We start from the raw sequence: 72089 nt of genomic DNA on the forward strand, positions 1-72089 counted from the left end.
AAACATAAAATTTCTGTTCTTAATCTACATTTGTTTTAAAAAAAAAAACCATAAAAAATCCATAAACTGGGAGCTTGACTATAGCCTTTTTTTAAATAATAAAAAAAAATCCTGTATTTAGAGAACATCATTAAAATCAGTAATTAAATGTAAATTCCAGCAATCTAAACTAATATCTAATTCATGTTACGTCCCGGGCCAGTTCCATGCTGATCAAATTGTTCACAGTTGAAGTTGACATGCCCAGTTGTCTTCATTTAAAAACTTTTTATTAATATGTGGAGTTTTATTTAATGTTTTATTTTCTTGGTAAGTGCATCTTTGATATCTTTGTTTCTCAGGCTGTATATGATAGGGTTCATCATAGGTGTTAATACCGTGTACAGCATGGCTACCAGGGAGTCCACATCTGAAGAGTACGATGGGGTCGGTCGAATGTACATGAAGATCAGAGGTAGGAAAAATATGTTCACCACAGCAAAGTGAGAAGCACACGTTGAAAATGTTTTCTTGCGCCCGTTAGTGGAAGCTATTCTGAGAACGGCCCTAATGATCTTAATGTACGATACGACAACCATAGTGAAGCATATTGAGAGTACGATGGCACTGAATGAGGAACCTACAATGACGTTGAATGAGGTGTCCGTACAAGCCAACTGGAGCAATGGTGGATGATCGCAGTAGTAGTGGTGGATCACGTTTGGTCCACAAAATGGCAGTCTCAAGGCTAAAATTAACACTGTTATGGGACAAGAAAATCCCCCGACCCACGCCACAGCCGACAGAGAGACGTATAGCTGCTGGGTCATTATAATGGGATAATGAAGTGGGGAGCAGATAGCTAAATACCTATCGTAGGCCATCACAGAGAGAAGAAGGCATTCTACCGCGGCAAAAGAGATAAAGAAATACATCTGTAAGAAACATTCATTAAAGGATATGACATCAAGGCCCATGGAGAATTTGGCCAACATCTTGGGTATGGTAACCGAGGTATAACTCATGTCTAGGATGGATAGGTTGCTGACAAAGAAGTACATGGGGGTCTGTAATCCTCGGTCCATGATAATGAGGATGAATATGATTCCATTGCCGGTTAACGTGAAAAGGTAAATTGTTAGAAACAGGCAGAAGAGCAGAAGGGGAAATCTTTGAAGACTGGGAAATCCAAATATAATGAACTCTCGTACAACGTTATCAGGAAGTCTTGTCACGTTAACATCGCCAACATACTCTTGATTTACCTGTACATGAATACAGAACAGTACGTATATATATTACATCATAAAAATATACTATACCAATATGACTATGAAACGGGATTGGACTTTTTTCTAGAAATTGCTAAATGACAGAAGTGGTTTGAAATGCATTCGTTTACGACTAGAGAATGAGAAGGTTGAATTAGACGAGCAAAGCACAAGCCTCCCTCGTTACCATCCCATTTACACTATGGAGCACTGTGCTGAGCTGGTACAGCCTCCATAGCGCACTTACTTAGTACTGTGCATCTTTAAACTGCAGTGACATCATATCCTGGCGCTCAGCATAGAGAATGGCGGCTAAGGAAATACACTATATGGACACCTATAATGGGAGACCTGGCCATCACACCAACAGGAACACTAACAGGAACAGGACATTGCATTCTTAATACATAGACATGGTTGGATGAGTTTGGTGTAGAAGAACTTGGCCGGCTGCACAGAGCCCTAACTTCAACCCCATCGAACATCTTTGGGATGAACTGGAACAGAGATTGCGAGCCGGGCGTCTCGTCCAACATCAGTGCCTGACCTCAAACGCTCTACTGGATGAACGGGCAAAAATTCCCACAGAAACTCCGCAAAATCTCGTGGAAAACCTTCCCAGAAGAGTGGAAGCCATTATAGCTGCAAAGGGGGACCAACTTCATATTAATGTCTATGTATTTAGAATGTGATGTCATCAAAGTCCCTGTTGGTATAATGGTCAGGTGTCCCAATACTTTTGTCCACATAGTGTATGTGATTGGTAATGGCTGGGGCACAAAGATACTATCCTGTGTGCAATGTTTCCAAAATGTAGCGAGAGAAGGAGTGCAGTTGGAACAACACTGGACTTGACTGGCATTGTGTCGCTCATCTATACTTCAAGCTACGTTTAACTTTAAATTCAGGCTTGAATTCTCCGTAAGGAAACCTTGATCTCCCTGGGTATCCAGATTTTTCATGTCTCTTGGTGTAGAATTTCAGTGTTTTATTAATCACAAACTTCACTTAAATATGTATCACATATTAAATTGATCTTTTAATATATAAAATATATAAATTATCTGAATTTTCTTAAAATCATTGTGCATGTTTAATATTAATCAGATTATTTTCTTATTTTTTCTTTTAAAAGGTTATATAAATTGTGCTAGGAAAAAAAATGTTTTTAATACATAGTAGCTGATTAAACATTTAGAAATTAGTTATTTTTGGGACATACTAACAAACAAGCCCCCAAAATGCCCAGTTTATGTATGTGTGTGTGTATATATATTTTATATATATTATTTTAGTTTTAAAAGTGTTACCATGCAAGAAATATTTTAGCGAGTCCAACAGCGTCCAACCACATTTTCGATGGGGAAAAAAAACCTCACTATATTTTAAAATCTCTCTAATTTAATGTAACCAATTAACTCAGCGGCAAATGTGTCGTTCAGGAAACTTGTCGCGTTTGGGCTTCCAAAGAGAAGGACTAGAAACTAATTTTGTTGGTTTTCTAACTTTTTTCTTAAAACTCCACTAATGGGTTTAATTCACTAAACTGGGGTAAACTATACATTACTCGGGTTTAGATAAACTCTTTTTCAGCACAATAAAATAAAACAAATTAAAACTGCAAATTTCCTTCCATCGCCCTCCCTAGCGAGGAATCATTAACAGTTCATCATTTTGATAACTTGTTAACAAATTTGTGGAAATTAATAGTAAATGTTAACTTTGTCAACATTTCATCTTTTTCCTGTTTACATTCACTATAAGTTCTTGTGTTTACAACTAGAAGAATTCATTTTCCTTAAATGTTTTTCACACTTGTATACTTGTCGAGTATAAAATGTACTCGGTTTAACATTAAATAGGTACACAACATTTTTTTTTCAAGGAATTACATATTTAAATGTCATGTTATATATATATATTTTTTTATATATTTTATTTTTGTTTTATAATAAACTATATACGTCAGGATGTATCAAAACTGCTAAACAGCTTAATTGTAGTACACCCTGTAATTTAGCTGGTTTCAAATTTTAGCTCAAGTACAATGCCTTCTAAAATATTGCTCTGGAAAGATGAGACCAGGGACCTTTTCATCTCTTTCATCCCTTTTCTGCTTTTTCATCTCTTTCATCCCCTTTCATCCCTTTCATCCTTTTTCATCCCCTTTCTTCTTTTTCTCCCTTTTCTCCCTTTCCTCTCTTTTCACCCTTTTTTCGTGGTTTAACTGACAAATAGTATGACTGCAGTTCCATCAGTGCTATCAAATGAAACAATCCTATAAATTCCTCTGCTGTACGAGACTTACCTTATGTAAGAGAACTCCCATAGCCAAGGACAGTGCAGTTAAATCAAAAGAAAATGTGAAATTAAATAATATATTCTAACAATTCATCCACAAATAATAAAAAAAGTTAAAGTATTTAATCGTTAGGCATTTAGATGACAGACAGACACATAGTTAGGTTTCATGTGGTCTACAATGTGTACGTCCTCTGCTATTTTTTAAAATCAGAAGGGTATTTAATACATTTCTTGATTCCCAAGATGTTAATTAGAAAGATTGTTGGTTTTTATTTAGACATCTGAGCCTTGTTTTTAATTGTGTTCCATATGATAATAGGACAAACAGAATAACAAAAACACTTTCTAGGAAAAAACCTGAAAATTATCCAGACATGTTTCAATCCCCACAGCTCAAATAAAAGTAACATAAATAAACATACATTCTTTTCAGTGTCATAAACAAATGTTTTTTGAAATGTTTATATGAACATTAAGAAATTCATTCATTCCAAATGGTATAAGGGAAAAAATATTAGATTTATGGAATGTGGACTAAAAATAAGTATTCGGATGGATTAGTCTTTTCCCTTTTACCCAACTCATAAAGTTTGGAGCTCCGTTTGTGTCTATGTAAAGCTAAAGGTGTACTTTACCTATACACCAGTCTTTAGTTAATGAAGCATGCATTTTATCCAAGTACTCTCCAAACTGCTCTTTGCCCTGTCCACAACTATTATCACTTCTTCCCGTCTTGCGTATTAGGGATTTATGCTCTACTTGAACTCCCCACCTCATTCCACCAGACTCTTGCCTATTTATTCTAACCTCAGACACTCAGTTGCACCTCTTCAGAGACACTAACTATCATATCCTCTTAATAATGGGCAGACTAGTTGGACGGAATGGTTCTTATTCTACTCAACATTCTGGATGAAGCCATCTTCTAGCTAACATCACCTCTGCTTGGCGAAGATCATCCTCACTAAAGAGCCGAATGTAGATGGCACCTACTAGAAACCTTATAGGGCTGGTCCCTCAGGGCACTTTCTTTCTTGCCCCTTGTAACAGACAGTTGAGTTGAGCTGTAGCAAAGCTGCTCCCATTAGACAGAAAAATGGGTGGTGAGTAGACAGAGGCTGGCTTGGAAATAGGGAGAGACAACTCTTCATAGCAAGGCCTGATAATTAGCTAAACGTTAAGAATTCCCATGTATGGTGTGGACAATAGAGTCATACCTGCAAGAAGTGATCCATGATCCCTCTGCAGTTTTCTCCATGAAAGGCCACAGAAGGACTCAGAATCACTGCGCCCAATTAGCTTTAGAATTCAATTTCAAATCGTGGTACTAACATATAAGGCCCTCCATAACGCTGGTCCTCCATACATTTCTGCCCTCATAAGCAAATGGCCATGGGCTAAGGCTCTCCTCCTCACTTATCACCTCTTCCCATCTACAAGATTTCACTCGAGCTGCCCCATATCTCTGGAATCTACTCCCAACGAACCTTCAGGATTCACCCTCCCTCCCGACATTCAAGAAACATTTCAAAACCCACTTCTTCAGAGAAGCCACCACCATCTTAGCTGCCAGAACTTCCTTGTCATTGATACAACCATCACACTACCTCTCACCCGTCACTGATACCCCCCAAACTACCTCTCACCCTTTCTCTGTGCCTTATGTTTGTCACCCCCATTCCCTCAAGATTGTAAGCTTGCGGGCAGGGCTCTCTCCACCTAATGTATCGGTTTGTCTTAGGCTGTCAATTCTCGTCTTGTCATACCCCTTGAATTTATGTATTGTATTAAGCGCTGTGTAAACTGTTGGCGCTATATAAAAGATGATAATAATAACAAAATGTCCAGGCCGCAGGAGTGGTGTATTTCCCCTTCTTCATCTAAAAATGTTAATGCAAGCCCCGCCCCCCTTTCATCAGTGGCAGCAGGTCCACCCTTTGATGTCAGCGGAGCCTGGATGCTCCCGGGTATAGACAATGAGGTAGTTGTAAGGGGAGAGACTTGTGAAATGAGAACGTTCTAAAAAAAAAATGGTGGCATAAATTGAAAGATGAGATTAAATAAGGGAGGTAAAGACAAAATAAATAATGGGCGAACAGTTAGCAAAAATTGCTAAATAGAATGTTTTGCTAAAATCATGGAGATTAAATAATTGACAACATCAGTGTAAAGTTTGAATCCATTTTATTTTTTATTTTTGTAACGGTATTAAATGCTAATCAAATCACGTCCGTGACATTTTCTAAAATTGTAAATATTCTGTAAAGAGGATCAAAGAGGAGATAAAGCAAGTATGTATGTATTAATAAATAACAAAAATAATCACTTTCATGTAGAGCACAATTCCCTGTGTGCTCTTACCTAATTCTTAATTTTGTTTGTTTGGTCCACGAGATAAACTTATGTAATTGGGGTTATGGGTAAAAATAAACAATACAAAAAAACAAAAAAAAACATTGTATCTCTCGTCTGCTGTTAAGTTGCTGATAGCTGTTGGTTGGTTCAGACAGCCTCTTGTTAAATATTAAGTATTGATTGACATACCATTGGGGCCATATTTTGCTTCAAATTTTAGCTTCCCTGGGTTAAAAAGCCAAACATCTCAAAAAAATGACAGTAATTGAAAAGCAAGAGTAGATAGCTGGTGGTGGTCGCACGTTAAGCCGGGTCACTTCCTGATGACATCAATTTAGCTGACAGCGGGTACAAGCGGGTGGACGCTACTATTCTCGGCACATCCGGTATGTACGATGTGATGTCAGATGGCAGGGCCTGGCTGCACATGTGTGTACGTAAATATGCGTGTAAGTATGTATATGTGTGTGTATGTATCTATGTATATGTGTGTCTATATATGTATCTGTGTATATGTGTGTGTGTATGTATGTATCTGTGTGTATATATATATATATACACACACACATTCTCATCCAATAATTTAGAGTAAAGCCCTCTATTCTTACAGTGGTTGCTTTAACTTTTCATGGAGGGTATTCCCCTATATGAATCTCCCTGTTTCGTAGACTCCTTGGATGGCAGAAGTTGTGTTTGGCAAAAATGATTAATTATATATATATATTTAATTTTGATCATTGTGTCTTTGCCTAACTTGTGTAACATATTTAGCTACAACAGTCAATGTGTTCATCGGTTTCTCTTTTACTTGGATTTTTACCCATGTCAGTGATTAAAGATCTATGTTTCGTTATTCCTCAAGTATTTAAATAATGTATGATTCTAGGTTTTCTCCGATCATTATCCTATAAAAAACTCACATTGTAAATCATAGAATTCCGGAAAGCTTTTTATTTTAAGAACTTGAGGTTTAGCGTTCCACAAGCTGAAGTAGGCCTAGCTGTTGACGTTATTTAAACTGAAGCTTCTTCCTAAAACTCTGCTTAATATCTTTATTCCTCAGACTGTATATGATCGGATTCATCATGGGTGTTAATACTGTGTAGAGCATGGCTACCAGGGAGTCCACATCTGAAGCGTAGGAGGCCTTTGGCCGTACGTACATGAAGATCAGCGGCAGGTAAAACAAGTTCACTACCGCAAAATGGGAGGCACACGTGGAGAATGTTTTTTTGCGCCCGTCATGGGAAGCTATTTTGAGGATGGCCAATATAATTTTGACGTAGGAGACCACGATGAAAGTAAAGCTTATCAAAAGTATGAAAGCGCCAATAGAAGAACCGACTGCTACGTTGAAGGACGTGTCCGTACAGGCCAACTGCAGCAAAGGAGGGTGGTCACAGTAATAATGGAGGATAATATTTGGCCCGCAAAAAGGCAGCCTCAAAGCCAAAATTAACAATGTCACTGGGGTCATGAACCCACCAAACCATGCTGCAGCAGACAAGAGTAGACACAACCTGTAGGTCATGACAGTAGAATAATGAAGAGGGGAGCATATGGCTAAATAGCGATCGTAAGCCATAACGCAGAGGAGAAGACATTCAGCAGCGGCTAAAGAAAGAAAAACATACATTTGGATGAAGCAGCCGGCGTAGGAAATGGTGTCCAAGTTCATCGAGAACTTGGCCAACATTTTAGGCACAGTAACCGATGTGTAGCTCAAGTCCAAAAAAGATAAGTTGCTGACGAAGAAATACATTGGAGTTTGTAACCGGGAATCCAGGACGACCAGAGTGAAAATAATTCCATTTCCTGTGACTGAGAAAAGATATATAAGAAGAAAGAGGAAGAAGAGAGACATAGGGTATCTCTGAAGGCTTGGGAATCCAAAAATGATGAACTCCGTCACAGGGCCTAGGGGACGACTGGAAGAGTTCCCATGATCGGTGTATTGTCCGGTCACCTGAATGAAACATACAGAAGTCCAGTGATTATTACTGAATAATTTTAATAATCCTTTTCAAATATTAAGAAATCTCTATAAAAAAAAAACAAAAAAAACCCCACTTTGGTAGTCTATACAGTATGTGCTGCTCTGCCTAGGCAAAAGATACTATTTTCATGTTTCTATGGCAACAGTCTATGCGTGCCTGGTTTTTTTTGGGGGGGGTAATTTATGAGTATTGCAAAATTTGGCATGATTAAATCATTTCTAGGAAATGTTTGAACATTGAACAGTATGACCTAATCGTAGATTCAGTACAAAAAAAATGTTAAATTTAGTAACCGGTGGAAAACACTTTCGACCCACTGGAAACACTGTGTTTAGAGTTACAAAAAATATACAATGTATACCATTTAAGTTAAATCAAGATGCTGGCATATCAGGATATAACAGTATGGAATATGATATGGTTTGTGGAGCCATCAAAATAAAATTGATTGTTTTAGTATACAAAATGGATCTCGGGTCGATAGTAGGTAGTCAAAAGGTGTTTGTGACTCCTTTTGCTGTAAAAGGCACACACAGTGAGATATAGTCATTTAATAGTTACACAACCTTTTAAGGCCTCAAAAGTCCTTAGATGATAAATGTCAAGATATATATTCAGCAATGTAGCAAATAACTAATTCTTTAACACAAAATAAAACATTCATGCCATAACAATAATGTAATGGGGAAAAAATGGTTTGCATGCATAGTTGTGTGAAAAAGAATGTACACCCTCTTTGAATTCTATGGTTTTACATTTCAGGACAAAATAACAATCTGTTCCTTATCAAATCTAAAAACTAGGTAAATACAACCTCACATGACACATTACACCTTGTCACGATCTATTCAACAAAAATAAAGCCAAAATGGAGAAGCCATGTCTGAAAAACTAAGTACACCATTACTGCTTCCATAGGAATCTAGATGCTAAGTAGCAGACAGGTGCTGCTAATCAAATGCCCTTGATTTATTGATCATTAGCAAGGGTGGCCACCTCTATAAGTTATCAGTTTGCTGATCTGGAGCATTCAGGTGTGTGTTAACACATTACCAAGGAGGGAAGACATCAGAAATTGTCTAATAGAAGCGATTGTTGCTGCCTATCAATCTGAAAAGGGTTATAAGCCATTTCCAAAAAAAGTCCATCATTCTACAGTTGTTGGATAAATCATGACACAGTGTAATATTTCATGTGTTGTTGTTCATCTAAAGTTGTATTTACCTAATTTGTAGCTACTAAGGAACAGATGAGTGTTATCTCCTGGTATTCAAAGAGGGTGTAATTTTTCACACGACTACTTTAAAGTGTTCTAAATACGTTAGACACGTTTTAAATTGGAAATTAATACTTTTTGTGAATATATTCATAAAAAATCTATTTAAAAATAGCATTGCTTCAAACAGAAAACGAAAATCGAGCTGCAAATGAAACTAAATCTTGGATTTTTATAATTTTGCGAGCAGTGCATTGCAGCATAAAGTGAAATACATTTTAAAAATTATAGTAAAATGTAAAAAAATATAATTAAATATATATGAGATGGGGAATAAATTAGGGGTCATTGTGTAGATGAGAATAAAAGTGAAAGAAAAAAGCTTTGGCAAAGAGGACATAATCGTTATAACAAAGGAAAGCTTGGAAGATGGGAGACAATACTTTGATCTTGGGTCTTCAGAAAAAGAGACCTGGATAGTCTTGAAAGCTTGCAATCTATCGCACTTAAGTAATCAAATGTTTTTCCCCAGTTGTGCTCTTTTTCCATGGCTAACAGGGAACAATCGTATACTTTTACTATATAACCATACAAGAATACTTATTGATATATTGTGAAACTCTCCACATTAAAAATTGACACAGATTTGTATTTTTTTGTTTAGAACCTGGAAGATCGAAATCACATATAGGACCTCTAGACCAATAATTCATATTTTGTTTTTAAAGTACATCTTGGTTTTGACACACAGGGGTGCAATGTTGACGTCTTTTACATTTTTTTTACAGTACAGTTTACATAAAAACATAGAATTTTTCAGCAGATCAGACCCATTTGACCCCAATTTTTTTTTTCTGCTGTAAAGACTCAAACCTTGATGAGTCCTTGATCTTGTCTTAGCTTCAGAATAGTTTTATGCTTATCCCATGCGTGTTTAAATTCCTTCACTGTATCAGCCTCTACCACCTCCACAGGGAGACTGTTCCACTTATCTACTACCCTCTAGTTTAAGATAATGCCCACTTGTTCTCACATTTCTCCTCCTCTGAAATAAAGTTCCCTTTCAGTATTGAAATATTTCTCTTGCATCCGTCCTCCACGCCGTACATATAGAGATCCTTCCGTATTTTACGGATAGACAGGTATTAAGCCATATGGTCAATGGTTATGTTTCCATTCACTAAGCACCGGGAGGGGGGGCAATTGATTTTTTAGGATAGACAATTATTTCACTAATGGTGTCTAAAGCAAAAAACAACCTATATGAGTCTTGGCCTCATCCTCGGGTTAGACTTACCTTTTGCAGATAGACTCCCATTCCAGCTGTGAATAGAATATCTTGGGGGTGATACAATTAGTATACCTTAGTTCAATAAATGCGATATATTAACGGCTCATAATTGGACCACAGTAATGAAAATGTGTAAATACACAATATAGTGTCGGCAAGTTGTGTAGCTTCTGATACACAGAAATTTGGAGCAAATAGTAGAATCCGGTTTTATTCTCGGAATATATGTTTTCTTCACATCCCGAAGGGATGATTACATGGGACTCTGGTTCTTTGTTGACATCTGAGCCTTTAATTAACGGCGATATTGTTGGTCTATGTTTTTTGTAACTAAAATAACACAGCACGACACTTGTCTCTCTGGGGGGCTAATCAAAAAAACAGCTAAATTTGGTTTGATTTTATTTACAGTAAACAGAAGTGACCAGAATTAACTCTTTTGGTTTGCGTCCAGGGACCTGAGTTGAAACAATTGTCTAACGAGGTATGTGGTGGAGAAGCTGGTCTTCAAGGTGACTTTACTTTTAGAGGAACAGATGCTAGAGAACCCTGTGATTTGAATAGAAAATAAATAATTATCCTGGCCCTATGTGTATGTAATTGCCCCACATGATATATAATATATTATATATAATATATATAATATATTCCCTTCTTTTCACGTGCTGGGGATTAGTGGATACCGGATCCCCTGCTTACTACGTTTAATACCCTTATACCACCAACCATGGGGTGGGGTAGAAGCTCCAGTTTCATAAATAATGACTGAATTAGCAATACAATACTTTCCTAAACCATTTCACAAAAGAATAGGCTCACGATCAAAGGCCTTGTAAATGTTTTGAATAGGCAAGTAAAGTAGCCAGGGGATTACAGGATTCTAGATATATTTGCTTTTATATTATCTATAACTATACTCATACCTGGGAACCTTTAAGGATAGGCTACCCACAGCTCTCCCTCTTCTTGGGAGTGGCTTTGTGTATAGGAGGAGCTGGACAAGCATGGAGGGGCAGGGCCAGCTCCAGAGAACCTTTAATAGGACGGGCGAAGAAGCATGAAGTGGGTGTGGTCACATGCCAATTTGACTGCCTGCCAAAAGAAGAAAATGATCCGGAGTCCCAGGGAAGCCGTACTTTACCCTGAGACTCCAGGTCAAACCTGGAGAGTTCACAAGTACGTTTGCAAACATTGGGAGCTTTAAGTTTATTACCAGAACATTTTGTAGGTAGCCATGTTTACATATGTATTTTCTTCTCAGATATTGCATGTTCCATGTTTGTGTGGTCCATTGCAAACAATTTTGGACCGGCCTGGGGAAGCAGGAACGCAGTGGGATAAAGGGTCAACTTGGCTTTACCTGCCCACCGGGCCAGAAGGTGCCGACCCTGCATGTCAGCCTACTCTGTCCTCTGCCAGGCTGACTATGATTTACCTTTCACAGGTTATTATTTCAAGGAATATAGTCATTAAGGAATTATTCCAACCTCTCCCTGTTCCTCAAATTTGGGGAGATGGTGTGCCCGGAGGCTCTGCCCTTTTGCAACATTGTTCCGGGAGACCTGAAGCCGATCCGGTGGAAAAAGCAGGTGAAGAAAGATGACAAGAGAACAAGAAGAGGCAGAAGAAGAAGCAAAGCCGCGGGAAAGTTAATATATTGTCCAAAAACAAATGGACCAATAACGAAAAACAAAAATTATCCCACTATTTTTTTTGGACCATTTGCAGAAGTCTAGTAAGTACTAAGTGCAGTTAGTATTTAGTAAATAGTTTTTGGCACTTTACATTGGTAAATAGAAGGTGTACAATAATGAAACCTAGTCAGTGGCATAACAGCACTCTATCATATTGTTAGAATGTATATAATGTTGTTTCCATTAGTTTTGCTGTGAGAAACAAAAAAAAAAACATTTTAACAAAGGAATTGCATGAAATATAAAAGTGATTTATAAGGCCAGATGTATGGATGGTTCGAGAGCCCCATCTAGTGGACAGATAGGTCTCATACGAAATCCTCTATTGTATTCTGCAATATTGCGCAAGAACAAACTAACCTTTAATGCAATATTTGTACATGTTTTAAAATATGATGCTGAAACATCAATTTAGTGATTATTGGCAATTTATTATTCCTTTTTTTTTTTTTGCATCAACACTTTTTAATTGTCAGGAGGGAGTATAATGCATTGACGCTGTGCTGTCCCACCTTAAAGTGCAGCTCACCAGGATAGAGCATCATATTCCGGTGCTCAGCATACAGGCTGGCGGCTGAGGGTACTGCCTCAGGTCAGGCCTAGGTGTCACGGACCGGGTACACAGTTAGGGCAGGAGCCCAGGTGCAGGGGATACTACTGACGGGCGGAAAGAAACGAACTACAGACTGATTATGATAATATGGATTGTATAACCATATACAGATGGTAAGTCTCTTGGTTAGAAGCCCTCTGGATGGGGCACACACGGCAGGAAGCCCTCTGGATGGGGCACACACGGCAGGAAGCCCTCTCGATGGGGCACACATGGCAGGAAGCCCACTTGCAGGGTACTCAGCTTGGGAGTCCACTTGTGGGGTGCTGGTCGCAATGCAGGAACAGATCAGGAACCAAACAGGCAGTCCTATAACATCAATGTCAAGGCCCAGACTGAAGGGCTGGGCAGGTTTATAAAGGTTGGCTAAATCAGGTAATAAGGTGCAGCTGGACCTGATAATCAGTCTGAGTGGTTCAGAGTGACGACAAGGGTGGCCACTAGTGGTTGGAAAGGGAAAGGAGCAACACAAAGTTTGAACAAGTCCAGCCAGCGAAGGGTGAAATGTTACACTAGGACAGTCTCCTGACTTCTCTTGTGTAGACCCGTAGCTTGATTTTTGACGTTTTCTGTGGCTTGATCGAGGTGATTCTGAATTTTCTTTTCCTAGTTTTCGAATGCGGCTTGTATCTCGACTTCACATAGGCAGCTAAATCCAACAGGGTTTGAATACTGCAAGACTTAATCTCAAGAGGGCTTTTGTAGTTGAAGACACAAGCTCAAGCAGATTAATACGGAGGTTAGAGGTGTGCCTCTGAGCTACATCGTTACCATTGCTTGCAATATGATTATATATATATATATATATATATATATATATATATAACACTATATTTAATCATCAAGGCCCACAAATATATAAATAACCATGAGGCTTTAATACGATATATTGTCAATCGTCACAGATCTGAGCCACCAACTGAGTTAAGAGGTGGCACGACTTTTAGACCAAATTAATTTCTGTGATAACATGTATCATATTCTATGTATCCTTTACCCAATTAACCTTTAATAGCAGCCTAAACAACAAATGGGGGCAACAGTCTAGTACTCATTATTTAAAGTTCTGGTGCAGCTACTTTGAACTCAAGGCTTTTTCCAGAATTCTCAACTCTACACCTTGACTAACCTGTTGAGAGTTACAATCAAAGGACATCAGGTGAGGTCTGTTCACTACAATGTAAGGGCATGTGAGTTAGCAAAATAAAAAAATGAAAGTTTCCAGCGGAAAACTGAAAATTATCCAACTGTAAATTTACTATTGCTAACTCCGCCGTAGCAGCGCTGTTCAGATTACTGAAGCTGGGTGGGCGCTAAGCATTTCAAATGAAAAAAGGAAACTAAAAATAAATGAAATAGGGTTGTCCATGACCCCCTAAAATGGCCTTTGTATTTTTAGTAGAGTGTACAGATAGTCCCACGCCAGAGCAGCCCCAAGCAGATGTAAGAGACATTGTCTTTGTGTTTTTAAATACGTTTGCAAGTTTCAGACGAGGGCATGCAAGTTGTCATTCAATATGCATGTACTTGCCAGCACCTCACACAATTAAGTTGCACATATACACCTTTTTTTTATTAGGGATTATACACTTTTTTTGGCAAGCTTCAGCATGACAGGACATGCATTCTCACTCAAGCGTCGTAGGTAAAATTAACTCTTGGCTTCTTAGTAAATAGCAAACTGTCTTTCTGTGAGAACTCCACGGTAACTAGAATACTAGCCACATGACACACACAGCATGTGGTATCACCTAGGAAGCGGAAGAGTGAGACTCGCTCCCCACATAGAATGGGCCGGCGGATCAGATACATTCAGCCCCCCCTAGTCTGCCCATTTTTCCTGATGCAAGAATTAGATTTTAATCAGTCCTTGATTTTTTTATGACATGTATTTAGCAACAGCACAGGCAGTCGTGGCAATCCTGTTATGTGTTGTATAAAATCCCTACACTTCTTCAGGTAAAGTATAAACTTAAAGGGTAAACTTTTAACTATAACAAAATCAAAAAGTCCAGCTATAGCAAGGTTAAAGTAATGAAAAATATGTTAATCTGTGGGTTCTGTCACTATTCAATTTAATAATTATGGATTTTATTTATTTTTTAATTGCAAATTTTCTACAAAATAGAGTACAAAGCATCTACAGGTAAAATCCCACAAATTAACTCCAAACCCCCCAAAGGTAAGATGGCAAAGAGATAATAAAAAAAAAGGGGGGACCCAAAACCCACACAATTTCTTTTTTTTTTTTTGGTGAATTTTTATTCTGTTGCAATTTCGAATTGTGTTTGTAGAACAAACATGTTTCTGCGTTAATTTGTGTCGTAGGAAAGGATAGCGTAAATTTGTTCAGGAAAGGATATCTGTTTACAACTATTGTTAAGTACTTTCTTAGAGTATAATACATTCATACCCCTTTGGGTAGTTTTGAAGCTCTGTTTTCTCCAATCCACTTTCCTGGAAAAAGAACATCAACACGGTGAGACTTGGTTGTATTGTAAGGGTCCGTATAAATCCCCCATTGGCGTTGGGGATTTATACTAAAGGGGCCTACGGTAAAATCTGCTCAGCAGAAACTTTCAATCAACACCCTTATAAATGGCAACACCGCTCGTGGTTTATTTTATTGCATAACATGTCTAATACAATAAGTGGGGACGACAAAAGATCATTGAAAGAACGCATTAGGGAAATAGAAAATAATGGAAAAAAAAATATTATTATTTATTGTTTTATATAGCGCCATCAAATTCCATAGCGCTGTACAATGGGTAGACAGGACATAAGTAGGATGTAACATAACAAATTGACTAACAGAGACAACAGGTGAGGAGGGCCCGGCTCAAAGGAGCTTACAATCTAGAGGGATTTAGGGTCTATTACACAATAGGTAAAAGTGCCGTTGTAAGGGATGGACCAGCCACGCTAGTGGTATTGCATTAGAGGGACTAGGAAAGGTTAGCTAAAGGAATATGAGGGGCGTTAATGTGCAATATTATAAGAGTCCTTAAAGAATTGGGTCAATCAATAGACATTTTCAGAATTGTGGAGGTGCTGACTTGAGAAAGAGAACGTGAAAGGGGAGAAAATATAATTAATAAACAATAAAGGCGAAACATTTTGGAGACCCACGTGGATATTTTTGTTGCTGAAGTTAACGTTAACTCAAGGTTTTGTTGAAACTTCCTACGATTTCATTTTCTTTTCCTGACGAGTTACCGGGACAGAGCAGGGCATTGACAAGTCCGGGTTTGGCTTGTTTTTAAGAGTTAGCCACAAGCAGAGAAGGTAAAAAGCACTCTTCTTTGAAATAAAATTATCTTGGGGTAATTGCCTGCCAATATACATCTAACAATTAGCCGAGCGAAATATTTGTGGTTTATATATAAAAAAAATATATATATATATATATATGTATACACTATTTGCTCGATTATAAGAAGACCCTGAATATAAGACGACCCTATAGGAAAAAAAGTTTTACTAGTAATTATTAATTCATGTAAACTGTTTGTTCATATTTAATAAAAGCTATGATTGAGAAAAATATTTTATTTCCTTTTATTTGACAACCCACTTATGCATATCCCTAGGCTTGCCACTCCCTGATATGCATTTGCTCTGAAAAAAACCTTATTTTATATGTATTTTTTTTTTAATTTAAATTGGGTAGGGATGGTGGGGAATCAGTTAGATACTGCTAGGTTTAGGGAGATTTTAAAATAATTTTAAAAAAAATAAATGAAAAACCTTAAAAAAGAAATTGAAAATTTTAATTAAAATTATATAGGAATATAGGGTGGATTTTAAATCAGGGCAAGTTAACGATTATATATATATATATAATTTTAGAATTTTTTTTTACCCCAGTTGTACTAGCCGTGCAAAATTGACATACTTGTAAAGATGTGAATACATGGATCTTTTAAATTAAAAATATTACTAAACAAAAAAAAAAAATCTTACATGTATGTATACAGGCTCACTATATAAGAAAGAAGGAACAAAAACAAAATAAAACATGCCATCTCTCTGATACTGTATTCCTTGTTTTTCTTAAGTGGCAAATGATTATATATTTCATTACGCCGTTGGGATACTTTAACGCATCTACTTACACTTAGAGATTAAGCGATCCGTATACTTGCTGCCTGTACGGTGATTCGTTTTGGGTGGATAAGCTGAACGATCCGGAACCTAATTTTTCTAATTTTTAGACCGTAAATGATAGGATTTAGAAGCGGTGGCACCACGAGGAATTGCAGGGACATTACCACCCTCAGCTCGTAGGGGACGCTTGTAGGTTTAAACCGGTGGAGGAGTATCTCAAAAAGGACATCGACCACGTAGTTAACCATGGTTATCAGGTGAGGGGTGCAGGTCTGCAAGGCTTTGGATCGGAAGTCCCTCGAGGATTTCACACACGCCCTCAAAATCTCAAAGTACGAGACCACGATAAGAACCGGCATCAATCCAATCAACGCCGCGGTGATAAACAGTCCAAAAATGTTGTTGACGCTTGTGTCGGCGCAGGAGAGCCGCACGACAGACCAGTTATCACAATAGATCTTCAGGATGGCCGAGTCGCACAAAGGAAGTCGGACAGTCAAAATAAAATGGGTAGTAAACAAAGTTAGTGTGTACAACCAGGCTGCGACAACAAGTTTAAAGACCGTTTTTAAGGACATAATACAATTATACCTGAGAGGGTTACAGATGCATACATAACGATCAAACGCCATCACGGTTAGGATCGTTAACTCACACCCCATATAAGTATGAATACAATACACTTGCGTCAGACACCCGGCGTAGGATACGGTTTGAGTTCTGTAAAGCAAGTTTACAAAAAGACTGGGGAGGAAAGCGCTGCTTCCGTACAACCCGTTCAAACACAGCACGGAAATGAAAATATACATAGGTTCGTGCAAACTTTGGTGTAGAGCTACAATAGCGATGACGGCGCCGTTGCATAAGACGATCAGAACGAAACACAGAAAGGATAGGAGGCCGTACAAATATTTAATATCCGACATGTCACCAAAGCCGAGCGTTAACACCGAGGGATTTAAAATTGTTTCATTTTGCATTATTTTCTTTCTGTCGTTCTGGAGGAAAAAAAAAAAAAAGTGCATTTGAATTTATTAAATATTCAATTGCGTAATAATAAAAAAATATGTATAAAAAAAGGAAAAATAAATGTGGAATTTTTTTTGAAAAATTGGAAATTTTATTGTTTTTATAAAAAAAAAAACAGGAAAAAATGAAGATGTCAATGCTGGCAGATGGTCAATATTAAATGAATATTTAATTTTCTGGAATACAAGACTTTTTAGAGAATATTATATTCCTAGAGATTTCACTGCATGTTAAATAAAAAAATAAAAAAAAAATCTATCACACCATTTAGTGCTCTATTTCTGGAGGTTTTAGCTAATATATATCAAATTAAAACATGAAGAGGAATCACTTTGTAGTATGTCGTTAAATTGTTATCAAATGCTTATGTCTTAAATAAAAAAAAATGTTATTAGAACTTATCAAAAATATTTATTAAAAAATATATATTCAAAAAGTAGCAAAAGGGGACGAGGGTTTGCCTATAAAATTATAAGCCATAAATAAGAGAATTCTCGGGGAATAGCGTCTCTCGTGAGAGAGAACTATGAAGTCTAAACCAGTATACAGGACATGCAGAAATATAGAATGCATGGAATCCGAGGGTTCTTTGCTATAGAATAATGAGAATAAATATAGAAATAAATAGTGACTGTGAAATCAAAGCCATTATCCCTATAACAGTTATCGTCTAAGGTTCAAATTGATAAATATGTAAACTATATGTATATATATATATATATATATATATATATATATATATATAAAATTATAAATTATACCCTATCTACAATAAAATAATTCTATTAAAAAGAATTGTCAAAACAATTGAAATCAAAATATTAAGAATCTTACAAAAGCTGGCATGGTAAAATATTGCCGATTCCTAATAAATTAAAATTGTCTTCCTTGTTTTGTACAATTATTACCTCCTGGATATTATTTTTTACATGTACAGAATACTCGGTGGTACCTGGGATGATGCAGAGATGTTGGGATGTCTTTCACCGCAACGTGCTTCTGAGTTGACCTTTTTATACCGGCTCACCTAATGATACCAAGCATCACAAAGACACAAATTGAATTTTAATGAATGCTCTCCTTTTTATGTTTTCTCAACAGACCAGGATGTCTCTGGAGGTTGCTGTTTGGTCTGCGGATCTTACTATGTGAATACATGTATAATGAGGTGCTGTACAATATTTTTTAATATGTTTGGATATTTAGAACCCTAAAACGCCTACAATTTGTATATTTCTGCCTGAAGCATGTGTGCTTTACTTTTTGTGGAAACAAATTGGAAAGCGCAGTTAACACAGCAGGTATTCCAAATAAAATAAACCTGTTTTTCTTCTCTGAGCTCTCCTAGTAATGGGGAGGACAAAGCAGCCTCAAAGCACCACAGTACTCTCTACTCGTAATTCGGTCAATATGGGGGGGGGCATGACCAGGCCAAGCAGAAAAACAGCCCAACGTCGGTTCCTCCAGACACCAGCCAGCTTCACCCAAAGTAGACCTGCAGGGAGGACCTTCTACTTTTTTCTAAAAATATTTATTATTGTTTCGTACTTTATGTATTTTATTATTTTTTTATTATGTCCTCGCTGTTGATCTCTCTTGGAACCTATATTGATATCATAGACACCATCGGCAGCGTAAAGTCACATAAAAAACTATTACAAAATAACCCAGAATTCCAGTGTGTAGAAGACAGAATACTCAGTTAACCCCTTTAGAACCAGGCTATTTTTTGTACCCTTCGTTTTAACACTTTCGCGGTGCCCGGGTTTAGCTGTAATTTTCTTCTCTCGCCTTTAGTGAACCCAGACAAATGATATATTGTTGGGGGGAGGGGGTAAACAAAAAGGGCTTAATTCAGATCCCTTTTTTAATCATTTCATCTAATTTCCTATTTAAAAAAATGCTGAAAATGAAAAAAAACACTTTTTTTTGTTTGAAAAATCGTTTACTCATCTGCAAAAGCAAATGAAAAAAAACAATATTTTTTAAGTTTTTTGCAAGTAAAAATACAATTGTCTCCAGTTGTTGTACCATAGAGTTAAGTGATTAAGTGTACTCTTGGCCGGATCCCTAATTGGCTCTATCTCAGTTAGTGCCCTTTCAATAATCTTCCCCAACACTATAACAACCTAAACATACACTGCAACATCTTAGCTCAATCTTACCTTTATTATAGTACCTTTTCAGCAATTATCCCCAAAGCTGTAAGAAACTAAACGATTAAACGACTTAACTTATCCTGTCTTCATTATCGTGCCTTCCCGGCTAGATGAAACCCATCCTCCACGGTTTCTAGGCTACTAAAGTGTCTACTAAAATGCAATTATACCTTATTATTTATTATAAGTTAAAAAAAAATTATAGTATGGAAATCAGTCTACATAGAAGCCCCCATTCCAGATTAACGCCCAGTGGAGCTTTAGTACCCATTTTAAAAATCCGTTTTTCGATTCATTTTTGGATCATTTTTTTTTGGGCATTTTTGATTTGGAAACAAAATGTGTTGCCTGGTACCCACATTCACTCTCTCACACTCTTACTCCCAAAATGATTCCCTACCTTCTCTACGGACCACTTCTGCTTCTGTTCTTTGCATCTTATGCTCTCTGCAAAAGAGTTCTCCGGGCCAAGTCTGGAGAGTATGGGAGAATGTAGAAGTAAGACTTAATTACATTAAATAAAAGTACAAACCTCAGGGGGGCATAATAAATATGCAAGAATTATATTATAATTTAGGGCAGCTTCTATTACAGGTGCTGTGTGTGCGCTACATGCGCCTCCCCATTCTCCTGTCATTTTTTTCTTAGCAGCAGGACACTGTCACATATACTGACCCCCTCCCTTGCTCCCCCTTCGCTGTCAGCATGGTCTTTGCAGCTGAAGAGCAAGATCAGAGGAGACCAGAAAACAGTTGGAGAAGGTAAGTGAACAGGTGGGGGGACAGATACAAGGCAGGGGGAGGGTATAGGGGGCTACAGACAAGACTGGGGCACAGAGTGAAAGAGAGACTTTTTTGGGCAAAGAATTTCATCTCCGAATGAAAGAAAGAAATACTGTACGAAGGGTTCACTAACCTTAGGCTTCTCCATGATTAGAGTGTGAGAGTGTATAAGTGTATGGTGTTAGAGTGTGCGTACGTGTGTATATATGTACCCTATTAGCATGTGTCTGAGCATAAGATAGAGTGTGTTACTGCATGGTGTTAGTGTATGTGTGTTATTGCATGTTTGTCATTGTATGGTGTCAGGGGTGCACCTAAGACTAATGGCCCTAGGGAGGAAGAAACATAGTATGTGTGTAAGTGTGTGGTGTTAGAGGAGGTTTGCATGTTAGTGTGTGTTAGTTGGGGGTCAGCTAGTTTCTGGATGAAGCACCAAAGAATTACTGCACCCAGGCCCCACTAACTATAGGCTCATCCCTGGGGGAGCAGTTATGTTTTCCAAAATGATACGGGAAAGATCTCTAACACTTTTTTTGTTTTGTTGTAAGTGACCAGTTAAATACAGAGGTTATACTCAAGAGTGTAACCTTCTAATTGCTGAAAAGTGATAGCATTGGTAAAGCTACACTCTAGCATAGTACATCACAATAAAACTTAACTGTTCGTTTTAAATTTTTTTACCTTTTATTTTTATTTATTTTTATTTTGTTTCAAAAAAACATCTTGACTGGTGGATTTTAGAGACCTTGCGCTCCCCCACCTTTTGTTTCAGGATGCCCCACAGATGCTCAATAGGGTTAAGGTCTGGAGACATGCTTGGCCAGTCCATCACCTTTACCCTCAGCTTCCTTAGCAAGGCAGTGGTCGTCTTGGAGGTGTGTTTGGGGACGTTATCATGTTAGAATACTGCCCTGCGGCCCAGTCTCCGAAGGGAGGGGATCATGCTCTGCTTCAGTACGTCACAGTACATGTTGGCATTCATGGTTCCCTCAATGAACTGAAGCTCCCCAGTGCCGGCAGCACTCATGCAGGCCCAGACCATGACACTTCCACCACCATGCTTGACTGTAGGCAAGACACACACTTGTCTTTGTACTCCTCACCTGGTTGCCGCCACACACGCTTCACACCATCTGAACCAAATAAATTTATCTTGGTCTCATCGGACCACAGGACATGGTTCCAGTAATCCATGTCCTTAGTCTACTTGTGTTCAGCAAACTGCGGGCTTTCTTGTGCATCATCTTTAGCTTCCTTCTGGGACGACAGCCATGCAGACCAATTTGATGCAGTGTGCGGCGTACGGTCTGAGCACTGACAGGCTGACCCCCCACCCCTTCAACCTCTGCAGCAATGCTGGCAGCACTTTTACGTCTATTTCCCAAAGACGACCTCTGGATATGACGCTGAGCACGTGCACTCAACTTCTTTGGTCGACCATGGCGAGGCCTGTTCTGAGTGGAACCTGTCCTGCGAAACCGCTGTATGGTCTTGCCCAGCGTGCTGCAGCTCAGTTTCAGGGTCCTGGCAATCTTCTTATAGCCTCGGCCATCTTTATGTAGAGCAACAATTCTCAGAGAGCTCTTTGCCATGAGGAGCCATGTTGAGCTTCCAGTGACCAGTATGAGAGAGTGTGAGAGCGATAACACCAAACTTAACACACCTGGTCCCCATTCACACCTTAGACCATGTAACACTAACAAGTCACATGACACCGCGGAGTGGAAATGGCTAATTGGGCCCAATTTAGACATTTCCACTTATCGGTGTACTCACTTTTGTTGCCAAGGTTTAGACATTAATGGCTGTGTGTTGAGTTATTTTGAGGGGACAGCAAATGTACATTGTTATACAGGCTGTACACTCACTACTTCACATTGTAGCAGTGTGGCCACATGAAAAGATATAATAAAATATTTACAAAAATGTGAGGGGTATACTCACTTTTGTGAGATACTGTAAGATATGTCTATTTTATTTGTATACATTTATTTGTCAACATAGGTGATGCATTTTTGCAGGTAATCCATTACATTATTTATCTTCTACTAAGTGAAATCTCTTATAAGATGGATATTTGTTTTTTGTTTTTAATTCTAATATTAATTAAAAGTTACCTTTTATTGCGATTTACTGTCCTGGACTGTGACTTACTATGTGTAAATGACATATACAATTTAATGTGATAAAATACAGTTAATATTAACAATAACTACAAAAGTACCTTATAATAATATATAATAATTAAAAGGGGCATAAAGGCAAAAAAACCTATTAATAGCTTAATTTATTATTATCCACAAGTAGTGTTTCCTAGTGCTGAAAATGCAGATTAAAAGCCAATATTTAAAAAATATTTGTAGATTTTATTGTCTTCTGGGATGCATTGAAGTTTTCATTGGTGAAAATCACATAAAAATAATCTTATTGCTCAACTCGCTACAATGTTGCAGATTTAAGGCGCAGATTCAATCTGGTCTTCACGTCAACAGAATAATTAAAAGTTTTATTGTTAAAACTATCTCTTAAGAAACGGTGAAGCCAGTCTGTGCCTTAATGTCCGTACAAAGTTCTCTTTGCACAAGCTGAGCTAGTTTACTTTTTATCTCTTTTGTCTTCAGTCCATACATGAGAGGATTGAGCAGCGGTGGCACCACCAGTAACTGAATGGACATGACCACGCGGATTTGGGAAGGAACGTTTGTGGGTGCGAACCTATAGAGAAGTATTTCAAAAAGCACATCGACAACGAAGACGGTGATGGATATCAGATGAGGTGTACAGGTCTGCAAAGCCTTAATTCTGGTTTGTGCCGGGGATTTTAAGCACACTTTCAAAATCTCAACGTAGGACACGAAGATTAACGCAGGCAAAAGAACCACCAAAGCCACGGTGACAAAAAGGCCGTATATATTATTTGCTGTCGTATCGATGCAGGACAGCCTCACGATGGTCCAGTTATCGCAGTAAATCTTCAGGATGACCGTGCCACACAACGGGAGCCTGACTGTCATTGTAACAAGTATGACTATCAGAATAATTGGATACAGCCAACTGGCCACAATCAGTTTGTACACAGTTGATAAGGACAATATCGTATGATATCTCAGAGGGTTACAGATACAAACATAGCGATCGAACGCCATAACCGTTAGAATGGTCATTTCGCAGCCTACATACGTAGAAATACAAAACGCTTGCGTCAAGCAACCGACGTACGAAATGGTCTCGGAGTTGGTAACCAAGTTGACGAATAAGTTAGGGAAAAATGCGGTGCTCCCGTATAGTTCGTTGAAGCATAGCGCGGAGACAAATATATACATTGGCTCCTGCAAACTTTTGTGCATCGCGACCACGGAGATCACAGCTCCGTTGTACAAGACGATCATCATAAACCCAACCAAAACAATGACGCTGTAGAGATATCGTACGGAGGTCATTTCTTCAAAGCCGAGCCTTAGCTGCGTCGGATGCGTGTACGTTGAATTGACCATCGTTTTTTTTGTCCGTCCTTTTCCATCCTGCAAATCAATGGATAAAAAAAAAAAAAAAGAAAAACTATACATTGAATTATCATGCCACTTATCCGTACGCCTCTATAACATACAATGTTATATATATATATATATTTAATTGCAATGACATTTATTTGTTTAAAGAAAAATTATTTTTTTGTTGTTTTTTTTTTTTTAGTTAGCAGTACTCAAGTCCAGGCCCGGACTAGCCATCTGGCACACTGGGCAAATGCCAGATTGGCTGTTAGCCATTGAAGCCCCATACTCGGTGGATGGATATGCCCAACCACACACAACATGAACATAAAATGTAGCGAATGGCCGCATGTATCCATCGGTCAGTCGCCCCTATGTCATCAGGCAGCCGCTGGCCTTAAAGCGCCAGGGCTGCCTCGTGATCCCCAGTACGGCCCTTCTCAAGCCAGTGTCCATTAAGTACACCTGCACAATGGGGTACTAGTGGAATTTTAACTACAATGAGATTTTTTGGGGTTCTATTATATATTATTATATACTAAGATAAGTAAGAACAATGTAAATGAACTTAATCCATTAACCATTAATAACGTTCATCTGCCTACACAATGCGCAATATGATGGCGCCATGTAAAACAATAAACAACAACACACACCGGCTTCAACCAGGTTTCAATACCTTATGTTCCTCAATGGAATGCTGTAATATACAGTATGTTATATTGTATGTGGACTTGATGCTGGGCAAATATCCTTAAGGCTCATAAAGTTAGTATTATATAGGATAGCATGGGGCCAAATTATGTTTTGGAAAAAAGTCATTAATGGCAACCTTGATAAAAACATAAATGATTACAACCAACTAGCCAAAGTAGGCATCTAATACTATGATACGTGTACAATTTGTGGCTTCATGACAACTTTGATTGGAAGCTGCTCCATATATTTACTAAACAATTTATTTTAAGTAGCATTACTGTACTAAATTGCTCCCTTTTCACCCAAAGGCATGTAGCGCTGCACACGCATGGGTTGGATACTCAGTGCCATCTCCAGCCATGACTCAAGGAAGACTTCCATGGGTGGTCTATGAGACCACCCCACACACGTGCAGAAAAAATCTCCTATTGCTTTCAACGGAAGCAGTTTCCAAGTAGCTAAAATTGGTGGTTTTACAAGTAAAGAGTGCATTTTATAGTACTTAACCCTTTTAAGTCACCAGTCGCATGCACTGCAGGTCTACTTATCTGCCCCTTAGTACATTATACATCATGTTATTGAGAATTTATGAATGACTGCCAGCTTTTACCACCAGCATGTTATGGCTGATATTCCTGCTTGAATGCAGGTGACTCAATTGAGTTCATCTTTAAATAATCACAAATCAAGGTTTCCATGAGGGCCAGCATTCGGGCCATTTGGGAAACACATCTGGGGAGAAAGTACTTGCATCTACACCATGGGCTACTAGTATATTTTGAATTTAGAATTTTCTATAGATTACTGAAACTGTGTACATGGTCATATAAGCATAATCTGTATGGGCAGGCTATGGGTAGTTTGGATTCCTAGCCATGCTTATGCCAGGCTTGCCTTCAAATTGTTTCGGTGTTTGATGAGACGCATTATCTAAGCCCTGAAAACCTCACCACCCATCTCGTCTCATTGTTTCAAAATTTAAACCAAATGAAGTGTTCAGAAATAAATGTTTAATATAGCTGTAAGAATTTATATTAAATTCATTCCAGCTATACCGACTACTTACCAAAAAGACAGCAGGATCAGGCTGAGACGAGAGCGGCGCGTTCCTTCCTCCTGTACACGGACTGGGTTTTATCTGCTTACTGAGTCGCTTTGGGCGGCACTCACATGAACGGACTCAATTAATTTTAATGACTCTTGGCAGGTTTTTTCCCGTGAGGTTTTTAAAAATGCAACCAGGGAGCTTAAACGAGAAAAGGCTGATAGCGGCAGGGCATCGTTCTAAAAATCATGATAAAAAATATGAAGAACACACAAAGGCACATTTATATTAAACTAGTAATTTTAAAAAATATATATATATATAAAAAACAAAGCAGACTGACAAGCTGTTGCAGAAGAGAGGTTGAAGAGAATGATGATGAATCATAGGAGTTATTGGCCTTTGAAACTGGTGAACCAGGGGTGTAGAAAAAATAGTGTATATATGATTTGTGTGCGTACGTATATTTAGTTTCTTTGGAATTATGAAATGTAACGACCCTGCGTTATATTGTCACCTGTCACCTACATGGTCTACATGTGCAATTTACATACAATCTTATCTGTTGCTTAACTTTGCGAAGGTCTGGGTGGTAGTTTTTATTTTAAAAAAAATCTTATTATTATAGGCAAGCATGGCTAAATAATTAAAAGGGAAAATATTTTTCCGTTAAGTGTGCAGGGCATATCTGGGAACTTTCAAGGGTAGGCTTCCCAGAGCTCTCCCTATTTGGAGGAGTCACCTAACTTTGACTATAGAAAAAACCACATTTGGCCCACCTTCTAGAAGAAAAGTGTAACAACTTATGGACTCAATGGGTTAAATTTAATTAAATACACGGATCAGTCTGACGTGTGAAGTGAATAACACTGATAATCTTGTTATCATGGCGTCTGTCTGTGGGTGGGATATATTAGGCAGCAAGTGAATATTTCACTCTCAGTTGATGTGTCAGAAGCAGGAAAAATGGGAAAGCGTAAGGACCTGAGCGACTTTGACGAGATGACCGGGTCAGAGCATCTCCAAAACTGCAGCTCTTGTGGGGGTTCCCGGTCTGCAGTGGTCGGTACCTATCAAAAGTGACCCAAGGAAGGAAAAGCGGTGAACCGGCGACAGGATCATGGGCGGCCAAGGCTCATTGATAAATGTGGGGGGGGTGGTGTAGGCTGGCCCATGTGGGCAATTCCAACATAAGAGCTACTGTACCTCAAATTGCTGAACAAGTTAATGCTGGTTCTGATAGAAATGTGTATGGGGCTGTGTTGCCACAGACCAGTCTGGGTGCCCATGCTGACCCCTGTCCACTCCCGAAAGCTCCTACAAGAACTGGACCACGGAGCGATGGAAGAAGGTGGCTGGTCTGAGGAATCATGTTTACTTCTACATCACGTGGATGGTCGGGTACTTTGGGTATGTTCTACTGGAAAACCTTGGGTCCTGCCATTTATGTGGATGTTACTGTGACATGTACCACCAGACTATGTACATCCTTTCATGGACACAGTATTCCCTGATGGCATTGGCCTCTTTCAGCAGGATAATCCGCCCTACCACAAAGCAAAAATGGTTTAGAAATGGTTTGAGTCAAGTTTGAGTCTCAATTCAATCGAGCATCTGTGGGATGTGCTGGACAAACGTGCAATCCATTAAGGCCCACCTCACAATTTACAGGACTGAAAGGATCTGCTGCTAAGGTCTTGGTGCCGGATACCTTCAGAAGTCTAGTGGAATCCATGGCTCAATCTGTCAGCTGTTTTGGTGGCAAAAGGGGGACCTACACAATATTAGGTAGATGGTCATAATGTCATGGCTGATTGGTGTATATACAAATATGCATTCATAATTTCCTATGCCAAATATTAACAATATATAAAGACAATTACTTAATAACCTATTGATTACCTGCAGATGTTGTAAAAGCATGGAATGAGAGATGACGACAAGGACTCTGCTCAAAGTATGCTTTCAGGACTTCACAGTCTGGTTGCCACCTGGCTGGTATTTCACCGGCACAGCCGGTATTTAGAGCACCCTGCGGGTATCAGTATTTTTTGCAGGGGCAGACCGGCAGGGTGATTGGCAGGATTGGGAGCGCCCAGAGCCAGGGTCGGACTGGCCCACCGGGATAATGGGAAATTTCCTGGTAGGCCGGCCGGTCCGTGGGGCAGGCGGCCGGCAGACCAATATTCAAAACAGCTGCCGTCCGCCGGCTCCTAATGAAATCAAAGGGGCCGACGTGCACGCACCACGCCGCCCAATAGCTGTGCCTCAGCACTTCGTCCAATGTCTTAAAAGGGGTGGGACGGAGACCTGAGGCACAACCATTGGGTGGTGCGGTGCGTGCACGCCGACCCCTTTAATTTCATGAACGGTATTTTTTTGCAAAAAAGGTGGCAACCCTAACTAGCATGCACATTTACACACACTCTCGCATACATATACAAGCTGACGCAAACACGTATACACATATACACCCATGCTAACAAACACTCAGTGACTCCTTTATCTCCTTACTCCTTGTCTGGAGCCTTCTTTCTTGTTGCTCGCAAACAGTGTGTGAGCAGCCAACCCTTTTACCGCAGGGACATGTAACACTGCATTAGGTTCTGGCTCAGGGGGCAATATGCTTCAGGTTAGATCAACTCAAACTCGACTGGGTTCTGGTATGATGGTTAAGTTGAGGATCCTCCGGTTCATGCTGCCAAGCACTTGAAAGTTCTATTGGATTGTTTCGCTCCGGTTTTTTTCTTTTCTGAATCTCGTGTGGCAACTTGACTTTGTATTGAATACATTGTTAAGGGAAATTTTCTGAACTATTAGTTTGCTTACACCAATTAGTGTAGAATCCAACTATTTATGCAGTATTGAAGTTAAAAATAACTAGTTAGTTTAGCCTAGAAACTCTCTCTCTCTCTCTGGCAGCACAGATACTGTTGGTTTCTCTGTAGTGTGGCAACATTGCCATCTAGTGGTAAAATATGGGTACAGCTGCATGTTTAACAAAATCCCTAGCTTAGACATGGAAAGATGGAAAGATACTTCACTGATATTATTGTAAACCTGTTTCTTTCCTGGAAGCATAATATTGTACAGGAGATTAACTCAAAAGCAAGAATATGTTCTACATAGATCCATAGTATATTATTATCAGGGGCGTACCTAGAGTATTTGGCGCCTGAGGCGGCTCCCGTATGTGGCACCCCCCCACACACACTTTAAAACTGCATATCTTCTATCGTTATGCTGTACCCCTGTCAATGTTTGCCTGTTATCATTATATACTAAGGCAGACATTGACGGTGGTACAGCATAACACCTATCACTATATACTGAGGCAGACATTGATGGTGTTACAGCATAACTGCAATCATTATATACTGAGGCAAACATTGACGGTGGTGAAGCACAACTGTTATCATTATATACTGAGGCAAACATTGATGGTGGTACAGCATAACTGCTATCATTATGTACTGAGGCAAACATTGACGGTGGTACAGCATAACTATCATTATATACTGAGGCAAACATTGATGGTGGTACAACATAACTGTTATCATTATATATACTGAGGCAAACATTATGCAAACAATTTTGCAGTATTGAAGTTAAAAATAACTAGGTAGTTTAGCCTAGAGACTCTCTCTCTCTCTCTCTCTCTCGCTTTGGCAGCACAGATACTGTTGGTTTCTCTGTAGTGTGGCAACATTGCCATCTAGTGGTAAAATATGGGTACAGCTGCATGTTTAACAAAATCCTTAGCTTAGACATGGAAAGATGGAAAGATACTTCCCTGATATTATTGTAAACCTGTTCCTTTCCTGGCAACATAACATTGTACAGGAGATTAACTCAAAAGCAAGAATATGTTCTACATAGATCCATAGTATATTATTATCAGGGGCGTACCTAGAGTATTTGGCACCTGGGGCGGGTCCTGTACGTGGCACCCCCCACACACACACTTTAAAACTGCATAGCTTCTATCGTTAGGCAAACATTGACAGGGGTACAGCATAACTGTTATTATATACTAAGGCAGACACTGACGGTGGTACAGCATAACTCCTATCACTATATACTGAGGCAGACATTAACGGTGTTATAGCATAACTACTATCATTATATACTGAGGCAAACATTGGCGGTGGTGCAGCCTAACTGTTATTATATACTGAGACAAACATTGACGGTGCTACAGCACAACTGTAGCACGAACTGAAATACCCGAAACATCACCTTCCTGGCAGCCCGCACCTCGCTCACCCTGCCCTCAGTGCGACCAACTTGTCCGCGGGGTCCCCTTGGACCTAATCAATCTCCAGTCCCATGAAGCTGAAACTGGTAGTAGGACCTTCCATCTTATCTCGAGCCAACGGGACACCAAAAGCCTTGACCACTATCTGCAACATGCGCAACATCAGACCCCATACACAAATAGTCATCCAAGTAATGAATCACTGAGCGACTGCACACCTCCTCACGCACCACCCTCTAAACCTCTAGAAATAGGCAAACGAAACGGAGCAACCCATAGGGAGGAACTGTTCGAAGTAGAATGCCCCGTGAACAACAACCCAACAGATGGTGGAAATCTAGGTGTATCAGGAACGAGCAAAAAACAGATTTAATGTCCACCTTCGCCATAAACTCCCCCAGCCCCGCCCCTCGCACTAAATCCACCGCCCTATTGAAGGAAGTATAAGAAACTGAGCACAGTTCCCTAGCAAACTTGTCATTGACTGACTACTGTTAGGACAAATGGTGGATAAGCCGGAACTTTTCCACCTTCCACTTATACAGTTCCTTGGCCCACTTGTCATTCAACACCTCCAGAAAAGCCGACCACGGCTTGCACCTCAATATCCGTGATTCTCTGGGCACAAAGGGAATGGGAAGTCCATGCATGAACCTGGCATCCAGGTACGCCGCTTACCATAGCAGATTAGCCACAGGCCATCACATCACCTTTCACTTTGTTTTCCCCTTTAGCCCTAGACTGCCCCGTTTGTAAAACCTCCATAAAGACATGGTTGGATGAGTATAGTGTGGAAGAACTTGACTGGCCGCACAAAGCCCTGACATTAATCCCATCGAACAAAATCATTATTTTGGTGTATAATATCATTATTTGTGTAGTAATTTCCAGCAACAAGTACATATTCCTATATAGTGTAATAAAGCTTTAACATCAACATTTAGAATCTAATACAGAATTACTGGGATATGAAGCTGACTTCTGTATGAATTACTAAAATCGGCATAAACAGCTCCTCATAGGTTGCTTCCCGAAGGGCCACTTCATGCTAACGCTTCAGTATCATTGACAAAACACTCCTGATACTTCCCTTGTGACAGCCGCTAATAAGCCCATTAATTACATGTAACAGGTGAGATCCAATTAGCCTGGGACCTGACTGCTCAGATAATGAGCTGCAAATTATGACAATAATGTCTTACATTGAGTGGCATAGTATAGTATGTTTAATGTCACTCATCTAGGAAAAACTGATATCACTGCATTTCATTGAGAATACAAAACTCATCCTCTGGATGTTATAAGGATTTTATGAGTGCGATTTAAAAAATTATAGCAAGATAAACCGAAATAAAATAATTTCCAATGATGGATCCTCTATCTATTTATTACAATATATATTTTATAAATGTATATTTTATATTTATAATATATAAATATATATATTTTTTCGATTTATATTGTGATATGATGGTGCAAGGAGATCGTAGACCTTTCACCCTTCACAATGGACCACAACCGAAAAGGTCCATGTCCCAGGTTGGTCAACAGAAAATGGGTTGAGTATCGTTTAGGAGCGGTGAGTAGGACAAAAAATGAGATGAAGAACTGAAAAGGGTAAACATATGAACAAAATAAATACGGGGAAGATAAGAAAAAGAGATGGGGAAGAGATAAGTGGAAACGGTAGGGTTCACTAGGATAGAGAGAGAGGCTGCAGAGAGGTTATTATGAAACTGGAGAAGAAGCTGAATGATGGGAGAAAAGGTCTAAAATATAGAGTGAAGAATAATCTGATATTGTTATTATACTAATTGCACAGTTATGTTATTATGTATTTATTCTGCATTTAAAGGCTCGTTTCCTTCCACTCTGCTGCCCTTATGACACCTTAATGCCTGGGAACGTCCCAGGTCTTGTTCCTCCACTTACTCTATACTGTCCCTCTCTTGCTTCTTATAAAGGGGATCAAAATTAGACAAAATGAATATAAAATAACACTTTTTGCTGACGATATTATACTAACTCTTTTAAATCCAGATAAATCTATGAAACATGTTCTGAAATTAATATAAGAATATGGGAATCTCTCTAACTATAAATTAAATGTTAATAAAACTCAGATTATCTGTGCTAATCAGACTAAAGAGCAAGCTATATCGATGAGATCATATATAAATGTTGACTGGAGCATGGACTCATTGGAGTATTTAGGTATAAAGATTAAATATAATCTCAAAGAAATGGTTAGAGACAAATACAACATACTAACAAAGAAAATGGAAGAAAAATTAAATAAATGGAAGGGCCTTGAAATTTCTTGGTTAGGAAGAATAAATGCCTTCAATGCGTACTATTTACCTAAAATAATCTTTTTGTTAAGAGCGATTCCATTGAGAGTGCCCTATCTTATTCTATCTAAAATTCAAAAATTAATTTTAAGATATATCTGGCAAAATAAGCCACCTGGAATATCCTTTAATAACCTAGTTAGACACACTCAAAAAGGAGGCCTCTCGGTCCCCGATATCAAAGATCTGCACGAAACATGCATGATAACGCATTTATTACTTTTAGATAGACCGGAGAGCGATAAAACCTCATGGTTCATTATAGAAAAAGAAACAACAAATCTTTCTCGTCTATCAGATATTATTTGGATGACCCATGAAACAAATAAATATATTAAAAGTGATAATTTAATAATCAAAGATTTAATTATAACAGCTAATAAACTTAAAAAAATTATGAATATAGAAGAGGGGTTTCTCCCCACAGCTCCAATAGAAATCTTGAGTAATTATATAAATGATTTAGATTTAACCAAATGGAGACACACAAATATAAAATATATATCGGATCTATACAATACAGAATCTTTTAAATCCTGGCCTACCCTAAAAGAGAAAGAAGATTTACCAAATACAGAAATATTTAATTATATTAGAATAAAATACTATCTTCAAACAGTAGAAGTAACACCCTCTCCAAGATATGAAGAATTTCTCAATAAACATTACAAAACTAGATTAATTCATCGAGTAGGCATATTAAAGAGAAGTATTGAAACAGATGACTTTATACTTAACAAAGAGAAATGGGAAAAGGATATAGGAGTAATACTCCCTAAAGAAGAATGGTTACATGCTTATACTGAAATTAAGAAATACTCACACTGTTTAGGGATGCATGAACTTTATTACAAAATTACTCATAGATGGTATAGAACGCCGGTCCAAATCTCTAAATATGATAAAAATTCCTCAAGACTTTGTTGGAGATGTGGGAAGGAAGATGGTACAATTTATCACATGTGGTGGGAATGTGAAGAGGTGAGATTAATCGTATCAATTCTTTCCAAGATAATTGATGAGTTGGTTGGCTGTAAAATTAAACCATCTCCCCAAATATTTATTTTTCATATGGGCCTTACAAATTTTCATAAAATACAGAGAAATCTGATTGTACAATTAATTTTAGCATGTAAACTCGTTATAGCGAGAAACTGGAAAAAGAAAGGTAAAATAACATGGAACGAGATACACACTCAAATCCAACACCAATATAAAATGGAAAAAGGCTACTATGTGAACATAGCTAAAAGTAATATATATATTGATATCTGGAAACCATGGGTAACCCGCACACAAGTAGAACTAGAAACCGAGAACTGAATAGAAACAACCATAATAATTTAAGAGATACCTAGATGCTATCATTGATCCTTTCCTTACGGATAAATGTATTTATAATATATATATGACTTGTTTATGAATGTATATATATATATGTTTATACATTGTTGTTTGTATTTTCTTTTTCTTTTTACGTTGTCTACGTATGATATTTATTAAGTATTCATGTATGTATGTCATTTGATATGTTTATAATAAAAAAAAAAAATAAAAAAAAAATAAAGAAGACAGGGTTAGGTCCAAAATAATTTAAAGGGTTCTGGGAGGGAGACGGGTCTCGTTTGTCCTTCCTTGCCCATAAAACACAGACCTGGAAGCCTGGGAATCAGATCTGAATTCTAGAGCCTCATGCAAAATCCTGGTATGGAATTTACTTCAGAAGTGCACTACATGTAGTTGTACTATATAGAATCTTCTATACCCCTTACTAATAAGCAAAATGGAGGGGTGGCAGTTGCCTCCTTCTTTCCAAACCCCTTGTTGGTGGAGTAACTAAAATAATTAGTCATCAAGTGGTATAGTGCTTAGGTATACTTCCCACCTCATTCCTATTGGTATGACAGGGTCAAACATGGCACAGCAAGCTGTTCGGGGTCAAAGATGGCACAGGCAAGCTGTAGTTCCAATTTATGTTATTGATTGATGGGTCTTTTTCAAACAGTATGTAGAAAATGACTAATCTCAAATTTTTTGGTGGAAAAGTAAAATTAAAAAGCTTTTGTGTTCTTGCAACATTTTCCAAAAACTCCTTATATTAGTATACTGCAAATCCTCTGTAAAGAATACACAACATTTCTAACTGACTGATATAGTAGAACACAAAGTGCCATTGAAACACAGGAGTGATGGGCAGGGTCGTATAAAGGGTGAGGCGAGAGAGGCATTCGCCTAGGGCACAGCTGCGAGGGGGAGCACAGCCACCCGAACAGCAACTCTGCCTGCAGGACTGGTTGGGGAGATCACAATCTCCCTCTAACCGGCCCAACATTAGGGAGCATGAGGTCTGTCGAGCGCCAGGATGCGACGCTGTATCCCCGCACTCTGCATCAATAGCCGGTGCATAGTGATTAGGGATCACTAAAGCAGAGGTCTGAAATGTCAGACCTCACGCTTCCACGACAGTATGGAGGATGAGAAAGGTAAAAGATGGGGAGAAAGGGGTGTAAGGGCAGTGTATATATATGTGTGTGTGTGTTTGTAAGCTGGTGTGTGTAAAGGCAGTGTGTATGGGCAGGTGTGTGTAAGGGCAGTGTATGTGCATATGTGTGTGTTAAGGCAGGGTGTGAGGGCAGTGTATGTGTATATGTGAGTTTATGGGCAGGTGTGTGTAAAGGCAGCATATATGGGAAGTCATGTGTAAGGGAAAAATGAGCTAGCTATGGCTCTGGTGATGGGAGTGATAAAGAGTCTCTGTACACCTACGAAGATATGCCATTAAAAATCAGCTGCTTTGAGCCACAATAGTCACTTACAACAATAACACAGTCTGCGCAAGATTTTTGATCCATTTCATGTTATTTTAATGGACAAATTTTTTTTTTCCTTTCAAAAACAGGGAGATTTCTAAGGGACCCTAAACGGCAGTGTATTTAACATGTAAAACAAATCTCAGTCTAATTCTTGTGGTAAACTGGAAATTGATGTAAATTAAAGATTATACTGTCTAGAACACTTTCTTTTAGAGCATAAAATCACACATTAGGTTTTCTCAGATCATGTAGTTTCCGGAAGTTCTGAATGATTTTACTTCTCAGGGCTTCAGTCCTTATCCCGTAAATGAGCGGGTTAACAATAGTCGGGGTTACAAGGCCGATGAAAGAGAGCGTTATATGTCCATAAAGAGGAAATGTAGCACTGTTCAATCTGTAACGCAGAAGAACAAAAAAGGTTGTGATCAGAAAACTGGAAAAGGCATACAGGTGGGTCACCAACGTACTGACAGCTTTCTGATATGCCTCCTTAGATACCTTCAGACAGATCAAAAATGTCTTTATGTAGCAATAAATTATGATCACGAGAGCAATAAAAATCATAAGAAACGCCTGAACGGCTCCAAATATATTATTGACAGATGAGTTGCCACAAGCCAGTTTGACGAGTGACATATTATCACAAAACAAATTGTTAATATTTATGCCGCACAGAGGAAGCCATGCTGTCATCATCACAGGTACAAGGACACCTATAAATGTAGTAACCCAGATCATAGCTATGAATGTCAGGGCCTTTCCATTCGTCATCAGTGTTGGGTATCTAAGAGGTTGGCCAACAGCTAAATATCTGTCCTGCGCCATGACAGTAAAAGTAAGTAACTCAACCGCACCAAAAGTATGTACACAAAAAGCTTGGATTAAACAATCAACTAAAGAGACTATTTTAGACCCAGAAAGCAAGTTGATTATAAGCTTCGGGAAAAGTGTTGTACTTCCGAAAATCCCGTTGATAAGTAGATTGCAAATGAATAGGTACATGGGTTCATGAAGTCTTGGTTCCGTGACAATAATGGAAACAATCATCGATGTAAAGAGCATGATAATGAGATACAGTGCAAGAGATATCGTAAAGTAAAAATATTTTAGTCTTTCCATCTCGACAAGACCAAGAATAATGAAGCTAGTACTGATGGTGGACACATTTATCATGCTGTCTCACAAGGTTCTCCTTAATTCTGGAAATTGTTGAAATCTACCAGGAGTCCAGGTCTAAATATCGACAATGCAGCCCGATTCACTACAAGGATTTGTAGCTACTAACCAAGGTTCTTCAATTTTAAAAGGGTTTATATAACTTGTTTTAACTGTATAGTGGCTTCCTACGGGATTTGCCTTATTATTTAATGAACATGGATTTCCTTGGGATTTGTCTTAAATCCCAAGGATAGAATGTAGCTTCGAGCTAATTATGTCTTCTAGCAACGATTGATAAATCATATTCTGTACTTAATAAGTTCTAACAAGACATGTTCCAAGGATCTTAACCTTGTAGACAACATGTTTGAAACTCTACCCCCCGAATATTTATGTAGAAATTATTAATATGCTAAGCAAGTCACAACTTCAAGTTCTCTGTGGTGGGGTGGCAGAAAATCTAATATGTGTTCTTTCCTGAGAGGAGAGATATTTGGATTCTTATTCTTGGTTTTAAAACACATATTCTTCATTTGAATAGATTTCTTCCAGTGATCACAATAAATCAACAAACCCCATAGACATATAATCATCTAAACCACATTTCTCCGGCAATATGTTCAGTGTTCATTAACTGGTCCTCTTTAACAAAGAATTATCCAAAAGGTCCCCTTACAGATAATTGAGCACAAAAGCCATCCAGTTAGAATGTTATGATAATGGTGACACCAACAGAGAGAGGGTCTAGTGAACAGACAGGTTGTCTGCCAATTACAGCCATTGCATCCAAGGGGTTAAGCCCTGGTGTCGCCTGGTTTTGGCTTTGAAAATTACCAGGAACAGAGCCGTAGCTAGCTCCTTTAGTGCCCGAGGCAAGAATGGAAAATTGTGCCCCCCAGCTATTTTTTTTACAGAGGTTATTTTATTTACACTGTCCTTACACACACCTGTCCATAAACACACATTTACATATACACTGCCCTTACACACACATCTGTCCATTAACACGCATATACGCATATACTGCCCTTACACAAGACTGCCCATAAACACACATATACACATACACTGACCTTACACTCAACTGGCCTTACACACTGCCTTTACACACACCTGCTCATTAACACGCATATACACATACACTGCCCTTACACAACCCTGCCTTTACACACACACTAGCTTACAAACATACAAACACCTACACTGCTCTCACACACAAACTGCGCATTACACACACACATGTGCCCATAAACACACGTATGCACATACAATACCCTTACATAAGCCTGTCCATACACACATGTATACACATACACTAGCTTACAAACACTGCTCATACAAACGCACAGCCCATACACACACACTAGGGTGACCACATTTTATTTCTGCCATTGAGATTACACACACACACACAGGTATATACACATTAGACATGCATTTGTAACAACATAATATATACTTTGCTTTGAAGCAAGACTGTTATTGAACATCTGAACTGGCAGTTAGTTTTCATTATTTCATTATTTAATATTAGATCCTGCTGCAGATGTATACTAATATTAGCCCATGCTGACAATATTTACTAATATTAGCACCTGCTGTCAATTTTATAAGACCCTATGCAAGCATTTCTTCCCCATTCCACACTCCCTAGCATGCAATAATTCCCTCTGCTACCACACCATAAAATATATTTGCCACACTCACTACAGAGTAGGGGAAGACAGTGAGAGTCAGTGCAGTCTTCCCTCCTTCTGACCCTACAGTGACATTGAGAGGTCCTCTCCCCCATAATCATCCCCAGAATCCCTTTGTCCCCTCATTCACTAAGCCATACCTCTCTTTTACTTACTCCCTGTAGTTCAGGTATAGGTCAAACACATAAAACAGCTTTGCAGGTATTGATCAACTGAATAAGACATATAAACCCTGTATTTGCAGGTATACATAAATAATGTATGGAAACATAGCATTGCAGATATGGATCAAGGAATAACACAGAAACCCAGCTTTGCAGGTATAGATCAATTGGAATTCACATAAAAACTTAGCATTAAAGGTATAGATAAACCCCCTAAATTACAGATATAGCTCACAGGTTGCACACTCCAAATTCAGCCCTGGGGTCCGCATTGCCAACATAGAATGTGATCAGCATCAAGATTACTCCACCCTTTGTCCTTACACACAAAGCCCTGACCTTAATCCCATCGAACATCTATGGGATAAACTGGAACGGAGATTGCGAGCCAGGCCTTCTTGTGCAATATTAGTGCCTGACCTCACAAATGCACTACTCAATAAATGGGCGAAAATTCTCACACAAACATTCAAAGATCTTGCGGAAAGTCTTCCCAGAAGAGTGGAGTCTTTTATAGCCCTATAGGGTGGACCAACTATATATTAATGTCTATGTATTTAGAATGCAATGTCATCAAAGTCCCTGTTGGTGAAATGGTCAGGTATCCCAATATCTTTGTCCATGTAGTGGATGTTGAGCATGCATTTACATTTTCTTTTTTTACGTGTGTGGTCTGATCATTTTATTATTATTTTGGAGTATAATATCATTACTTGTGTAGTAATTTCCAGCAACAAGTACATATTCTTATATAGTGTAATAAAGCTTAAACATCAACATTTAGAATCTAATACAGAATTATTGGGATATGGAGCTGACTTCTGTATGAATTACTAAAATCGGCATAAACAGCTCCTCGTAGGTTGCTTCCCGAAGGGCCACTTCATGCTAACGCTTCAGTATCATTGACAAAACACTCCTGATACTTCCCTTGTGACAACTGCTAATAAGCCCATTAATTACATGTAACAGGTGAGATCCAATTAGCCTGGGACCTGACTGCTCAGATAATGAGCTGCAAATTATGACAATAATGTCTTACATTGAGTGGCATAGTATAGTATGTTTAATGTCACTCATCTAGGAAAAACTGATATCACAGCATTTCATTGAGAATACAAAACTCATCCTCTGGATGTTATAAGGATTTTATGAGTGTGATTTAAAAAATTATAGCAAGATAAACCAAAATAAAATAATATATTCATTTCCAATGATGGATCCTCTATCTATTTATTACAATATATATTTTATAAATTTCTATTTTATATTTATAATGTATAAATATATATATTTTTTCGATTTATATTGTGATATGATGGTGCAAGGAGATCGTAGACCTTTCACCCTTCACAATGGACCACAACCGAAAAGGTCCATGTCCCAGGTTGGTCAACAGAAAATGGGTTGAGTATTTTTTAGGAGCGGTGAGTAGGACAAAAAATGAGATGAAGAACTGAAAAGGGTAAATATATGAACAAAATAAATATGGGGAAGATAATAAAAAGAGATGGGGAAGAGATAAGTGGAAACAGTAGGGTTCACTAGCATAGAGAGAGAGAGAGGCTGCAGAGAGGTTATTATGAAACTGGAGAAGAAGCTGAATGATGGGAGAAAATGTCTAAAATATAGAGTGAAGAATAATCTGATATTGTTATTATACTAATTGCACAGTTATGTTATTATGTATTTATTCTGCATTTAAAGGCTCGTTTCCTTGCACTCTGCTGCCCTTATGACACCTTAATGCCTGGGAACGTCCCAGGTCTTGTTCCTCCACTTACTCCATACTGTTCCTCTCTTGCTTCTTATAAAGAAGACGGGGTTAGGTCCAAAATAATTTAAAGGGTTCTGGGAGGGAGACGGGTCTCGTTTGTCCTTCCTTGCCCATAAAACACAGACCTGGAAGCCTGGGAATCAGATCTGAATTCCAGAGCCTCATGCAAAATCCTGGTATGGAATTTACTTCAGAAGTGCACTACATGTAGTTGTACTATATAGAATCTTCTATACCCCTTACTAATAAGCAAAATGGAGGGGTGGAAGTTGCCTCCTTTTTTCAAACCCCTTGTTGGTGGAATAACTAAAATAATTAGTCATCAAGTGGTATAGTGCTCAGGTATACTTCCCACCTCATTCCTATTGGTATGACAGGGTCAAACATGGCACATCAAGCTGTTCAGGGTCAAAGATGGCACAGGCAAGCTGTAGTTCCAATTTATGTTATTGATTGATGGGTCTTTTTCAAACAGTATGTAGAAAATGACTAATCTCAAATTTTGGGGGGGAAAAGTAAAATTAAAAAACTTTTGTGTTCTTGCAAAGCAACATTTTCCAAAAACTCCTTATATTAGTATACTGCAAATCCTCTGTAAAGAATACACAACATTTCTAACTGACTGATATAGTAGAACACAAGGTGCCATTGGAACACAGGAGGGTAGGGCCATAGGAAGGGTGAGGCGAGAGAGGCATTCGCCTAGGGCCCTGCTGCAGCTGCAGGACTGGTTGGGGAGATCACAAGCTCAACATTAGGGCGCATGAGGTCTGTCACTTCAGACCTCGGCTTCCGTGCTCCTTAATCACTATGTCGAGCGCCGGGATGTGACTCTGTACCCCCGCACTCTGCATCAATAGCCAGTGCATAGTGATTAGGGAACACTAAAGCAGAGGTCTGAAATGTCAGACCTCACGCTTCCACGACAGTATGGAGGATGAGAAAGGGGGGAGAAAGGGGTGTAAGGGCAGTGTATATATATATGTAAGTGTGTGTGTATTTGTAAGCTGGTGTGTGTAAAGGCAGTGTGTATGGGCAGGTGTGTGTAAGGGCAGTGTATGTGTATATGTATGTTTATGGGCAGGTGTGTGTAAAGGCAGCATATATGGGAAGTCATGTGTAAGGGAAAAATGAGCTAGCTATGGCTCTGGTGATGGGAGTGATAAAGAGTCTCTGTACACCTACGAAGATATGCCATTAAAAATCAGCTGCTTTGAGCCACAATAGTCACTTACAACAATAACACAGTCTGCGCAAGATTTTTGATCCATTTCATGTTATTTTAATGGACAAATTTTTTTTTTTGTTTCAAAAACAGGGAGATTTCTAAGCGACCCCAAATGGCAGTGTATTTAACATGTAAAACAAATCTCTGGAAATTGATGTAAATTAAAGATTATACTGTCTAGAACACTTTCTTTTAGAGCATAAAATCACACATTAGGTTTTCTCAGATCATGTAGTTTCCGGAAGTTCTGAATGATTTTACTTCTCAGGGCTTCAGTCCTTAGCCCATAAATGAGCGGGTTAACAATAGTCGGGGTTACAAGGCCGATGACCGAGAGTGTTATATGTCCATAAAGAGGAAATGTAGCACTATTTATTCTGTAACGCAGAAGAACAAAAAAGGCTGCGATCAGAAAACTGGAAAAGGCATACAGGTGGGTCACCAACGTACTGACAGCTTTCTGGTATGCCTCCTTAGATACCTTCAGACAGATCAAAAATGTCTTTATGTAGCAATAAATTATGATCACGAGAGCAATAAAATTCATAAGAAACGCCTCAACGGCTCCAAATATATTATTGACAGATGAGTCGCCACAAGCCAGTTTGACGAGTGACATATTATCACAAAACAAATTGTTAATATTTATGCCACACAGTGGAAGCCATGCTGTCATCATCACAGGTACAAGGACACCTATAAATGTAGTAACCCAGATCATAGCTATGAATGTCAGGGCCTTTCCATTCGTCATCAGTGTTGGGTATCTAAGAGGTTGGCCAACAGCTAAATATCTGTCCTGCGCCATGACAGTAAAAGTAAGTAACTCAACCGCACCAAAAGTATGTACACAAAAAGCTTGGATTAAACAATCAACTAAAGAGACTATTTTAGACCCAGAAAGCAAGTTGATTATAAGCTTCGGGAAAAGTGTTGTACTTCCGAAAATCCCGTTGATAAATAGATTGCAAATGAATAGGTACATGGGTTCATGAAGTCTTGGTTCCGTGACAATAATGGAAACAATCATCGATGTTAAGAGCATGATAATGAGATACAGTGCAAGAGATATCGTAAAGTAAAAATATTTTAGTCTTTCCATCTCGACAAGACCAAGAATAATGAAGCTAGTACTGACGGTGGACACATTTATCATGCTGTCTCACAAGGTTCTCCTTAATTCTGGAAATTGCTGAAATCTACCAGGAGTCCAGGTCTAAATATTGACAATGCAGCCCGATTCACTACAAGGATTTGTAGCTACTAAGCAAGGTTCTTCAATTTTAAAAGGGTTTATATAACTTGTTTTAACTGTATAGTGGCTTCCTACGGGATTTGCCTTATTACCATATTTAACGAACGGTGGATTTCCTTGGGATTTGTCTTAAATCCCAAAGATATAATGTAGCTTCGAGTTCATTATGTCTTCTACCAACGATTGATAAATCATATTCTGTCCTTTATAAGTTCTATCAAGACATGTAGGACATGTTCCAAGGGTCTTAACCTGGTTGACAAAATGTTTGAAACTCTACCCCCCCGAATATTTATGTAGAAATTATTAATATGCTAAGCAAGTCACAACTTCAAGTTCTCTGTGGTGGTGTGGCAGAAAATCTAACGTGTTCTTTCCTGAGATAAGAGATATTTGGATTCTAATTCTTGGATTTAAAACACATATTCTTTCTTCCAGTGATCACAATAATCCAACAAACCCCATAGACATATAATCATCTAAACCACATTTCTCCAGCAATATGTTCAGTGTTCACTAACTGGTCCTTTTTTTACAGAGGTTATTTTATTTACACTGTCCTTACACAAACCTGTCCATAAGCACACATTTACACATACACTGCCTTTACACACACATCTGCCCATTAACACACATATACGCATATACTGCCCTTACACAAGACTGCCCATAAACACACATATACACACTTCCCTTACACTCGACTGCCCTTACACACTGCCTTTACACACACCTGTCCATTAACACGCATATACACATACACTGCCCTTACACAACCCTGCCTTTACACACACACCAGCTTATAAACATACAAATACCTACACTGCTCTTACACACAAACTGTGCATACACACTGCCTTTACACACACACACACACACACACACGTGCCCATAAACACACGTACGTACAAGTTGGTAACAAAGTGGCCAGGAGAATTGCATGAGGTCTATATAAACTGGAGCAGTGTACAGGATTATACCTCAGCCCTCTTTTTCATCGTGACCTCACAACCTAAAACAAACATTAAACAAAATTTGATCTCTGGGAAGTTGAATTTTGTGGCAAAATGTGGCAAGGCTATTAAATAATTTCTTGACGCCTTGTTCTTACTCCACCCTTTGTCCTTACACACAAAGCCCTGACCTTAATCCCATTGGACATCTATGGGATAAACTGGAACGGAGATTGTGAGCCAGGCCTTCTTATGCAATATTGGTGCCTGACCTCACAAATGCACTACTCAATAAATGGGCGAAAATTCTCACACAAACATTCAAAGATCTTGCGGAAAGTCTTCCCAGAAGAGTGGAGTCTTTTATAGCCCTATAGGGTGGACCAACTATATATTAATGTCTATGTATTTAGAATGCAATGTAATCAAAGTCCCTGTTGGTGAAATGGTCAGGTGTCCCAATATATTTGTCCATGTAGTGGATGTTGAGCATGCATTTCAATTTTCTTTTTTTACGTGTGTGGTCTGATAATTTTATTATTATTTTGGCGTATAATATCATTACTTGTGTAGTAATTTCCAGCAACAAGTACATATTCTTATATAGTGTAATAAAGCTTAAACATCAACATTTAGAATCTAATACAGAATTATTGGGATATGGAGCTGACTTCTGTATGAATTACCAAGATCAGCATAAACAGCTCCTCGTAGGTTGCTTCCCGAAGGGCCACTTCATGCTAACGCTTCAGTATCATTGACAAAACACTCCTGATACTTCCTTTATGACAACTGCTAATAAGCCCATTAATTACATGTAACAGGTGAGATCCAATTAGCCTGGGGCCTGACTGCTCAGATAATGAGCTTCAAATTATGACAATAATGTCTTACATTGAGTGGCATAGTATAGTATGTGAAATGTCACTCATCTAGGAAAAACTGATATCACAGCATTTCATTGAGAATACAAAACTCATCCTCTGGATGTTTTAAGGATTTTAGCAAGATAAACCAAAATAAAAAATTCTCATTATTAACCGTCCATTAGCGAAATTACTCTTTTAGCATGCAGTCATCTAATAATAATATAAACTTGTAGCATGCGGTCATGTGCACCAAGCAGGTGTGATTTATCGGCCAATGGTTGTAAAGCTCCAGGGCTTATTATTCAGATAGTCATGAACTTTGCCTATTTTGGATATGGTTTTAGGAATCAATAAATCAAATAAAAGGTTAATTATATAGGTGTTATGATGTATTACATAGCACAGTTTTAACAACATTGTTGCAATTTCACCAAGGTTTTGTCATACCAAAGCTACATTTAATGTAAATCAAGCCAGGCAGAATATCTCTTTATTAAAAAATTAAAAAATCTAACTTTCTTCAATATTTTGAAGGATCTGCAGGATCTAAACTAGCTCTCCTCTATTGTCAAGTTGCTGATTACGATCTAAGTCTTTACATCAGGGGGGAAAAAACGGGCAGACTAGACCGGACCATATGAGGCTCAGATTCTATATTTCCATTAGATTAGCATTTAAACTAAATATATCCAAAACAATTATCATTGTTTTGAAAGGTAAAAGATGAGGAGAAAGGGGTGTAAGGGCAGTGTACATATGTGTGTGTTTGTAAGCTGGTGTGTGTAAAGACAGCGTGTATGGGCAGGTGTGTGTAAGGGCAGTGTATGTGCATATGCGTGTGTTAAGGCAGGGGTGTGTGAGGGCAATGTATGTGTATATGTGTGTTTATGGGCAGGTGTGTGTAAAGGCAGCATGTATGGGAAGTCGTGTGTAAGGAGCTAGCTATGGCTCTGGTGATGGGAGTGATAAAGAGTCTCTGTACGCCTACGAAGATATTTCATTAAAAATCAGCTGCTTTGAGCCACAATAGTCATTTACAACAATAACACAGTCTGTGCAAGATTTCTGATCCATTTCATGTTATTTTAATGGACAAAAATTGTTTTCCTTTCAAAAACAAGGAGATTTCTAAGCGACCCCAAACTTTTGAACGGCAGTGTATTTAACATGTAAAACAAATCTCAGTCTAATTCTTGTGGTAAACTTGAAATTAGTATAAAATAAAGATTATACCGTCTAGAACACTTTCTTTTAGAGCATAAAATCACACATTAGGTTTTCTCGGATCATGTAGTTTCCGGAAGTTCTGAATGATTTTACTTCTCAGGGCTTCAGTCCTTAGCCCATAAATGAGCGGGTTAACAATAGTCGGGGTTACAAGGCCGATGAAAGAGAGCGTTATATGTCCATAAAGAGGAAATGTAGCACTGTTCATTCTGTAACGCAGAAGAACAAAAAAGGCTGTGATCAGAAAACTGGAAAAGGCATACAGGTGGGTCACCAACGTACTGACAGCTTTCTGATATGCCTCCTTAGATACCTTCAGACAGATCAAAAATGTCTTTATGTAGCAATAAATTATGATCACGAGAGCAATAAAAATCATAATAAATGCCTCAACTGCTCCAAATATATTATTGAGAGATGAGTCGCCACAAGCCAGTTTGACGAGTGACATATTATCACAAAACAAATTGTTAATATTTATGCCACACAGTGGAAGCCATGCTGTCATCATCACGGGTACAAGGACAGATATAAATGCAATAACCCAGATCATAGCTATGAATTTCAGGGCCTTTCCATTCGTCATCAGTGTTGGGTATCTAAGAGGTTGGCCAACAGCTAAATATCTGTCCTGCGCCATGACAGTAAAAGTAAGTAACTCAACCGTACCAAACGTTTGTACACAAAATGTTTGTATGAAACAATCAACTAAAGAGACTATTTTAGACCCGGAAAGCAAGTTGATCATAAGCTTCGGGAAAAGTGTTGTACTTCCGAACATCCCGTTGATAAGTAGATTGCAAATGAATAGGTACATGGGTTCATGAAGTCTTGGTTCCGTGACAATAATGGAAACAATCATTGATGTTAAGAGCATGGTGATGACATACAGTCCAAGAGATATCGTAAAGTATAAATATTTGAGTCTTTCCATCTCGACAAGACCAAGAATAATGAAGCTAGTACTGACGGTGGACACATTTATCATGCTGTCTCACAAGGTTCTCCTTAGTTCTGGAAATTGTTGAAATCTACCAGGAGTCCAGGTCTAAATATCGACAATGCAGCCTGATTCACTACAAGGATTTGTAGCTACTAAGCAAGGTTCTTCAGTTTTAAAAGGGTTTATATAACTTGTTTTAACTGTATAGTGGCTTCCTACGGGATTTGCCTTATTATTTAATGAACGTGGATTTCCTTGGGATTTGTCTTAAATCCCAAGGATAGAATGTAGCTTCGAGTTAATTATGTCTTCTAGCAACGATTGATAAATCATATTCCGTACTTAATAAGTTCTAACAAGACATGTTCCAAGGATCTTAACCTTGTAGACAACATGTTTGAAACTCTACCCCCCGAATATTTATGTAGAAATTATTAATATGCTAAGCAAGTCACAACTTCAAGTTCTCTGTGGTGGTGTGGCAGAAAATCTAATATGTGTTCTTTCCTGAGATGAGAGATATTTGGATTCTTATTCTTGGTTTTAAAACACATATTCTTCATTTGAATAGATTTCTTCCAGTGATCACAATAAATCAACAAACCCCATAGACATATAATCATCTAAACCACATTTCTCCGGCAATATGTTCAGTGTTCACTAACTGGTCCTTTTTAACAAAGAATTATCCAAAAGGTCCCCTTACAGATAATTGAGCACAAAAGGCATCCAGTTATTATGTTATGATAATGGTGACACCAACAGAGAGAGGGTTTAGTGAACAGACAGGTTGTCTGCCAATTACAGCCATTGCATCCAAGGGGTTAAGCCCTGGTGTCGCCTGGTTTTGGCTTTGAAAATTACCAGGAACAGAGCCGTAGCTAGCTCCTTTAGTGCCCGAGGCAAGAATGGAAAATTGTGCCCTCCAGCTATTTTTTTTTTACAGAGGTTATTTTATTTATACTGTCCTTACACACACCTGTCCATAAACACACATTTACACATACACTGCCCTTACACACACATCTGTCCATTAACACACATATACGCATATACTGTCCTTACACAAGACTGCCCATAAACACACATATACACATACACTGCCCTTACACTCGACTGGCCTTACACACTGCCTTTACACACAGCTGCCCATTAACACGCATATACACATACACTGCCCTTACGCAACCCTGCCTTTACACACACACTAGCTTACAAACATACAAACACCTACACTGCTCTTACACACAAACTGTGCATTACACACACATGTGCCCATAAACACACGTATGCACATACAATACCCTTACATAAGCCTGTCCATATACACATGTATACACATACACTAGCTTACAAACACTGCTCATACAAACGCACAGCCCATACACACACACTAGGGTGACCACATTTTATTTCTGCCATTGAGATTACACACACACAGGTATATACACATTAGACATGCATTTGTAACAACATATTATATACATTGCTTTGAAGCAAAGACTGTTATTGAACATCTGAACTGGCAGTTAGTTTTCATTATTTCATTATTTAATATTAGATCCTGCTGCAGATATATACTAATATTTGCCCATGCTGACAATATTTACTAATATTAGCACCTGCTGTCAATTTTATAAGACCCTATGCAAGCATTTCTTTGGGCCCCACTCCACACTCCCTAGCATGCAATAATTCCCTCTGCTACACACCATAAAATATATTTGCCACACTCACTACAGATTAGGGGAAGACTGTGAGAGTCAGTGCAGTCTTCCCTCCTTCTGACCCTACAGTGACATTGAGAGGTCCTCTCCCCCATAATCATCCCCAGAATCCCTTTGTCCCCTCATTCACTAAGCCATGCCTCTCTTTTACTTACTCCCTGTAGTTCAGGTATAGGTCAAACACATAAAACAGCTTTGCAGGTATTGATCAACTGAATAAGCAGGTATACATAAATAATGTATGGAAACATAGCATTGCAGATATGGATCAAGGAATAACACAGAAACCCAGCTTTGCAGGTATAGATCAATTGGAATTCACATAAAAACTTAGCATTAAAGGTATAGATAAACCCCCTAAATTACAGATATAGCTCACAGGTTGCACACCCCAAATTCAGCCCTGGGGTCCGCATTGCCAACATAGAATCTGATCATCATCAAGATTACTCCACCCTTTGTCCTTACACACAAAGCCCTGACCTTAATCCCATCGAACATCTATGGGATAAACTGGAACGGAGATTGCGAGCCAGGCCTTCTGGTCTATTGTGACGGGTGAAAGGTCTATGATCTAGCAATATGATATCACAAAATAAATCTAAAAACAATATATATTCTTATATTATAAATATAAAATATATATTGTAATAAATAGATAGAGGATCCATCAATGGAAATGAATATATTATTTCGGTTTATCTTGCTAAAATCCTTAAAACATCCAGAGGATGAGTTTTGTATTCTCAATGAAATGCTGTGATATCAGTTTTTCCTAGATGAGTGACATTAAACATACTATACTATGCCACTCAATGTAAGATATTATTGTCATAATTTGCAGCTCATTATCTGAGCAGTCAGGTCCCAGGCTAATCGGATCTCACCTGTTACATGTAATTAATGGGCTTATTAGCAGTTGTCACAAGGGAAGTATCAGGAGTGTTTTGTCAATGATACTGAAGCGTTAGCATGAAGTGGCCCTTCGGGAAGCAACCTACGAGGAGCTGTTTATGCCGATCTTGGTAATTTGTACAGAAGTCAGCTCCATATCCCAATAATTCTGTATTAGATTCTAAATGTTGATGTTTAAGCTTTATTACACTATCTAAGAATATGTATTTGTTGCTGGAAATTACTACACAAGTAATGATATTATACGCCAAAATAATAATAAAATGATCAGACCACACACATAAAAAAAGAAAATTGAAATGCATGCTCAACATCCACTACATGGACAAATATATTGGGATACCTGACCATTTCACCAACAGGGACTTTGATGACATTGCATTCTAAATACATCGACATTAATATATAGTTGGTCCACCCTAAAGGGCTATAAAAGACTCCACTCTTCTGGGAAGACTTTCCGCAAGATCTTTGAATGTTTGTGTGAGAATTTTCGCCCATTTATTGAGTAGTGCATTTGTGAGGTCAGGCACTAATATTGCACAACAACAGAAAAAGTCCATGTCCCATGAAAGATAGGTTGGTCAACGGAAAATGGGTTGAGTAATGTCTTACGTTGTATGCTTTATTATAGGAAACTAAATGAGAAAAACTAAACCTTAGAAGTTCGGCATAAAAGATTGTAAGGTTACGCATATGTTAATAATTACATATTTCATTAAAATACGGTGTATGTGCACAGTCTCTGATGGTGAATACAAGCTTCTTTTAGGATTTAATCATGCACATGCAGGACAAGAATATAATTCTGGCTCCGTAAATAACTTTTATAATTTTAACAGGATTTCATTATATCACAAAAAAAAACTTTTTTTTAAAGAAAAAAATTCTCATTATTAACCGTCCATTAGCCAAATTACTCTTTTAGCATGCAGTCACCTAATGATAATATAAACTTGCAGCATGCAGTCATGTGCACCAAGCAGGTGTGATTTATCGGCCAATGGCTGTAAAGCTCCAGGGCTTATTATTCAGAATTTTGTCTATTTTGTAAGTTAACTTTGAAAATTCGGATACGGTTTTAGGAATCAATAAATCAAATAAATGGTTAATTATATAGATATTATGCTGTATTACATAGCACAGTTTTAACAACATTGTTGCAAGGTTTTGTCATACCAAAACTACATTTAATGCAAATTAACCCAGGCAGAATATCGTTAATTGAAAAGATTTCTCTTCATTAAATGAAAAAAAAAATCAAACTTCCTTCAATATTTTGAAGGATCTGCAGGATTATTCCTCCAATTAAACAATCTCTCCTCTATCGTTAAGTTGCTGATTGTTGTTGATTGACTTAGGCAGCCTTTGCAATGGTGAGGAGAAATGAGGGAAGTTTGGAACACGAAACTGGCTGGCAATCTCAATCTGAGAAACACGTCACATATTTACTTTACTGCAAGGATGTTAGATAATTGGAATAGCCTCCCAGCAGATGTGGTAGAGGCTAAAACAGTGAGGGGATGTATCCATGCACAGGATAAGCATACAGCTATCTTAAATCTAAGATGAGACCAACGACTGATTAAGATCTAAGTCTTTACATCAGGGGGAAAAAAACGGGCTGACTAGACCGGACCATATGAGGCTCAGATTCTGTGTTTCCATAAGATTAGCATTAGCACTAAATATCTCCTAAACAATTATCGTGATTTTCAAACAAAAAGCATAAATTATATGTAGCGTTTAAATAATTAAATTACAGTAATAGCTGTGACAGCAATAGTTCCAATTTATGTTATCGATTGATGGGTCTTTTTCAAACAGTATGTAGAAAATGACTAATCTCATATTTTGGGGGGGGTAAAATTAAAAAACTTTTGTGTTCTTGCAAAACAACATTTTCCAAAAGGTATATTCCTTATATTAGTATACAGCAAATCCTCTGTAAAGAATACGTAACACTTCTAAATGACTGATATAGTAGAACACAAAGTGCCATTGGAACACAGGAGTGATGGGCAGGGTCCTAGAAAGGGTGAGGCGATCAGCAGCTGCAGGACTGGTTGGGGAGGTCACAATCTCCCTCGAAGGGGCCCAACATTAGGGAGCGTGAGGTCTGTCACTTCAGACCTCAGCTTCCGTGCTCCTTAATCACTATGTTGAGCGCCAGGATGTGACTCTGTACCCCCGCACTCTGCATCAAGAGCCGGTGCATAGTGATTAGGGAACACTAAAGCAGAGGTCTGAAATGTCAGACCTCACGCTTCCACGACAGTATGGAGGATGAGAAAGGTAAAAGATGGCGTGAAAAGGGGTGTAAGGGCAGTGTATATATGTGTGGGTGTGTTTGTAAGCTGGTGTTTGTAAAGGCAGCGTGTAAGCGTGTATGGGCAGGTGTGTGTAAGGGCAGTGTATGTGCATATGTGTTTGTTAAGGCAGGGTGTATGTGAGGGCAGTGTATGTGTATATGTGTGTTTATGGGCAGGTGTGTGTAAAGGCAGCATTTATGGGAAGTCATGTGTGATGGGAGTGATAAAGAGTCTCTTTACACCTACGAAGATATGCCATTACTAATCAGCTGCTTTGAGCCATAATAGTCATTTACAACAATAACAAAGTCTGTGCAAGATTTCTAAGCGACCCCAAACTTTTGAACGGCAGTGTATTTAACATGTAAAACAAATCTCAGTCTAATTCTTGTGGTAAACTTAAAATTAATATAAACTAAAGATTATAAAATCACACATTAGGTTTTCTCAGATCATGCACAGAGTTTCCGGAAGTTCTGAATGATTTTACGTCTCAGGGCTTCAGTCCTTAGCCCATAAATGAGCGGGTTAACAATAGTCGGGGTTACAAGGCCGATAAAAGAGAGCATTATATGTCCATAAAGAGGAAATGTAGCACTGTTTATTCTGTAACGCAGAAGAACAAAAAAGGCTGCAATCAGAAAACTGGAAAAGGCATACAGGTGAGTCACCAACGTACTGACAGCTTTCTGATATGCCTCCTTAGATACCTTCAGACAGATCAAAAATGTCTTTATGTAGCAATAAATTATGATCACGAGAGCAATAAAAATTATAAGAAACACCTCAACGGCTCCAAATATATTATTGACAGATGAGTCACCACAAGCCAGTTTGACGAGTGACATATTATCACAAAACAAATTGTTAATATTTATGCCACACAGAGGAAGCCATGCTGTCATCATCACGGGTACAAGGACAGATATAAATGCAATAACCCAGATCATAGCTATGAATTTCAGGGCCTTTCCATTCGTCATCAGTGTTGGGTATCTAAGAGGTTGGCCAACAGCTAAATATCTGTCCTGCGCCATGACAGTAAAAGTAAGTAACTCAACTGTACCAAAAGTATGTACACAAAAAGCTTGGATTAAACAATCAACTAAAGAGACCATTTTAGACCCGGAAAGCAAGTTGATTATAAGCTTCGGGAAAAGTGTTGTACTTCCGAAAATCCCGTTGATAAGTAGATTGCAAATGAATAGGTACATGGGTTCATGAAGTCTTGGTTCCGTGACAATAATGGAAACAATCATTGATGTTAAGAGCATGGTGATGACATACAGTCCAAGAGATATCGTAAAGTATAAATATTTTAGTCTTTCCATCTCGACAAGACCAAGAATAATGAAGCTAGTACTGATGGTGGACACATTTATCATGCTGTCTCACAAGGTTCTCCTTAATTCTGGAAATTGCTGAAATCTACCAGGAGTCCAGGTCTAAATATTGACAATGCAGCCCGATTCACTACAAGGATTTGTAGCTACTAAGCAAGGTTCTTCAATTTTAAAAGGGTTTATATAACTTGTTTTAACTGTAAAGTGGCTTCCTATGGGGTTTGCCTTTTTATTTAATGAACGTGGATTTCCTTGGGATTTGTTTTAAATCCCAAAGATATAATGTAGTTTCAGGTTCATTATGTCTTCTGGCAACAATTGATAAATCATATTATGTCCTTAATAAGTTCTAACAAGACATGTAGGACATGTTCCAAGGGTCTTAACAGAATTTAATGGCAGATCAGACCCATCCGGCCCATGTACTCAGTTTGTCCTACTGTAAAGACTCAAACCTTAATCAGTCGTTGGTCTCTTCTTAGATTCAGGAGCCATATGCCTATCCCATGCATGTTTAAATTCCATCCTCTGTCTACATACACCGATCAGCCATAACATTATGACCAGCATATGAACATTTCATCCTCAAAGGTGATGTGTTAGAAGCAGGAAAAATGGGCAAGCGTAAGGGTCTGAGGGACTTTGACAAGGGCCATATTGTGATGGCGAGACAACTGGGTCAGAGCATCTTCAAAACTGTAGGTCTGTAGTGGTCAGTAACTATCAAATGTGGTCCTATGAAGGAAAAGCGGTGAACTGGCAACATAATCATGGGCGGCCAAGGCACATTGATGCACGTGGGGGACTATGTGGTCAAATCCAACAGACGAGCTAAAAAAAAGAAAAAGTTAATGCTGGTTCTGATAGAAAGGTGTCACAGTCAGTGCCCATGCTGACCCCGTCTACTCCCAAAAGCACATGAGCATAAGATCTGGACCACGGAGCAAAGGAAGAAGGTGGCCTTGTCTGATGAATCACGTTTTCTTTTACATCATGTGTATAGCCAGGTGCGTCGCTTACCTGGAGAATGCATGGTACCAGGATGCATCCATGGAAGCCTCACCTCGCACCTTACAGGACTTAAAGGATCTGCTACTAACGTCTTGGTGCCGGGTACCACAGCACAGCTTCAGAGGTCTAGCGGAGACCATGCCTTGATGGGTCAGGGCTGTTTAGGCTGCAAAACGCTTGTGGTTATAATGTTATGGCTGATTGGTGTATGTAGTGCATTACAGACTTGAATAGCTCTTACAGTGAAGAATGCCTATCTATTTTCAAGATGGAACTCAATGTCGGCAGCATACTTTGACCTAAGGCAGTGCCCTTACCTGGGAACTCTCTGGGTTTCACTCAGAGACTCTGTGTGAAGTGCTTCTTCAGATCACCACAGAGAAACTCTGGGTCCTGGGGGCAGCGCTCTCCTCTAAAAATGAGACGCTTTTAGTGGGACTGCCCACCATGGCCACTCACTCGCTTTCCAAAAAGGGGTTTCTCCGGGGAGCTGGAGCCTAGATGTTCCAAGGTATGGCAGTGCCTTAGCTGCCCCCATCACTTACCTCCACAGCTGCATTCCTCCACTCCGAGTCACATCATATCCTGGTGCACGAGGGTACAAGTAAGTTTGCTATGGAGACTGTGCACAGTACTCCCTAGCTCATATAGGACGGTTACAGGAGAGATCAGATCTTCCCAACGAGGCCCATGCTGTATTGGTTCACCGGAAAGCCTGATCACACAATAATACGATCTGCTCCCGGTTTTGAGGAAGGGGGCTGTCGCCCTATGGAACTACCGCCTTAGGCCGGGGCAACCAAGGCCAAATGAAGTCACTGCTTAATGTGAGGCAAAGGACAAGGTGGCCATTTTTTACTAGCTGTGCAAACAGCACCTTTTGTGAATTTATCAACAGTGGATGCATTTTTGTGGGAGGTTAATAAAAGATGGCAGACATATGAAACATCTCCAATAGGGAAAAATGGACAATTTAAGAGGCTTTAGTTAATAGAATATTTCTTAAAATTGAAATATCACATTATTGCTTTTGTATAACCAGGGCAAACTAAACTATTAAGATTTAAGATAACAGGACAATATGTAGCTTAATTCTGCACTAATTGCCATTATATTTGTTATAATGAAACAAACAAATACTTCCAGAACAATTTCCCGATGGACCTGCTTGCCACTTCGCTGTCATCGTCAAAATACTTTCCCTCGCGACAGTTGCTAATGAGCTCATTAGTTACCTGCAACAGGTGAGAGAGAATTAACTTGGGGACTGACTGCTCAGATAATGAGCCATAAACGATGACAATAACACTTTACATTTAGTGGAATAACATCATTTTAAAATGGGTCTCATCTGGTGGGGAAAAAAACTGATGTTGCAGCATTTTGCTTTGGGGATCTTGTGGATCCACCTGCGTGATTTTAATGAGTGTGGAAAAACAAGAACTGTAATAAATGAGACATGATGTATTTATTAGTATATTAATAGACACTTGTATTAAATATTAAATCAAGTAACTATTTATGAATCTCATATTAATCTCATATAATTATTCCCATATTATATTATATATTATAATTTTGGGTTTTTGAGAGCAGCTGGGAACTGGGGTATATTGCACTATTACACTATTGCATGGGCCATTGTGTTGATGGATTTAGATGGTGTGCGTCCCTTTTTGTATTTTTTTTTAAAGATTTTCAAAATATATTTTTAATTTAATACGAGTAATAAAAGATTTTTTTGGTTTCTTGTCTAGTGGAAACGTTAACTAGCCTCTGCCTTCTTTCTATACCAAGCGTGGCTTTTTAGTCCTGATGACCAAGATGCTTTAAGATACATTTTGGAAGGATTAGGAGTTAAAGCACAATGTCATTTTTATTTTTGAAATATTTGCCTTTTTATTATTATTTAATTATTATTTTTTACTTATCTAGTTTTTATATAAAACTAACATATTCTTCAAATATGTCCTGGGTTATGAAGACAATAACAAATAAGCAGCAATGGAAGCTATAGAGGGTCATGGTCTTTGCCCCTTTAATTTAAATGAATAAACTAAAAACAACTTTTACTCAAAATCATTTTAAAAAAATTGGTCTTCAACATCTCTTATGCTGGAATAAAATCTGATTAATTATAATAAGTAAGAGTGGTACATTATTTGTACATGTAACACATTTGTTGACCACTAGGGTGACCAGAACCTCAGGGGCGTAGCCTCCGGTGTCAGGGGATGTAAGTAGCCGTGGCTAAAAGTTCCATTCATACGTTTCCAGCTTGTATATTAACCACTGCCAAATCAAATGTTCAATAGAAGGCTAGTTAAATTTTTTTGCTCAGCTGTTGCATTAGGTTGTGAAATTGTGTTGAAAACGAACAGCATGTCAGCCGTTCTTTAACCCCAAACTTTTGTCAAGTTCCAAGTAAATTAAAATGTAAGTTACAAGATATGAAGTCGCTCACTATTTTTTTTCTTCAAATTGAAATAGTCTTAAAAATTTACTATGGGTTCTCAAGATCCCTTAATCTCAAGATTAACCACATGAAAACTGGCAATGGTCCTACCTTTCACTTGCCTCATGGCTGTTTTTTATGATAGGGGGTATTACTGATGTTAAATAAGCACATTCCTATCCGAATCCTCTTATCTGGTATGTGCCGTGATCGGTAACTAAACAATATCCTGGAGTACCAGGATAATTCAAGTTTCCCTCCCACTACCGCCTATGCAAAGTATACAGAATGTGTTGTGATGTCATAACTCCACCTGTGGGTAGACCCATGCATGATGTCACACTATGTCCTGAGGTTGAGAATCAGGCTGTATAGTCATTGAGGCTGTCTTCAGAACAAATTATGAACACAATTCACAGCTAAGTAGTATCACATTCCGAATTCTGCTGGTACATTTCTAGACCCCTTAGGCTTGGGTAAGCAGGGCTCCCGTCCTGGACCCCCATTACCAGTTTACCAGTCTCTTCCTTACACTCGTGGTCTCGGTGTCACGGACATCATCTGATGTCATATCCCAGTGAGCCACTTCTCTCAGCAATGCTGAACATAAAGAAGAGTACAACCTTGCCTGCCTCTGCCTAAGGAAAAAAGGGCCTTTAGAGCAGCCTTGGCCTCCTGCAAAATCCTCCAATATCTTGGAACATATTATTGAACTTAGTTCTTGCTAATATCATAGAGCAAATATTTATATATATATATATATATATATATATATATATATAATATATTATTATTCTACAAAATATTATTTTTTGATATACAAAAAATATACACAAAATGTGGTCTCTCTGTATATTAAGCACACTCAGCTCCAGACGCTAAAACTAGGTAGAAATGTGAGCTTAAAATTGAATTTATTGCTAAAGCTTTAAATGCACTAGGCACCGACTGCTCTGTGTTTCTTCCCCTAAATACAACCTAAAAACATTATTTAAGTGTCACAATGAAAATTGCATTACATGCTCAAATATATGACAAACTACTGACCACTGACTACTACGTGAGCATCAACGTAACACATGGCCTGTCATATTTATCCGTCGCAATATTAATTAGGCAGCCGCCGGCCGTAAGGTACCAGGGCCGCATCATCATCCCCAGTCTGGCCCTGGTTTCAATCATGTGAAAACAGAAGAAAGAAGAACATACACATGTCCACTGTGTCTGTCTTTCCTCCCCGAAGCCTGTTTGCTGTATATGAGCGCATCACATTTTTTTCTATGACGCGCATAAAGAAAAAACCATCTACAGATTATAATCATAATAAATATATATATCCTTGGACCCCAATGGATACTATATAATTTCAAAATGTATATTCAGAGCCATCTTTAAGGCAGGGCAAAAGAGGCAATCGCTCGGCGCTCGAGTATCTGTCATGGGCATTCATTTTTTATTTTGCTCTAAATTAATTTAAAAAGTAAAAAGTAAAAAAAAAAAGTTAACTTAACTAAAAAAATAAACTTGGTGTAAAGCGAAGTCACTGGTGTCGCATCCTTTAAATTTATCAAAATGATTAGGAAGCTCATAAATAGAGGAATATTTGGGAAACAATATAGGGGAAAAAGGCACAATACGATATGAGTTTATTAATGCAGAAAATGAACAAAAACTTTTTCAGTACAATGTACAATGTTTTGGGTAGACGTTCATCACAAAGATGCCAAATTAACAAAGTACGTTAATTTGTTGGCATATAATAACAAAATGTATTTCACTGATTAACATCATTATTAATGTTCAAATATATATACATTATAGCGCCAACAATTTACACAACCCTATGTTTGGCATTTTCTCCCAACATTTTGTTGTAGAAGGATTTTTGGCCAACAAAACAAAAAATATATACGTTAAATTTTTTTTTTTTTGCTTTAATGTTTTGAGACATAAAGGAGAAGTTTCTCCAGCAACAATCAACGCCCTGAGAAGGAGCAGAGATCATCAGGATGAATATTCATGCAGATGAGGAAAGTTAGAGACATATAATTTGCAGTTAAGAACCGCTTGGCCCATCTAGTTTGTTCATTTCTAGTATGGAGGATGGACATCATTGTTTTATATTCTAATGCAAAAAACAAGATGTCCTAACTTTTTGACTTTGCCAGATCATGTGGGTCAGATATTTTCCTAAGTTTCTGAGCAATTTTTATTTTGAGAGCCTCTGTCCTTATCCCGTAAATTAGAGGGTTAACAATGGATGGGGTAACAAAGCCAGTTACAGAGAATAGAATGTGTCCATTGATAGAAAGGGCATTGCTGTTCAGTCTGTAGCGTAGAAGAAGAAACAAAGTGGCCACCATGTAATTGGAAAAAGCCACCAAGTGCGTGACCAAAGTGCGGACGGCTTTTTGATGTGCTTCTTTAGAGATCTTCAGACAGATACGAAATGTCTGTATGTAGCAGTAGATGACCATCAGTAGAGCACTAATATTTATAAAAAATGCCTCAACGGCACCAAATATGTTATTTACAGAGGTGTCACCACATGCCAGCCTAATGAGAGACATGTTATCACAAAAAACATTATTAATATTTATTCCGCACAGGGAAAGTTGGGATGTCATTACCACCGGCACAAAAACAGCTATGATCGCTATTAACCAAATCACACCAATATATTTCAGGGCCTTGCCGTTGGTCATCAGCGTTGCGTATCTCAGAGGTTGACCAACGGCTATGTATCTGTCCTGTGCCATGATGGTAAAGGTGAACAGTTCAACTGCGGCAAACGTGTGCATGCAAAACGACTGGACGAGACAGCCGGCAAAAGAGATGATTTTGGAGCCGGAACCCAGGTCGGTTAGGAGTTTTGGGAAGAAAATGGTGCTGCCAAACATTCCATTGAGAAGAAGGTTACAGATGAAGATGTGCATAGGCTCATGGAGACTCGTTTCCGTCCATATGACAAACACAATCGTGGAGCATAAGATGACGGTGATCAAGTAAGTTCCCAGGGAGATGACAACATACAGATACTTAAGTTTCTCCATCTCCACAAGTCCAAGAAGAACTAGGTTAGTGCTGATCATGGATACATTTTCCATCTCCCAGTCTTTTTGCTACCTTTTTTCCCCCCAAGAAGTCCTGATATAATTTGTCTTTAAGTGTGTGTGTTCAATAAGTGTTAAAATATTACACAATTTACACAAACATGGTCCGGTTCACTACAATGGTTTGTAGCTACTGAGTAACTGCATTAACTTTTGGCTGAGATTTTTATATGTTTTTTTTTAGTTGCTGATTATGTACATTGGGATTTGCCATCAGTTTCTACCAAACTCCCAGAAGTGATTATGGATTCATGGTGACTGTAAACATCTGTATTAAAAAAAAAAACACAGAGACAGAAATATCTCTATTTGGCTAGTAATAGGGTACTAAATACTCATTCGGGTTAAATGTCTTGGCTTCATGAAGATTCTAGCCGAATGCTTTTATATTTATGCTTTTTTATGCTTATGTGATGGAAATCATCACTTGTAGATGTTATATTTAAGCACATGGTTTGATATGTAGCAAATGCTAAAGCAAGTTATTGAATATTTATGTCTTTATGCTACAGGTTACACCATCATGATGTATCTACCAAAGTTGCAGCCAAACTCTCTCAGTTGTATATCTGGCTTCAACCTGTGCCCTACAGTTGGTGGCTAAAACAGCAATGTTTAAACAATAAAAAGCAATAACTTTGAGAATATAGGTTTATTCACCTTATTTTGCCATCTGAAAACTTAATAAAATACAAACTGTTTTAGTAAGGTTGACCTGTTCCCTCAAAAACAATCTTTCAGTTAACGACTACTGCAGTGGTTCGAACCTGGGACCTCTGGGAAAAGTGTGCATGGGGGGAGAGGGTACACTCATTTTGGAGGGCTTAACATTATTTAACAAGAATTTCAAACACTGTAGGTTGAACTTGTTTAACCTGCCACTCATCCTTAAAGCTCAAGGGGGTCAATTGACACTTTTTTGGGGCTATACGTACTGGGCGCCAGTATTTAATGGATCTCCATGAGTTCATGAATTCATGGTGATGATCACAGAATGCCATGAGATGGACAAGAGATTTGTCTGGAAGGGAAAAAGCCCTACACGAGAGCCCGTGCAAAACAGCAAGTGCTGCCCTCTAGTGGAAAACCCATGTGGAACATTGGGCCACTTTTACCAGTATTACCATTCTGTCGGGGGCAGGTGGCACATGCTTGTGTCACTGTATCACCTGATGGAGGTACCTAATAAATTCATGTCACATAAGTGTATCACTGCTACCACAGTTATCAACTCCATGTTGCAACACTGACTACCATATGTTTGACTATTTATTTTTGGTCATAAAGATTAATATTTTTATTGGTGGGTTAGGGGACATGTAGTCGCAGACAGACCACCTGTCTCTATAAGAAATGATGCTGCATAAACCAAGGAGAAGGAGTGTACCGACCAAGTTCATCCAACAATTCATTACTTCTGTAGCCTTCTCAAAATGTCAATATCCTTCTGGAGATGGGATCTCCAAAACGGTAGACATTAGACTAAATCACTCATACTTGATAGAACAGAGGAAGGGCAGCTTCTCCATCTGCCACCTCCATGGACGTCGTCCCAACTGCTGAGCAGCAGGATTTGACCTCATAGCAGTTAGGACGATAGCCGCGGAGGCGATAGGTTGATTTTCAGCATCTTTGTAGGTTAACAAAAGATAAAGGCCGACAACTTAAAGGGTAAAAGGTAAATTACCTAAATACTTAGCAATAAATAAATATGCATTATAAAGTGCCTGCATTTACAAGGGGTATTAAATGATAGTTTAAAAGGTACACAGTTATCATATGCATTGAAATCTATATGATGGCTGGATTATCCCTTTGAGTTGCACAGCACCCTAGGCCTGACCCAGGACAGTGACCCAGCTGGCCCCTAGGCTCACCACTACCGCCACCATTCCACCTGGAGCGTTCCCACTCCACAGACCTGCCTCCCTAGGCATGGGCCTAATCAGTCCAGAATACACTGCTGTGTTTGTTCACATGAACGTATTGAAGTACACTTGGGTGCAAACCATATGGAGAACGTTCTAGCAGTAATGGAATATTTGTCATTATTTTTAAGTCTACACTACCGTGGTTAGTTTTTGGCGTCTTGATTAATAGAGGGTCCATGCGTCTTTTTTTTTGTTTCTAAATTTGCAACTTGTTGTCATCACTCCCCAGAGTGATCTCATTCACCATATTCAATTGCCTCCTAAAACTCATGGTTTCTGAAATGCCTCAATATCCATATTGCAATGATAACAGTGCAAAAAAATATATATATATATATATAAAAAATAAAATAAAAAAATATAAGTAAAAAGCCCTGACATCCCATTGTGCTGGCACTACATATACAAATCATACACCTACCTCGTTCACTACCCTAAACCCCTTAAACATAAATTGGGTCATTGTTCATCACTGACTGTACAGAAGAAACTCTTAGCAAACACTGCTTACAAAATAGTTTTTTTTTTATTTATTTTAGTACAGGCTTTTTACATACTAGCACAATGTTTATATTTTGTTCTTCCCTATTTTTCCTGGGGAAAAAAGGTGTATAATTTGTGTGGGTACATCAAACATTGAAAACGGAAATCTTGCTTAAACCAACATATGGTAAAAATGGCCAAAAAAAAAAACCTTTACATTTAATTTAAGTCTTTATATATTGTAGTTTATTTGTCTTCTGGACATGACACTCCACAGAGTATATATTTCTTTGGTTTCAGGTGGACAGCATGTTTTCCCATTTTTTTTCTTCCAAAAAGGTGTCAAAACTCATCGATTTCCTACCCTGAAGTTTCTTTCTTCTCCTCAACCCCCCCCTGACAATCCCTTAACCGTTCAACGAAAATCAACAACGCAGGTAATAGGAAGTCACCTCTGCCTGGAAGTCATTTCAACTCAGAAATAATGAAGATTATTACATTTTTATTTTAGAAGACTTTCTTATATATAAGCTGCATTCCCGTCAAACCTGCTAATGGAAATAAATCTTTTATGGTCACAACTGGAACCCCGTCGTACGTTGCTAGGGTGATAAAAAAAAAATTGACATTTTACATTCAATCTATTATAGTTAGTCTGGTTTCCCCAACTTTAAATACATATGAATTTTTTTAATTATTTGTTTTCTGAGAACTTCTGTCCGTAAGCCATAAATTAAAGGGTTCAAGGTGGTTGAGACACCAAGTCCAGTCACGGCGATAACGAGGTGGAAGTTACTGGACACACCACCGATGTTTAGCCTGTACCTGAAACCTACGAATAAAGTGGCGGCCATAAAAGTCGAGAAAGCGAGTAGATGGGTGACCAGAGTATGGATGGCCTTCTGACAGGCTTCTTTGGAGATCTTGAGGCATATTACAAACGTCCTTATGTAGCAATAAACGACAACCAGAAGAGATGAAACTACCATGAGTATAGTCATAAAACTCCCAAGAATATTAATTAATGAAGAATTTCCGCAAGACAGTTTCATGAGGGACATTGTTTCACAGTAGACGTTGTTGATGGTGGCACCACACAGACTTAGACTTGACGTCCAAACAACAAACACGGTCTGGTAGATAAACACAAAACCCCACGCCACAGCTATGTATTTTAATGTTTTCTTGTTTGTCATTAGGGTCGGATACCTCAAGGGAAAACAGACAGCCAGATATCTGTCATAAGCTATGATCGTAAACGTGAAAATGTCAACGCAAGCATAAGTCTGCAGACAGAAAGCTTGGACGAGGCATCCACCAAGTGAGATAGTTGTATATCCAGAAAGCAGATCGATCATGAGCTTGGGGTAAAAGGCAGCGCTCCCAAACATCCCATTGACAATTAAATTACAGATGAAACTGTACATGGGTTCATGAAGGCTCGGTTCATTCCAAATGATGGCCACAATCATTAAACATAGGACAAGAATGGATACATATATCACTAGAGTTATCACAAAATAGAGGTATTTAAATCCCTCCATCTCTATTAGACCAAGAAGGACTAAATCAGGAATAATCTGTGACTTGTTCTCCATGCTTTGCACACAATTCTGAGATTTTTTCTTCTTTTGTTTAATCAGAGTCTGGGATCAGGAACGTTCAAGTGTGTTAGAGACCTAATCCTAATTACTGTATATCCTGGAAAGCACGTTAATTACAGTAAGCTCGTCGTGTGGCATTTTATACACATAGTTCAGAGCTAAATGAGCTCCCTGAAGATCTACCATCTGCAGGAATGTGACGACAAACTCTCTCTTGGCACGTTCACGCTAACTGCAGGTGTGTTGATCTGAAATAGTGCCGCGCATGGGGACTTTCTAAATGAGCTGACCTGAGACACATAATAGCACATTGTGAAGATTCCATGCAGTGACTTAACAAATGGTTCTAGTATCGGTTCTAATCAAAACCTTAATTTGTCAATACTTCCCTGATTTGAATATTACCGGTAATTTAGGGGGGGGGAAGCCCATAGGAAAAAAGTTTTACTAGTAAATATTTCTTATTTAATAAAAAATTTAGAAAAATGCATTGTTTTTTTTCCTTTTATTTGCCAACCTGCCCCCCCATTATGCACATCTGCCCATAATTATGCACATCTGCCCCAGGCTTGCAACTCTGCCACCCAGATATGCCCTATACCCCCTATATGCCACTCTGCCTCTTACATATGCCGTATACCCCCTGATATGCCACTCTGCCCCCTGATATGCCACTCTGCCCCAAGATATGCCTTATACCCCCCTATATGCCACTATGCCTCCCTGATATGCCACTCTGCCCCCGAGAAATGACTTCTACCCCCCAATATGCCACTCTGCATCCCTGATATTCCACTCTGCCCCCCAGAAATGTCTCATACCCCAGGGCTCGACAAATCCCAGGTGCCAGGTCGCCATGGCGACAGAGAATTTTGTCCTGGCGCCTAGGTTTTGTCAGCCTCTTACATCCAGAAAAAATTGTGGACGTAAGAGGCTGAGTCACCACACGGGGGCGCTGCTGCTGCTGCTGTCTGCCCAGGAGTCTGGTCAGACAGCACAGCCACTCCGAGCCCGCCCCCGAGCCTGAGATCACTCCCACGGAGTGAGCCCGTAGGCTGAAAACACGGTTGCTGCAAAACCAGCAATCGCGTTTTCAGCTGCCACAGGCAGCTTCAGGGAAGGGGGTTGTGTGTTGATTGGGTCCCCACACAAGTGTGGGGACCTGACACAACACCCCCCAGCTGCCTGATTGCTCCATGAGAGCGACAGTGCAGCGTTAACCCCTTCAATGCCGCGATCGCGGCATTTAGGGGTTAATTCCCGTTTTGTACGGGGCTCTGCTGCTGGTGGTCTGCCTGGAAGCCCACCCTGATTTTTTATTCCCAACGTTGATGTAGATGAGGCAGACTGGTGCAGGAATTGGAGGTCACGTCTGCTGCATCGACATCAACGTTGCAAAACAAAAGTTTAAGTAAGGAGGGTGGGGGCCTCCTACCATACATTAAATGTAAAAAATAATAATAATAATAATAATAATAAAAAAATCATAATTAAAAAAATAATAATTCTTTAAAATAGCACCAAACTATAGGGGTGAGGCCTATAATCGGGAGCGGCCTATATTCGAGCCAATACGATATATCAAAAACCAACAAGGCCAGAACCATATAAGTGGACCACCGCATAGTAATGTTGTTTTCTCCTTAAGCCAGTGGCTAGTATAGCCCATCTCTCCTGATTTGACAGATTATATTTTCCAAGCAGCAGCAAATGAAAGGGAAAGACTTAATGCAACCAAACAAGGCTTTTGTCCTCAAATGTATTTTTTGCTGGAACGGAATCTACTGTATACCGGTTACTGGAGATCCCCTACTATTGACAACATCACCGACCCATTGCACCCAGTAGAGTAGACTGGAAATCACTTCTGTACCATTTTAACCCATTCACATTTGCCATACACTGGAATCTGCTTATCAGTATTCTGTATGTATCTAGGGGCAGGCTTATCTAAACGGCAATTGCTGGTCATAATTCTAAAGACATCCCCCAATACAGGCCAGCCAACTGGCAGTGGGGTCAGGTTTGTTATGTGACCCCATAGTAGTAAAGTGGAAGCTCGCACAGATTGCTTATTGTTCTATGATGTCACACATAAATATGACACGTATAATAAATATTGTAATCTTCTTACATAATGCAGAAGTAAAAAAGCATGTTTCCTGCTTTGCATTTTTTATTCTATAAATGCAATGTTTTTTATTATTTAAGCGTACTTATTTAATTATTTAAGCGTCTTTAGTAGTCTCATGGAATAGCACAGTAGATTTTAACAGGCAAGCCTAACCTTAATCTATGCCAGGGGCGTCCAACCTGCGGCCCTCCAGCTGCTGCAGGACTACATCTCCCATAATGCTCTTTTAGCTAAGGGGCTGGCTAAGGAGGATGGGAGATGTAGTCCTGCAGCAGCTGGAGGGCCACAGGTTGGACTCCCCCAATCTATGCTTTTTTTTTAACTGAATATTGGGAAATTACCCCAAAAAGTGATGATCGAGGCCCTTAACTGCTTATTGTAGAACCGCAGTGAACTATACAGCATAACACTCGTGACAGAGACAGTACTGCCTATGCATGTAAATATAAATACCCAAAGAAGAATATGTAGGAAAATAGAAATATCTCAGATTTTGGCACGTAATCACCTTTTATTTAAAAATTACATTTTAAAAACTTTTTGAGCAAAAACATGGTAAAATCTCACTTTTTAGGAAAGACTAAGAAATGATTCTATTTTAGCGAAGCTGAGTTCAGTGGCAGGTGGTGGCCAGAGTTGCAAAGGTATTTTAGGAAATATTTTAGTACATTTTGTCATGATTTGCGTCATCAATAAAAATACCTTTTAAAAAACAGATTTTACTTATCGAATAATATGGCCTTATTTTAGGACCTGCTGAAAATAATCTCTCGTTAGTCCACTAGAAAAAAAAAAACACTAATAAAAAATACAAATTGATTGTCATTTAGTTTAATTCGGTTTCACGTGGTTTGGGCAGCACTTAATTTTCTGCATGCGGTGAAATATTTTGATCCGGAGAGCTTCTGTTCTTATTCCATATATAATTGGGTTTATAACAATGGAAATAGTCACTCCAGCCAGCGGGAGAAGAAGCTGAACGGTTTTGGACAGCGATCCGCTACCCAGCCTGTGCCGAAAAACTATGAATAAGTTTCCAATCATGTAAATGGAAAAAGCAATCAAGTGAGTGACCAGCGTATGAATGGCTTTTTGGTAAGCGTCTCTGGAAATCTTTAGACATATTATGAACGTTCTCAGGTAGCAATAAATGACTACGAATTGGGAGAAGACGACGAGGAAAATAGTCACAACAGTCCCAAAGGTATTGCTAGCGGAAGACTTATAGCAAGCCAGATTGACGAGGGACGCCGTTTCACAAAACAAATTGTTTACATGAATTCCGCATAGAACGAGTCTCGCCGCCAGCGTGACAATTGCAGTTTCAATTACAAGGGAAATCACCCAAATGACGGCGACGCACTGCAGGGCCCTCTCTTTCGTCATAAGGGCCGGGTACCTTAAAGGAGAGCTCACGGCCAAATATCGGTCAAAGGCCATGATGGTGAACGTGAATATATCACTGCAACATAAAGTCTGCAAGCAGAAAGCTTGGACGAGGCAGGCATGAAACGAGATAGTGACGGCCCCAGAGACCGAATCGATCATTAGTTTGGGGAGAATCGACGTGTTCCAAAGAATTCCATTAAAAATCAGGTTAGAGATGAAAATGTACATAGGCTCCTGCAGGCTTTGTTCCGTCCGTATGACGCGTACGATGGTGGCACACAAGAACATGGTGGTTACATATAGACCGAAAGCTGTTACAAGATAGAAATATTTTAACTCTTTCATCTCCGCCTTCCATCTTTCTAGCCCAACAAGAAGTAAGTCAGGATTTATTATTGATGCATTTTCCATTCTGCTTAATGAAAGAGAAACACTGTTCTCGTATGAGCTGCTTAGACCAAACAAATGGGCATGCACATATGTGTGCGTGTATAAATGTATATGAAGTGTCTTGCTTCTCACGGGGTTTTTATAAGCGTATTTTGGTAATTGGGAGATCCCCTAAGAATTAACGTCTGTTAATTGGGAAAAAAAAAAAGTCAAACCCTCCAAGGATCTCATTTTAGCTGCAAAAATATGAATACGTTGTGAATTTGACTAAACTTGCAAATAATCAATTTAGAAATTTTAAAGTTCAATAACGTGAAAAAGGGAATAGCAATATTTTTTGGTAAATTCTTTATTTGTACACAACAATAAATTATGGTATAAAATACAATTTTAATATAAAAAAGGAGGGTAGACGTCTGATCTGGACTTTATACCATGAGGCATGTCATACAAGGAGACTATATATTATATGTTGATGTGTAATGATCAGCGCTATGGAATTTGATGGCGCTATATAAAACAATAAATAATAATAATAATTTAAGTAATATTTCTTGTACATCTATAAGTGGAAGGATAATGTAGGAATCCTACAGTATTTTGTCTCCAGACATTTGTGACTTCCTTCTGAGGAACTAGGGCAGTCCTGGCCTAAGGGATTAGTGGGCCTGAAGCTGGTAATTTTGATGAGTTTAATTATGGAATTATGGAAAGAGAAAATATATTTTTTTAACATTATTATTTATTATTATTTCTACCATTAGCAGTGGTGTGTGTGATGTGTATGGGGAAAATTATATAAATACCTATATATATCTATCTATATATATAGATATATGTATATCAATATATATATATCTATAGATATATATATATATATATCTATATATATATATATATATATATATATATAGATATATATAGATATATATATATATATATATTGAAAGTGGGTAGGGTCCAGAGGCAAAGAGGGCTGAACTGCGACCTATATTACCCGAAAAGCTACCTTGTGGCACTCAGCTTCAGAATGTTGTAAATTGGCCATGTGGAAGCTGCAGTAGAGGTCAGAACTCACACAATTTTACAGCTCTCTGAGACCGGGAACATTGCAGGGCCTCCTGGTACACAAACCCCACTGTCTGCAAACCTAAATATTTAATTTTGGGGTTTCAGGTGAGAACATGCATGTTTACATTGGCCTTATTTGCAGGCGCCTACCCAGAATTCCTTGTGGTTGTGGCAGCACCATGAGATTTCTGAGGGAAAACAAGCGTTCTGGCTTGTCTGGTGTCTGTAGATGAGTTTTAATAATACTTTTACTACCCCCTTAATTTTAAGTGGAATGGTTTTCCATCACCTTTACCCACCATAACTTATGTAATGGTATTTCTCGTGCTACCTCAAGCCTCAAGTATTAATTCAGTATTGCAGCTTCATGATGATGTGCTTGTGATTCCGTTAAGGGTAAAACAGCTGTTTGTGAGTGGTGATCTGTCTACTGCATCTCTTACTTGATTTTTTGTCTGAAGGCTGCGTTCTACAGCGGGCAATTCATTTCAAGGGATCCATGTATAAAGTGGATGAGGAGGTGACAGGTGATTGTTGTTGTTCTTATTTGCATGTGTCTACCCAGAATCCATTGTGGATGTGGTAGCACCATCAGATTTCTGAGGGATAAACAAGCCTGGCTTGTCTGGTGTCTGAAGATGAGTGTTTAATAATGCTTCTACTCCCCTCTTCGTTTTAAGTCGTAGGGGTTTCTCTCATGTTTACCCACCATAACTTTGGTTATTGGTATTTCTCATGCATTCGCAAACTTCAAGTATTAATTCAGTATCGCAACCTCGCGCTTATGTGCTCGTGATTCCCGTTGAGGGCAAGACAGCTGTCTATGAGTGGTGATCTGGCTACCGCACCTCTTACCTGAATTTTGTCTAAAGACTGTCTTGTACAGCCGATAATTACTTTCAAGGGATCCGTGTATAAAGTGGATATAGAGGCAAAAGGTGATTATTGTTGACCTTATTTGTTGTGGCAGCACCATGAGATTTCTGAGGGGAAAAAAGTGCCGTCTGATGTCTATGGACTGTCTGCTATTTTCTCTTTAATGAGACTCTGAACTTAACCTGCCTTTTCAGATCAATTGGAGATTATCAAATCCACGTTTCTTCTTCGGATTCAATTTACTTTACCTGTTTGCCTTATTAATGTGACCCTGTGTTCTCTGAGGGACTGCATTATATTTCAAGTCTGTTTTATACACTTCTCCGCTGAAAATAAATAAGAAAAGATCCATTCATCTCATAAAAGTGATTAAGTGAATTTATTTATATCCAATGTGGCTAAATAACCTGTCGGTCGGCTCTCATATGACAGTTTAATAATGCTTCTACTACCTCCATGTTGTTACCCGTAATTTGTAAAATTTAACCGTTTCAGTCCCAGGGGATTTTGGTGCCGGAGCAACTTCGGCCCATGTGTGCCCATGTCAACTATATATTGTTTCTTTTTTTTTTTTCTTTTTTTTTTTCAAAGCGAGTGAGTGCATGATACCATAGAAATTTTGTAAAAACTAAAGAAAAAACACTATTCTCCTGTTAGTGCCCACTGATTCTGAGCAGCCAGGGGGATCAAAATGAATGTCCTTCCCTTTGTGTATTCGGAAGGAGGCAGTAAATCCCGTACCACTATGGCAAAGTTTGTAGAAAGTTATGCCATACCGTTCTGGGGTATAAACATCAGTAACTTTTTTGCAAAAATTTTTTTAAAATGGGCCTTAACTTAGGGTGACCAGATGTCCCCGGTTTCCGAGGACAGTCCATGGATTGAGGACACTGCCCTCGGATGGTCCTTCGTTTTCTTCCACTGTATGGGGGAGCTGTCTATCGCGAGGCAACACTGATTTACTCTATCATGCGCTCCCTAGTGCGGCGTCAACTTGCTACGCCATGGGGTGGTTGGGGCAGAGAAGAGTTAAATCACATCAAGGTTACTTGACCCTGAAGGGCTCTGCAACTGGGCAGACAAGATGTTGGTCACATGAACAAACGTGGCCCCGCATTTCCAACAAGGAGGACTGTGCTTGCTTAACTGCGTGTACTGCGGAGCAGACTGCAGCCAGCGAGGGTCTGAAGTGAACTCTGAAATAACCACCAGTAGACATTTAAGACAGAAAAGTTTGACAATTGTGTCCTCATTATTATAATCTGTATATCCTATGTGTTGTTACCATGCAATATTTTACTGTTCTGAATTGTTCATTTATATTGTTGTTGTTGAATCACAATTATTTGGTAAAATATGCATCCGAAAAGATTCTAAGAAGTATTTTTTTTATCTCATGGACAAAATGTGAGCAATAACGTATATATATCATACAATCACTTCATAAGCACATACGAAATACACTGCATATATAATTTGAAGAAAATATGCTTATAAAATCGTTTTTACCATTTGCCAATAAAAAAAATGCCCCAGATTTCATTTTAAAATTGTTGCTCCTATACCTTAACTTGAACAACCTATACAACTGGAGGTTAAAAATGCAGGAATCTAAGTAAATCAAAATATATTGTCCTGGTCATAATATGGGCGAAAACAGGGGTGGACAAGAGTGTATGCTGGGCTTTTTCACAATGCCCATCACAAGGGTCAATGCCCCAAATTTTATATCTCATGGGGGTCAGCGGGATGCCAGGTCTGGCTTCTGCCCCCCTTGGTCAGCTGTCTGACCCTGAGCAGCATCTGATGGCAGGAGTCGCAATCAAGGGAGGGATATCTGGGTCTGACATATTTGTGCATTGGTCAGGCACAGGGACAGGTTCTGTACACAATGTTGGCTCAATATCTGATGCTATTATGGTGGCTTCGCCAGAATGAAGTACGCTTCTTTAGCGATGTAGACGTGCCCCATGCTCTACTCTATCCCAAATTCCCTCTATCCACCCTTCAGTGTAACCTAAACTAACCTTAACACTATAGAAAACTAAAAAAAAAATATAAAAATTGTATATATAACCATCAAGAGAGAGGGAAGGGTTAAATGTTAGGGTATAGGATAGAGTATGTATAGGGTCACAAAATCAGCAGTAAGTTGGCAGCTATCACACACACAATGCTCTGTCTCTCTCCTCCAGATCACAGAGATGGATGAGAGAGGTAGAACCTCTGCAGTAACAGCCATATTGCCCGGCGAACGAAAACAGGCCAGATGTGATACTGAAGGGGTTAATGAAATATAAATAAAAACGAAAAATACAATAAGAAGAAATAAACAATACAATACATAAGATGTACGAGAGATCCCTAAAGTGATCTCTTTCCATATTGAATTGGTAACAGTGCAAAAAATAGAAATAAAAATTAAAAAATACTAAAAAAAAATGTAAAATATAAATAAAAAGCCCTGACATCCCATTGTGATGGTACTATATCTGTAGTGGCACTGTAATCTGCCGAACATACTGTAAATTGGGTCAGTGTTCATCAGTGGCACCTATTGTGCAGAAGAAATTCTAAGCAAACGCTTCTTACAAAATAGTTTTTTTT

At 38.7% G+C, this 72089-nt stretch overlaps 10 protein-coding genes across 10 annotated transcripts; all 10 read right to left on the reverse strand.

The window, feature by feature from the left end:
• Positions 1-290: 290 nt before the first annotated feature.
• LOC128473891 (olfactory receptor 6N1-like) lies at positions 291-4789 on the reverse strand. The gene is made up of 2 exons (XM_053456114.1): positions 4772-4789; positions 291-1244 (listed from the first exon to the last, which is right to left on the reverse strand). The coding sequence occupies exons 1-2, from the start codon at positions 4787-4789 to the stop codon at positions 291-293; spliced, it is 972 nt and encodes a 323-aa protein (XP_053312089.1).
• Positions 4790-6918: 2129 nt separating this feature from the next.
• LOC128473892 (olfactory receptor 6N1-like) lies at positions 6919-10440 on the reverse strand. The gene is made up of 2 exons (XM_053456115.1): positions 10420-10440; positions 6919-7875 (listed from the first exon to the last, which is right to left on the reverse strand). Exons 1-2 carry the CDS (start codon positions 10438-10440, stop codon positions 6919-6921), a joined length of 978 nt encoding a protein of 325 aa, XP_053312090.1.
• Positions 10441-16847: 6407 nt separating this feature from the next.
• Positions 16848-17780, reverse strand: LOC128473893 (olfactory receptor 52D1-like). Its single transcript, XM_053456116.1, has one exon. It carries the CDS (start codon positions 17754-17756, stop codon positions 16848-16850), a length of 909 nt encoding a protein of 302 aa, XP_053312091.1. The 5' UTR covers positions 17757-17780.
• Positions 17781-23325: 5545 nt separating this feature from the next.
• On the reverse strand, positions 23326-24255 carry LOC128473894 (olfactory receptor 52D1-like). The gene has a single exon (XM_053456117.1). The coding sequence runs from the start codon at positions 24238-24240 to the stop codon at positions 23326-23328; it is 915 nt and encodes a 304-aa protein (XP_053312092.1). The 5' UTR covers positions 24241-24255.
• An 11290-nt stretch (positions 24256-35545) lies between these two features.
• Positions 35546-36630, reverse strand: LOC128474318 (olfactory receptor 4C12-like). The gene has a single exon (XM_053456628.1). It carries the CDS (start codon positions 36628-36630, stop codon positions 35680-35682), a length of 951 nt encoding a protein of 316 aa, XP_053312603.1. The 3' UTR covers positions 35546-35679.
• A 5015-nt stretch (positions 36631-41645) lies between these two features.
• On the reverse strand, positions 41646-42637 carry LOC128474319 (olfactory receptor 4C12-like). Its single transcript, XM_053456629.1, has one exon. The coding sequence runs from the start codon at positions 42635-42637 to the stop codon at positions 41687-41689; it is 951 nt and encodes a 316-aa protein (XP_053312604.1). The 3' UTR covers positions 41646-41686.
• Positions 42638-45822: 3185 nt separating this feature from the next.
• LOC128473895 (olfactory receptor 4C12-like) lies at positions 45823-46833 on the reverse strand. Its single transcript, XM_053456118.1, has one exon. The coding sequence runs from the start codon at positions 46771-46773 to the stop codon at positions 45823-45825; it is 951 nt and encodes a 316-aa protein (XP_053312093.1). The 5' UTR covers positions 46774-46833.
• A 5301-nt stretch (positions 46834-52134) lies between these two features.
• LOC128473896 (olfactory receptor 4C12-like) lies at positions 52135-53067 on the reverse strand. The gene has a single exon (XM_053456119.1). The coding sequence runs from the start codon at positions 53065-53067 to the stop codon at positions 52135-52137; it is 933 nt and encodes a 310-aa protein (XP_053312094.1).
• A 5571-nt stretch (positions 53068-58638) lies between these two features.
• Positions 58639-59598, reverse strand: LOC128474317 (olfactory receptor 52K1-like). Its single transcript, XM_053456627.1, has one exon. The coding sequence runs from the start codon at positions 59596-59598 to the stop codon at positions 58639-58641; it is 960 nt and encodes a 319-aa protein (XP_053312602.1).
• A 3070-nt stretch (positions 59599-62668) lies between these two features.
• LOC128473897 (olfactory receptor 6Y1-like) lies at positions 62669-63616 on the reverse strand. Its single transcript, XM_053456120.1, has one exon. The coding sequence runs from the start codon at positions 63614-63616 to the stop codon at positions 62669-62671; it is 948 nt and encodes a 315-aa protein (XP_053312095.1).
• Positions 63617-72089: the final 8473 nt, after the last annotated feature.

Source organism: Spea bombifrons, chromosome 2 (genome assembly GCF_027358695.1).
Source record: "Spea bombifrons isolate aSpeBom1 chromosome 2, aSpeBom1.2.pri, whole genome shotgun sequence".
NCBI lineage: Eukaryota > Metazoa > Chordata > Amphibia > Anura > Pelobatidae > Spea > Spea bombifrons.

Coding starts and splice junctions, on each gene's coding strand:
- LOC128473892 (XM_053456115.1), bottom strand. CDS start 10,440: ATGGGAGTCTATCTGCAAAAG. Junction 7,876..10,419: donor TGGGAGTCTATCTGCAAAAG/GTAAGTCTAACC, acceptor TGTTTCATTCAG/GTGACCGGACAATACACCGA.
- LOC128473897 (XM_053456120.1), bottom strand. CDS start 63,616: ATGGAGAACAAGTCACAGATTATTCCTGATTTAGTCCTTCTTGGTCTA.
- LOC128474319 (XM_053456629.1), bottom strand. CDS start 42,637: ATGATAAATGTGTCCACCGTCAGTACTAGCTTCATTATTCTTGGTCTT.
- LOC128473895 (XM_053456118.1), bottom strand. CDS start 46,773: ATGATAAATGTGTCCACCGTCAGTACTAGCTTCATTATTCTTGGTCTT.
- LOC128473894 (XM_053456117.1), bottom strand. CDS start 24,240: ATGACCTCCGTACGATATCTCTACAGCGTCATTGTTTTGGTTGGGTTT.
- LOC128474317 (XM_053456627.1), bottom strand. CDS start 59,598: ATGGAAAATGTATCCATGATCAGCACTAACCTAGTTCTTCTTGGACTT.
- LOC128473893 (XM_053456116.1), bottom strand. CDS start 17,756: ATGTCGGATATTAAATATTTGTACGGCCTCCTATCCTTTCTGTGTTTC.
- LOC128474318 (XM_053456628.1), bottom strand. CDS start 36,630: ATGATAAATGTGTCCACCATCAGTACTAGCTTCATTATTCTTGGTCTT.
- LOC128473896 (XM_053456119.1), bottom strand. CDS start 53,067: ATGATAAATGTGTCCACCATCAGTACTAGCTTCATTATTCTTGGTCTT.